Raw genomic sequence first — 59,748 nt, 5'->3', positions numbered from 1 at the left:
GTCCCCAGGGATGCTCATTAACGCCTTCCTCCTTCGTTAGCGCCTTCCCAAGCCAAGGCATCCCCCCCCGCCCCACCACCCGCCATCTTCTCCATGCCCCCCCCTTCCCAGTCCAGTGCGGTGGCCGGGGGGACAACGGGGGGACCTGGGGCTCATCCCCCCCCCAACCCCGAGCACACAGAGAGCAGCCAGGTTGGAGATGAGAGGCGCTGGGGTGGGGGTGGCGGCGGGGAGGGGGGTGTCGGGACCTCCTCCCTCTGCATATAGGGGGGTCAGCACCCCCCTTCTTCGCCGGGATGGCCCCGGTGGGGGGGTGGTCCGCAGCCTTTCACGCTCTCCAGAGGAGGAGGTGGTTGGTGCTGTCATCCCGGCCCACCGTCTCGCTGCTGCTGGTCAGGCGGAAATCCTCGTAGCCGTCCCCCCCGCTGATCACCAGCATCTTGGGTTTGGAGAGGGCGAGGGCGGGGGCGCGGGGGCGCGATGGGTCGCGTTTCTCTGCCTCGCTCGGCTTCTCGGCCCCTGCCAAGAGCAGAAGCTCAACGTGTTGTCGGATGGCCCCCACCAGCATCATCCCCCCAGCATCATTCCACCAGCATCATCCTACCAGCATAATCCCAGCAGCCTCCCAGCATCATCCCACCAGCATCATCTCACCAACATCATCTCACCAGCACCATCCCAGCATCCTCCCACCAGCACCATCCCAGCATCCTCCCACCAGCACCATCCCAGCATCACCCTTCCACCGGCATCCACCCAGTATCATCCCACCAGCATCATACCACCAACATCATCCATCCCAGCATCCACCCGGTATCATCCTACCAGCATCATCCCACCAGCACCCTTCCACCAGCACTACCCAGCATCATCCTTCCACCAGCATCCTCCCAGCACCAGCCCAACAGCATCATCCCACCAGCACCATCCCACCAGCATCATCCTGGCATTCACTCAGCATCGTCCCACCAGCATCATCCCAGCACTTACCCATCATCATCCCACCAGCATCACCCTAGTGTCCACCCAGTATCATCCTAACAGCATCATCGCACCAGCATCATCCCAACAGCATCATCTCACCAGCACCACCCCCGCATCCTCCCACCAGCACCATCCCAGCATCTTCCCACCAGCCCCATCCCAGCATCATCCTCTCACCAGTGTCCTCCCAGCATCATCCCACCAGCATCATCCCACCAATATCATCTCACCAGCATCATCCCAGCATCCTCCCACCAGCGTCCCCTGAACGTCACCACCACTTTCCCACGTGCCACGCTGTGGCCCCACAAAACTCCTCCCACCCCCAAGTAGCCCCTCACACCGGACATTAGCCCCCCTTACCCCCCATATTAGCCCCTCCCACCCAATTTACCACCACCACCATCACCACCTTCTCCCCATCCCACCCCGACCTCAGAGCTGGGCTGGCTGAGACTCAGCGCTTGGCTTTCCAATGACTTTTCCCCATGGGAATTGGGGTCTCCCAGGGAAATCTGGGGTCACTCAAGGGACCCCAGAAGCCCTGGGGGGACGATTTAGCACCAAATTTCCCCTCCCTTCAATTTTCCTCCCCGAATTTTAACGAGGCAAGGATGGAGCGGAGACTCCGATCACCACGTTCCAAGCCTACTCTTGGTGGTCCACCACCAGGACCAGCATTCCCAGCTCCATAAAAAACATCCAACCCCCCTCAAAGCGGGTCGGGATTGGCCCCCCCCTCCCATATAATCCCACCTACCCGCCTCCCTCGGCAACGGGAAGAGGACGTCGAAGCCGTCGGGCAGCTCGATGGCGGTGAGGAAACGGACGTGGCCGGTGTGACCTTGGGACAAGCCCACCAGCGTCGGGGCCGCCTTGGCCGAGACGGCGAGGGTCAGCACCACGCCGGCGCTGGTCCCGATCCACAGCAAGTCCTTGCAGGCCAGGAGAGCCGTGATCCGCAGGCAGGCTGCCTTGTGCTGCCGGATAATGGCGTCCGAGCCTGTTGGGTATGGAATCATGGAATGGGTTGGGTTGGAAGGGACCTCCAAGATCATCCAGTTCCAACCCCTCTGCCATGGGCAGGGACACCTTCCACTACACCAGGTTGCCCAAAGCCTCATCCAGCCTGGCCTGGAACACTTCCAGGGATGGGTGTCCCGTTATGACACAAGGTCAGGTCGACAGAGATGAGGATGAGGCACCCTTGGGTGCTGCTGGATTGAGCTGCCTGATTTCCCCGCAGGAAAATGCAGTTTCTCAGGGGCTGCCCTACTCCCACATGGGATTTCGACGCCAGCCACGGGATTCCCTGTTACTTTGTGGGGATTACGCAGCTGTCATGGGGTTTCCCTATTTCCACATGGGATTATGAAGCCACCCAGGGGCTGCCCTATTTATTACCCCTTGGGATTATGCAGCTGTCCCAAGGGCTGCCCTATTTCTACATGGGATTACACACATGCCCAGAGGTTGCCCTATTTCCATGTGGGATTATGCAGCTGCCCCGGAGCTGCATAATCCCACATGGATTATGGCCACATATTCCCACATGGAATATGGCTGCATATTCTAGCGTGGGATTATGCAGCCACCCAGGTGCTGCTTTATTCCTCTGTGGCATTATGACACCATCCAGGGGATTCCCTATTAGCCCGTGGGATTATGCATCTGACCAGGGGATGCCTGATTTCTGCACGGGATTATGCACATGCCCAGGGGATGCCCTATTCCTGCACGGGATTATGCAGCCACCCAGGGGCTGCCTTTATTACTGCGTGGGATTATGCAGCCGCCCAGAGGCTGCCTTATTCCTGCATGGGATTGGGAAGCCATCCAGGGGATGCCTGATTCCTGTGTGAGATTATTCATCTTCCCAGGGGCTGCCTTATTCCTGCATGGGATTATGAAGCCATCCAGGCGATTCCCTATTACCTTGTAGGATTATGTTGATGCCCAAGGTGCTTCCCTGTTTCCACATGGGATTATCCACCCATCCAGGGGCCACCCTGTTTCCCCAGGGGATTACGCAACCGCCTAACACCAAGGACCAACCCCACAAGCGTGACAAGTCAGGTTTTCCTTCCCGGAAACCGGTCGGGATGCAGGAGATTATTCCATTTCCCATCGCTGGATGTTCCTGAGCGTTGTGTTTTCGAGGGAGATGATGGGCACCCACCCACCACGGGCACCCATGGGTGACGCCAGTGACCCGGGGACTTACCGGCGAGCATCTTGTGCACCGGGGGGGTGATGTCCGCTTCGGCCAACTGCTCGTAGCTGGTGGGGTGGTACAGCCGGACCTGGGCGCTGCTCTGCAGTGCCACCCACACGCCGCTCCCCGCGCCCACCATGCAGGTGACGCTGCGCCCGCCGTCCTGTCCCACCTGGAGCGCGTGCTGCGGGCAACAGAGTCACAGCGAGACCACCGGTGCCACCACCGATGCCCGGCCGACCAGTTCCCCCCCCGCCACCTCCCACCGGCGCCCGGCGGTACCTCTTGCGCCAACGTGGTGGGGTTGAGGACGATGACCCGGTTTTGGCAGCCGCACCACAGCTTCCCTGCCACCGCCACCATCTTGGTGATGGGGCTCCCCGGCGAGCCCAGGGACAAGGACTTGGAGTTCTGAGGGTCCCAGAAGCGACCTGTGAGGATGGTGGGAGTGGGGTGGGTAGTTAAAGCATTCCCCAAAAAAACCTATCTTGGCCTGGCCGGTGGGATGCGGTAGCTGGAGATGCCCATCTCTAGGTGCTCCATTAGAGGGAACACGAGCTGATGTCCCCAAGGGATGCCAGCGATGGGCAAGGACTGGGAGGAGGACACCTGGCTCCAATTTTGAGGTCTTCAGCATCCCTTGAGGAATGCCTCTTCCCATGGAGGTAGAGAAGCCACCAGCACCCTGAGCATCCCTCCCTGGGGGGCTGCCCAAGCCACCCACCCAACAGCCACCGCTTTGGGGCTGGGTTTAACCCCCCAACACCCTCCGACGGCCCCGATCCAGCCTCACCTGCCTCCCGCTGGTACGCAACGAGCTCCCCGTTGGCCAACGACACGAAAACCTGGTTATCCAGGTACCTGTGGGGAGAAAAATCCTTCAAGAACCGGTCACAGAGCCTCGCTTGGCCACCCCAAACCACCCCACTGTGGACATCCCAGAGTCGAGAATCTTCTTCCCCGCTTACAAGATGCACATGACGGCGGCGGCGTGTTGCATCTTCATGCTGTTCTTCCTGTTACGGATGTTGTCCGAGGATTGGTAGACGTGGATGCTACGGGAGAAGAGCAAAGCTTGAGGTTCACCTGGGATCGGGGTCCACCCCACCTATGTGTCCTCCTGTCCTGGGGACGTACCAGCCGTCCTCGGTGCCCAACCACATGGAGCTTTGATGGGCTTCAGGGTCAAGGCTGAGAAGGTCCTCCAGGCTGCCTCGGGTGAAGGAGCCACGGCTGGAGCGGCGCAGAGCTCGCCCGTCCGTGGGGCTCTCGCCGTGGCGGTTTTGGCCGTAGGTGCCAGTGATGGGCATGAAGCCGGGTTCTTGCTCTTCCTCTGAGCTCGTCATCTCCGCTGTCGCCTCCTTACAGCTCGTGATCTCTTCATCTGTGGAGAAGGAGGAAGAGGGGGAAGGAATGGGTCAGACCAGGACCACCCGACACCCACCGAAGTGATGGGGAAGAGACCATGGATCGCCTTGTGATGTCAAGCCCGAGGAAGGACACAAGGATGCTGAGCCCCAAAACCCACCAGCTTTTACCCCAAGCCACCAGCCCCATCCCAGCACCACCACGTTGGGCTGATGCTCCCCAATATCACTTTTTCCTGGGATTTCCTTGGCTCAGAAGCCTCCACCTGCAGATTTCTCCGAGGAACGCAAGGCAGAGTGGCCAAAACGATGGAGCTGCCCATCGTTTTGGGGCAAAAAAGTAGGGGCTGGGGAGGACTCACTGCCGAAGCTGGAGGAGATGGTGGAGTGGCTGGCTTGGCTCTGCAGCGTCCCCGAGGGACTGGGCGAGGACTCGTCGTCCGTGTCGTCGCTATCGAAGGGCACCAACTCCCTGTTGCCACCGTCCACCGGCTCCGAGAGCTCCAGCGACGAGCCCGAGATGGAGATGTGGAGGCACGGCTGGGGCCCCGCGTCCTCCGCCTGCGCCGCCGCCGGCTCCGAGGAAGGGCTGCCCACCGGCTCGGCACGCTCCCTGCCGTGACCAAGGGAAGGAGGGGAGGAAAGAAGCAGCTCCAGCATCGCCCCGTGCCCACCGGCTCCGTGCCGCCCGTGGGAACGTCCTACCTATAGGTGCGCTTGAGCCCGGGCACGGAGGCGATGCAGAGGATCCTGGCGGAGCAGACGGCGATGCACGCTTCCACCGTCGGCTCCTTCCGGATGCTGAGCAGGCAAACCTGCCCCACGTAACCATCGCTGTTGCAAACCCAAACCTCGTGGGAGCTCTCCGGGTTTCCGTGGCTCGGAGAAGCGCAAGAAAACTGCCGAGGAGGAAAAGGTGGGATGAGGCAGGGTCGTTCGGGAAGGACGCAAGAGCTCTCGGCATCCGGCGGCAAGGCCACCAGCGCTCCCGTGGGATGCTCAGACCCAACTGCCAAGTACCTGCATCCCGCTCCGTGTCTTCATGATGGGGATGGCCTTGAGGAATTCCGGGTCCAGGCAGTTTTTACTGGAAGCTGGGAAAATCAAATCAGAGGATGAAGAAGCGATGGAGGGAGAGGGGTCTACTGAAGTCCACCACCGCGTCCACCTCCCCAGGCCTTGTTGTTACCCAGCTTCTTCTTGGCGTCCTCGAAGGCTTGCTCAAAGCCGATCCGGGCATCGGGGTTGGGGAACTCAAAGATGAAGGACTCAGTGCCGTCGGATTTGGTGGTGCTGAGCTCCACCTTGTTGGGGGGGAAGGCCATGCTGAAGGACAGGGATTGCTTCTCCGCCAGCTCCCGGTGGATGGCGGCCATCAGGTCCTTGATCACATCATCCAGGCTCTGGGGATGGGGACAATGCTTCAGCTCCTGGGCACGAGTCATCACCAGCCATGGGCATGATGATGTCCCGTTCATCCCTGAGCATCCTTCAGAGGCTTCCCCAGCCTCACTGTGGTTTTGGGGCTGGTGGCATCTGGACCCTTTGAGGACACTCATAGCCACCAGCCCTTCCACAGGTTCTCCCTCCCACTGAGGACATCCCAGTCTGTCCCATGGGGAAGGTGTCCAGCCAGGAGACAGCACCAGAGCCACCATGTGATGTTGCCCCCATCCATCCATCCATCCATCCCTCACCACCCTCTGGAGGCCACCCCAATATCAATGTAGTTTTAGAGTTGGTGGTATCTAGGCCCTTTGAGGCCACTCATGACCACCAGCCCTTCCACAGGCTCTCCCTCCCACTGAGGATATCCTGGGTGGTCCCACAGAGCATCTGTCCAACCAGGGGACAGCACTAGGGCCATCATCCCCATACCTGGTGGGGGAAGCTGAGGGTCTCCGACAGCTTGCTGACTTGCCCCAACGTGCTGAGGTCTTCATCCAGGCGACAGATGCTTTTCTGGATGCTTTCCCGGTTGGTGGCTTGCGAGGCACCTGCGTGGGGACATGCATGCGGCGTTAACCCCTTCCTCCCCGGCGCCACACAGGAGAACCTTCTCTCCGCACCAGCTGGAGACAAACGCTGGCTTTTGGGGTGGGAAACTCCAGCAGGGAGTGACGGACCTTTGACGATGTCCACGTCCTCCAGCGGCAGCTTCCAGAGCAGTTTGTACTTGCTGGCCGTGTCGATCACGCTGGCTGCCGTGTACCTGCGAGGTCAGGGGAGATGGCTGAGCTGCACCCATGTCCCCAGCACCCTAAAGCCAGGTCAACCCTGAGGACATGGCTTAGTCCTGGTGGGTGACCCCCAGGCCTGGTGGTACTCACAGGCTCATGGAGCTGCGGCGGAGGGAGCCCGACTTGCGCTTCAGCGTGGTGCACACCAGCAGGTCCGTGAAGAGGAAGAAGGAGCGGTCCTTCTTCCCACCCACCGCCTTCTGCAGAGCAGTGGGAGACACCAAGGGGTTAACGCCCGACCATCATGCTGCTGGTGCTGGGGGTGGTCCCTGCCTCAGTTTCCCCATGCAGGGAGGATGCAGGGAGGGACGGGTCCCACGCCAACATCTGCATGGGGACTGGCTGTGTGCTCACAAGGATCAAAGGGGACATGGGTGCGATGGCCATGTGGGCAAAGCCACAGGGCACCACTCACGAGGAACTACCAGGGCCATGCGAATGCCAAGCATGGGCTCACCAGGGCCTCCACGGTCCCCACCTCCAGCCTCCCTGTCCACCCCTGGCCTGGGGCTGCTGTGGGCTCTCCTGGCCGCTCCTGAACCCATCTTAGCTTTCCACAGGCACTTGGGGAATTTTATATTGTCTCCATCCCTCTGTCATCCATCCATACATCCATCTATCTATCCATCTATCCATCCATTCATCTTCCATCCATCCATCCATCCATCCATCTTCCATTCATCTTCCATCCATCCATCTATCTATCCATCTATCCATCCATTCATCTCCATCTTCCATCCATCCATCCATCCATCCATCCATCCATCCATCTTCCATTCATCTTCCTTCCATCCATCCATCCATCCATCCATCCATCCATCCATCCATCCATCCATCCACCTGTCCATCCATCCATCCTTCCATCCAACTGTCCATCCTTCCATCCATCCATCCACGGCCTCCCATGGGCACACAGCCACCCCATGACCCTCAGTCACAGTCTCCCACTGCCCTGTCCAGCGCATAGTGCCACAGCCCTGCTGGGGACAAAGGACAAGGGACCATTCCACTCTTACCACTTCCACCACCATCTCCTGACGCAGGAACCTGCGGAGCGGGGCCTGGAGCTGTTGGGACAAGGAAGCTTGTGAGCAGGAAACTCTGGGGAGGACCCTCACAGGCTTTGTCCCTGCAGCCCCCACACCCCACCAGCTCAGATCTGGCACCTTCGCCACTTCCCAAACAACCCCCAAGGAGCACACCGAGGCCAAGTGATGATGGGGAAAGAAGGACCCGGAGGAGAAAACAAGTGGCCCAGTCTGGGGTGACACAGAACGAGCCAAAATGGTTGCATTTTGGGGAGAAGACTAACCCCATGTAAGACCCCCATACATACGTCCTCCATCCCTTCGATGTGGGACTCGATCTCCTGCACGATCCGGGCGTTCCTCTCCACCTCCTCCGCGCTCTTCATGCCCTTGTTGATCCTCTCGGCCACTTGCTTGATGTTGCGCTGGGCATCGATGAGGAAGGGGTGGTCAGGGTGGTCTTCTGGTGTGTGCTTCAGGAGGTCCTACCACAAAGACACAGCCGGGATGTCACCGTGGGCAAAATCTGGGCACTGGAGATGCCATGACACCCCCCAAGCTAAGTCCCCACTGTGCCACTGGCTGCTGGGGGTAGAAACCAACCCCAGGCAGGAAAGGTTTTGCAAAGAAACGAAGCCTTGAGCTTTGGCCACCACCAGCCTGGTCTTTGGCCATCTCTGAAGAGACCACCAGCTCCTGAGAGCACGTCATCACCTTCCATGGACACCTGAAATTTATCTTTGGAAGTGTTCAAAGTGAGGTTGGATGGGGTTTTGAGCAACCCGGTGTAGTGGAAGGTGTCCCTGCCCATGGCAGGGGGGTTGGTCTAGATGATCTTTGAAGGTCCCTTCCAACTCAAACCATTTTGTGATTCTATGAAAGCGCATTCCCACCAGCCTCAGTGCCAGGGAAAGTGACCGTGGTACAGGGAAACTGAGGCACAGAAGGGGTAGCAGTGTGACTGGTCCCAAAAAGGCACTGCTATGTCCAACCTTCCAGCAGAAAGGTAGAGTGGAAAGGGACCGCACATCCATAGGGACATGCCAGAGGGGACAGCGGGGTGACAGGGTGCCCACCCCCAGGAGGGCAGAGCCACACACATGCCCGGGGACACCAACTTTGTGTGAAGGGATGGCAAAAGGGGCTGGGAGAGACGTGAGACCCCCTAAAAGCTCCTGTTACGTGGAGGTGAGGAGGAGCTGTGGTCTCACCAGCTCCTGGCATGGCACAGACGCCCTCCTGCCCGCACCCACCTTCACCAGCAGCTCGTATCGTGGGATCCTCTGCACCGGCTTGATCATCAGGTCGGACAGAGCCTGCTTCTCCTTGTTCTCCCGCATGCTTTGCTGCAAAACACCGAGGGGAGACAAGGATGGGCCCGTTAGGTGGGACACAGCAGGTGCCACCAGCCCAGAACCTGCAGCAATGCTCGTTTTTGGGAGAAACGACTCCTTTTTACACCACCCGGAGTGACTCCGGTTCATCCCAACCTGGTCTCTTCGCAACAAAACCAAGAAGAAGGTGCGGGGAAAAATCCCAGTCGGACCATAGGTGACCAACTTACTCCCACGAACCCTCATCCAGCCCCACCAGCAGCCTTGCAGGTGGCTCTGGACCTTGGCCAACATCTTAATGGGGAGAAGAACCAGGACCCACCTCCAGGAACTTCATGAACGCCGGCCGAGCTTCCTTGGCCATCCTGACGGCATCCTTGGCGTTGAGGAAGTTATCGATGTAGGCGGAGTAGATGTTCACCAGCACGTCCTTGGAGAACTGGGAGGGGAAAAAAAGCGGATAGGTCCAGCACGGATACGTTGGGCAAGTCTGGAAGAAGCTGCCCCAAGGGTTAATCGTGGCTCTGGGCTGGCGCGGGCAGGACTCGCCCACGCGCCCCCCTCGATTTTTCAGCCCTGACATTTCTGCTCCGGAGAACGGAGCTGCAGACCCGGCCGGTCGCCCCAGCGCCCCGCCGTTACGCTAAGCAGACGGCGGGCCTGGAGATCGTCTCCTGTTCTCCGTCCCAGGCGTGTTTGGACCATCCTTTAATCACTCCCCTGCCTCCTGCTCCGAAACTTCTCCTGCTGGAGCCGTGCCCAAGCGCGGGCACGCCTGGGTTCCCCGGAGAGGCTGGTGGTGGGGGGGAACCCACCCCGCGAGGACCTACCGACTGCACGAGGAGGTCGCCCACTTTCTGCTTCTCGTGCCAGTTCTGCACGCAGTCGTGGATCTGCTCCAGGAACTGCTCGTGGTGCTCCAGCAGCTCGGGGATCTGGTCGAAGATCTCATCCACCAGCGACGGGTCACACAACAGCGAGTTCTCCGGCTGCTTCAGCGGCTTCATGTAACCCTGCGGGGAACCGAAGGCATCAAGGTCCCCATGGATTTCTTCTCCCACCCCCTCAATATAAATTTTTCAACCTCTGTAAATACGGGGACCGGTGGCATCCTGCAGCAGGGGGTTCCCCCAGTGAACGTTGGGTCACGGCCTCGAGAGGCTCCAAACCTTTGCTGTCATGAGCCTTCATCCCTCCATCTGCTCCAGAGCCTGACCCAGCTGGAGAATCACATCACCATGACCCTGGGATCCAAAAGCCGGGGAGTTCCCAGTTGGATTCAAGGTGTTTGGGACCAGGAGGAGCTGGAGTGAGCAGGGTGGAGGCACCGGGTCAAGCCCTGGGCCACCAAGCAACGGCCAACGAGCAATGCTGAGGGTCAGGAGGCAAAGTGGGACAAGAGCAGGTCCTCTGCACGGCCAGGTGAGCAGCTCTGTTACAAAACCGCTTTCCCCCCGCCGTGGGGCAGAGCTGCGGAGGGGAGCGGTGCCCCCAGGAAAAGGAGAGCTGGATTTGTAAGGGATGATGGATGATGAAGGTCTTCTCAGGCCTTGCCTCCTCCTCAGCCCGACCAGTACAGGATGCTGGTGTCCTTCAGGACGTCAGGAGGACCATGGAGTTGAGCAGTGAGGATAGGACCCATCTCAAGTTGCTTCAGACATCTCCATCCAAGCTGGCGAGGGAAGAGACATCCCCGAAGGACGAGATTCCCCAGGATGATGGTGGGTATCTTGTGAAGACTCAAGTTGGAAGGGCCAAATCCTTCCTGAGGCTCATAACTTGCCCTACTGTGGCCAACACCTCCAGTGGGTGCTGGGCTGGGCTGTGCCATGTATCCCACCCACTATGAAAGTGGGGAAGTGAGGACCAGATGGTGAAGAAGAGTACAGAGACCGCCCCTGCCTTGGCACATGAGGAGCTTGTTTGTGCACCATCTGGCCTGGCTGGAAGATGATGCTCCAAGGTGGTCCCTATCCTTCGTAGCCACTATATTACGTGCTACTGGGCTACGTCATGGATCCAAGCGCCTTGTCCCAGCGAAGCGAGGGAGCTGGAGATGTCCGGAGCCTGTGATTCCCCTCCAGAAAGCCAGGTTCCCCTGGATGCACCATGCCAGGACATGTCGCATGGGCAAGAGCTCACGCATTAATGCTCTGGGACTCCCACCCGTGTCCAACCAGTCCTTCCAGTGGGGAACCGGTGAGCCCCAGCATGGCTGTCCTCTCTCCAACCAGCCTCCTGGCCTACCTCAGAGGAGGACACAGCCCTGAGGACAGCCTCTGTCCATGCCAAGACCAGCAGGGTCGCCACCCAACCCCAAACCCTGTACAGCTTCCTCCAAAATAAGCCCCAGACCCAGGGTCCTCTCACCCCTCCAAGCCAACATCTGCACTAGAAGCAGCCTCGAAAGGTCCATCCCTTCTGCAGCAACATCTGGCAGAGCACATCTGGATCCACCACGAAGGCAACCTCGTAGGGGATTTATTGGGAAAGCTGGGTGTTGGGATGATGGGTTCCCTGTGCCCTCATGGACATGCCCAGTAGATGTCCTACGGGCACTGCTCTGTATGGAGCAGAGCAGAGCTCTGAATTGTTGGTGGGTCCACCTGCAGCGATGTGGTTGGACAAACCACACCTCCGCCAGAGTGACCTAGTGTCTCCAGGGCGTTGACCAACCATTAACTTTCTGAAACACCTTCATTAACATCTGAAACGTGGGGTGGACCCTCCGGCCAAGCTTCTCCAGGGGGGTTGTAACCAGCTCAGTAAAAAAAAGGAGGAGAGAAAAACCCTTGGCCCATGACTGCAGGTGATGACGCTGAGCAGAAAACAGGGGGACATGGGAAAGGGGGGTGTCAAGGATCCTCCATCATGGGATGGCCATCAGCAACGCACCAGGAGACGGGGTGCAACACGAGGAAGAGCTTTTGAGGGGCAAGCACAAGGAAGGGACTTGAGGACACGATACCCACCAGGTGACAACCCACCAGGAACATGACGGGCTTGGTTTGGGGGACAGAAGTGACCCCCAAACCCCGTTCTTGACACTATCATCACGCCGTTCCCACCTCCGGTCCTGCTTTCCCCAACATCCCCGCTGCCACCCGTCCCCCAACCCATCCCTGTGCCACACAGAGCACCCACAGCCGTGGGTCCACCTCGGGGTCCCGGGGACGGTGACGAGGAAGGGCCGGTGACGCCACGCCGCCGTTCGGGGTGCCACGTCACCGGCCGGGCCGCCTTACCTGCATCAAGGTGCGCAAGGACTCCACGTAGGACTGCTCCGTGTCCAGCAGCGTCATGATGACGTGTTTCCTCATGTCCTACCCCCGGGGTTGGAAAGAAAAGACAAAAGTTGAGTTTTTTTGGGGGGGACGCGACGGAGGGGAACGCCGCGGCGGGTGGCGGCGTCGGCGCGGGGGCTCGGCGGGGAGGGCGAACGCCGGAGGAACCCGCCTGGCGTCCAGCTCCCCTCCGCTCCCTCTCCACCCCGATGGAGGAATCCGGGAGGATTAGGAAGTACATGACACCGAGCGCTCAGAGACGCCTGGTTTCCTCCTCGGCCGCGTCAGGAGCCCGCCCTGGCTCTCACAGCCCTACATGGGTCGGTCCCGACGCCCTCCGTCTCTCCGGCAGCTCCACTCGGAGCGGTCCCGTAGGAATTCGCTTCCCGCCCGGCACCCTGGGCACCCCCAGAGCTGGGCTGTGGCCCCGCAGGACGGGGAGGAATGGGGTGGTGGGGGGCACAGGGAGGTGATGGCGTGGGATGGTCTTCCAGTCTTGGGTAGTAGGTGGGTCCGGGGTCTTCTCGGTTGTGGGGCTTGGAGGACCCCCTGGCACGCAGCCCTCAGCTCAGCCTGGGGGTGAGATGCTCCAGAGCCTGGAGTGTGAGACACCCACAAAAGTTTTGGGTGCAGAGAAGCTGCAGAGGCCCTGGTGCAATGACACCCCAAAAGTTTTGGGTGCAGAGATGCTCCAGAGACTCTGGAGCAATGACACCCCTGAAGTCTTGGGTGCAGAGATGCTCCAGAGACCCTGGGTGCAATGACACCCCAAAAATTTTGGGTGCAGAAATGTTCCAAAGGCCATGAGTGCTGAGACACCTCAAAAGTCTTGGATGCAGAGATGCTCCAGAGACCCTGGTGCAATGACACCCCTAAAGTCTTGGATGCAGAGATGCTCCAGAAACCCTGGTGCAATGACACCCCAAAAGTCTCGGATGCAGAGATGCTCCAGAGACCCTGGTGCAATGACACCCCAAAAGTTTTGGGTGCAGAGATGCTGCAGAGGCCCTGGTGCAATGACACCCCAAAAGTTTTGGGTGCAGAGATGCTCCAAAGGCCATGAGTGCTGAGAAACCTCAGAAGTTTTGGGTGCAGCAATGGTCCAAGGGCTCTGGGTTCGGAGATATCCCAAAAGTTGTGGTTGTGGAGATGCTTCAAAGGGCCTGGGCATGAGACACCCCAAATATCTGGGGTGCAGGGACTCTCCAGAGATGCAAAGATACCCCAAATTTTTTGGTGCCAAGATGCTCTGGAGACACCGTGGGTACAATGGTAACCCGAAAGTTTTTGGTGTGGAGATGTTCCAAAGGTCCTGGGTGTGTGAAGCCCCAAAATTTTTTGGTGCTGAGGTGCTCCAAGGGTCCTGGGTACAGAGATACCCCAAAAGTTTTGGTTGTGGAGGTGCTCCATATGACCTGGGTGCGAGAAGCCCCAAAAGTCTTGGGGAAAGGAGATGCTCCAAGGCGCGGAGTACGGAGACACTGCAATGGTCTTGTTCATGGAGACCATCCAAAGGCCCTGGGTGCAGAGACACCCCAAGCTGTGGGTGGGAGACACCCCAAAGTCCCTTGGGCCTTGGACACCTCCAAGGCCATGGGTATAGAGATGCCCCAAAGCCCCTCGGTGTGGAGATGCTCCAAAGAACCTGGGCACAGAGACACTCTGTGTCCCATTAATGGAGACACCCCAAAGGCCATGGGTGCAAGGACACCCTGAATGCTGTAGGTGCACAGACATCCCAAAATCCCTGTGGACAAGGACCCTCCAAGGGTCCTGGGTGCTGGATCACCCCAACAACCCTGGGTGCAGCGATGCCACCAACAGCCCTGGATGCAGAGATGTCCCACCTGGTCACCACAACATGTTGGGACCAGGTTCCCCCAATCTGCTGCCGCTACGGGGTTGCTGGAGCCACCAAAGCCCCATGTGCCCCATCTCCTCATGGGATGAGCCCGTTCCTGGCGGGTTCCAGAGCACCGCAAAGCCACCCTGCAACCACAGAAGGAAGCCTCAACCCAACCATCCCCACCACGGGTGGAGGCCACCATCTCCCTGGCGATCCCTGGGGAGCAACTGGGAGGGATCCTCGCCAGATCCTTGTGATCAGAGCCGTGCCTCAGTTTCCCCACTCACCCACCGAGCTGACACCAGCCTTTTCAGTCAAGGAAGGAGGAAAACAGCCTCGAGCCAAATATTACGGTGACGGGTCAAAGCCTCCCCAGGAAATCTGCCCCCCCCAAAAAAAAACCCATATTGATTCCGGGGGTCCTGTCGGCTGAGACCTCCCCTCCTTGTTACAGCCCCAAGTTTATTAACGCTCTCACCGCCGGATTAAGTTGTAATTCTGAGTCTGACCACCCCCCCGCTCCAACTCTGCCTCAGTTTCCCCAACCCTCCGCACCACACACCGCACCGGCCGCTGGGGTTTTGCAGCCACGGGGAGATGCAGGATGAGGCCCAGCCATTTTTTTCTCCCCACCGTTATGGCAGCGGTATTATCCTGGTGGGGGGGTTGGAAAATTCCCGCTGGGATGAGCTTCATCCCGGCATGACAACGCAGGACCCGGGTGCGGGCAGGATGCGCCCCATGGCATCCCTCCCCCCAGCAAAGCCTCCCCCCAGGGTGGGGGGGTGATGTCGCTTCAGTCTCCGTCCGCTCTCCCTGGGGACCTCCCACCCACTCCGGCCTCATCCCACCTCCCCCACCACACTCAGCACCCTCAGGATCCGCCCCCACCATGACAGGAATCGGGGCATTTCCCCACCAGCCGTGGTGTAAATCAGGAATTGGGAGGGGGGGGGGGGAGGGGGGAGTAGGGGGGGTTGACAGCCATGGTTGCCCGCCCCCGCCCCACTTCCAGTTCCCCCTGTCTGGGTGGGAGAGGAGGATGAGGATGAGGAGGATGAGGATGAGGATGAGGATGAGGATGAGGATGAGGATGAGGATGAGGATGCAGGCGCCGTTGCCACGGCAATCCCGGTCCAGACCCTGGCTCCCGCTGGGCGCACACGTGGCCAAACATGACGCACCCATGCAACCCCCCCCACCCCCATATCCCCCCTCTCCCACCTCCCCCATCCCCCCAGCCCCAACCCCCCCCCATAACTCCCCCCTTCTCCCATCACCTCGGCACCGCCGCGCGTGCCGCAGCCCTTCTCCGGCGGCTCTTCGGCCGCTCCGCCGAGCCCGGAGGCGGCGAAGGCCGCGTCGATGCCGTCGCCGATGTCTCGCATGTCCTCCAGCGCGATGGTGAACTGCGCCAGAGTCCTCACCATCTGCAGCATGCGGGTCCCGGGGTGGCAGTTGAGGGGGGGGGGAGGGGGGGAAGAGCGGTCCGTCCCAAGGAATTGGAAAGATTCTCTCTATGTCGAGAGGTACGTATGGATAGAGGGGGAGATGATATATCGCCAGGTTCTCCGGTTGAAAGAGCCGGAACGCTGCGCCGGGATGCAGCGAGGAGGGAAGATGTGATAAATATAATCGAGGAGCTCTTGCTATCGATCAGGTCCTGCCTCTCTATAACGTAGCGAGAGATATAAATAGAATTTAGAGATATAAAAATATAGATCGAAAGGCCTCCGGCTGCAGGATGCGTGCGCCTGCGTCCGTGGCGGCACGCGGGGTCCCCCGGCTCCGGTTGCTACCGGGAGCCGGGAGGCAGAGCCGTGCCCACACACGCGCGCGGATGCGGGCAGGGCCGGATCCTGCCAGAGGGATTGGTGCTGGAGATGCTTCAACCCGAGGAGGATGCTGGGCGGGTGGGGGGGGGGGTGGGAACGGTGCAAAGATGATGCTGGATTAGGGGTGCTGAGCATCTTTAGGGTCTCCATCCTGCATCATCTTGGGGTGAGGGGGGGAACCTTAAACCTAGATAGGGAAACTGAGGCACGGAGTAAGCTTGCACCCCACCGACGTTGTTCTTCGCTCGCTGGGTGCTGCACCCTGCCTGCATCCGGCCCTGCTTCGTTAATTCAATCTAATTAGCCCGCTCGCCCCGTTGCCATGGCAACGGCGTGCAGCCTCCCATTGCAGCCAGTAAATTTCCTCTTGGTAATGAGGATGATGAGCATCTTCACCCCTGGGAGGGTGTGAGGGGGGGGTCAGGGGGAGGCTACGCACCCATCCTGCCCCCCACCCCCAGCACCCTCCCAGGGGCGCGTGGCAGAGAACGGCCAACTCGGTGCATATAATGGGGGGAGGGTGCAGCAGCCTTAATTACACCCCCCTCGCCAGGGTGAGGGAGGACGGACGCGCAGCACCCGCCGTGGGCACGATGGGTGCCAGCGCTGCACCCGCTGCGGCTAATTGCGTTCGGGGTAACGAGGCTGCGTGCAAAGGTGGTGGCTCCACTGATTCTTTCTGCAGCACCACGGTCCTTCCAGACCCATTTCTGTTGCAATCCTGGAGCCGTTTGGTTTGCAATCCCACATCCATTTGGGGTTGCAATCCTGGTCCCATCTGGGTTGCAATCCTGGTTTCATCTGGGTTGCATTCCCCGGCTCATTTGGGTTCCAATCCCAGATCCATCTGGATTGTAACCCCAAACCCCTTCGTGTTGTAATCCCAGATCCATCTGGGTTGGAATCCTGGGCCCATTTGTGTTGCAATCCCAAACCCACCTGGTTGCAATCCCAGATCCACCTGGGTTGCATTTCTGGACCCGCCTGGGTTGCAATCCCAGACTCACTCAGTTTGCAATCCTGGGTCCTTTTGGGTTCCAATCCCAGACCTATCCAGGTTGCAATCCCAGACCGGTTTGGGCTGCAACCCTGGGCCCATCTGCATTGCAATCCTAGACCCATCTGGGTTGCAGTCCTGGGTATGTCTCCATTGCAACACTGGGCCCATCTGGTTGCAATCCCAGACCCATCTGGTTGCAATCCTAGACGCATTAGGGATGTAACTCTGGACCCATCTGCGTTGCAATCCCAGACTCACTCAGTTTGCAATTCTGGGTCCATCTGGGTTGCAATCCCGGGCTCATTTGGGTTGCAATTCCTGATCCATCTGGGTTTCAACCCCAAACCCATTCCTGTTGCAATCCCAGATCCCTCTGGGTTGCAGTCCTGGGTCTGTCTCCATTGCAATCCCGGGCTCATTTGCGTTGCAATCCCAGACTTGTTTGGTTGCAATCCTGGCCCCATCTGGGTTGCAATCCCAGATCCACTCGGTTTGCAATCCTAGGCCCATCTGGGTTGCATTCCCAGGCTCATTTGGGTTCCAATCCCAGATCCATCTGGGTTGCAATCCCAAACCCATTCGTGTTGCAATCCCAGATGCATCAGGGCTGCAACTCCAGGCCCATCAGGGTTGCAATCCCAGTCTCAATCCTGGGTCTGTTTCCATTGCAATCCTGGATTTATCTGGGTTGCAATCCCAGATCCACTAGGTTTGCAATCCTGGGTCCATCTGGGTTGCAATCCCAGGCTTATTTGGGATCCAAAACTGACCCATCTGGGTTGCAATCCCAAACCCACTCCTGTTGCAATTCCCGATCCCTCTGGGATGCAATCCTGGGTCTGTCTGCATTGCAATCCCAGGCACATATGGGTTTCAATCCCAGACCCATCTGGTTGCAATCCTGGACCCATCTGGGGTGCAAACCCAGATCCACTAGGTTTGCAATCCTGGGTCCATCTGGGCTGCAATCCCAGGCTAATTTGGGTTCCAAAAATGATCCATCTGGGCTTCAACCCCAAACCCATTCCTGTTGCAATCCCAGATCTCTCTGGGTTGCAGTCCTGGATCTGTCTCCATTGCAATCCTGGGCTCATTTGCGTTGCAATCCCAGACTCGTTTGGTTGCAATCCTGGTCCCATCTGGGTTGCAGGTTTGGACCTGTCTGGGTTGCAATCCCAGACCCACTCAGTTTGCAATCCTAGGCCCATCTGGGTTGCATTCCCAGGCTCATTTGGGTTCCAATCCCAGATCCATCTGGGTTGCAATCCCAAACCCATTCGTGTTGCAATCCCAGACATACCTGGTTGCAATCCTGGGTCCATCACCATTGCAATCCCACGTTTATCTGGGTTGCAATCCCAAACCCACCTGGTTGCAATCCTGGGCCCATCTGTGTTGCAATTCCAGGCTCATTTGGGTTCCAATCCCCGCTCCATCCAGGTTGCAATCCCAAACCCACTCCCCCTGCAGCCCCTGCCTCATCTCCATCCCGACTCCAGCCCCAGCCCACCTACGCCGCCGCGACACCCTTGACCCCTCCCGTGGGATCGCTTGTCCCCGACGGGGTGACCAAGGGGACCCCTCCATCTGCAGAACCTCCTTCCCCAACCTCCCTTGAGCCCATCCCTTCGTTCAAGCCCATGAGTGGATTCTCTGATGTCTACTATGAAGGTTGAGCTTTTCCTCAACGGCTATAAAAACCTTTTTCCAACCCACTCAACCTCTTTGGACGTTATCAAGGAGGAAGGATGGATGGAGAAGGGTTAAGCCCATCACTGCCCAGACCGGAGAAGGAGCCAGGCTGGATCCCGCTGGGCACGGAGGGGCCCAACCGAGGTTATCTCACCCGTCACCCAGGAAAGAATAAACCGGAGCGACGCCGCTCGGCCCCGGCAGCCTCCGAGCCCGGACCCCCCCTGTGAGCGGCCCGCGGCCCACAGGAAATTCCTGGGAGTGTTTGGCCACTCCGACAGCACTGCCTATTTTTAGGGGCCGTCTAAAATATGAGCCGGTTATTTTTAGCAGCGCGGCTCTTTGTAAACACCTTTCGATTCCCTTTCGGATCAGCCTTTATTTATTTATAATTTTTGTTGGCCAACCTGAGGGTTTCCTCCTCCCCCCCCCAAAAAAGAACCTCCAAACCCTCCCAGGAAAAACATCTCAGTCCCTTGGGATGGAGCCAAGAGGCTCATCCCTCATCCCCTATATTGGTTATACTGGCACCTTGAGGATGATCCCGATAATTTTTAATCAAAAAATCCAGGTGAAAATCCATTTTTTTTGCTATTTTTTTTTTTTTTTTGGTGTAGCGATGCAGGAGGAGCTTGAGCATCCGTGAGGATTTTAAAACTTCAAATATAAAATCAAGGACTCAGCGAATCCTACCCTGCCCCTACCCCCCCCTGCAAACAAAGAGGTATCGAGGGAGGAAAGTCCTAAAAACTTTGTTGGTTTTTTTTTAAAAAATATAGGATTTTAGGGAAAAGGGAGAGCAGGGATGTACATCCACGAGGAATCCCACCCATCGCAGCAACTGATGGCCGGGCTGAGACCGTGCAAGCTTCGGTGCACGTAACGGCGCCGCTCGCAGCCCCTTTGTGCTGTCACCACCTGGCTGGGATGCCAAAAATCCCATCCCATGGGAAGGGGAGGGATCTCCGTATTCCCGGATATGCCGTTTCACCCCAAAATTCCCTTCCCAGAGCGGCGTTTCTCCGAGCTCAGCAGTGTAACGAGTTGTGCCAGGGCTCAGCCATACCCTGGCTGAGCCGTAGCGGGGGTTTCGTCCCTGAAACGTCACTTTGGGGTGAAAAAATGTGATTTTAGGAAAAAGCTTGAGGGTTTTGGACTGTTTTGGGAGCAGGATTTGTCGCTCGGGGCCTTCCCAGCTCCTCCCTCCCACAGCTGCCGAAGGAGGAGCCAGCCCTGCTTCGAGTAAAATGATACCCGCCCCCTCCAAAACGTGCCAAAAATTTTAAGAATAAATAAATATCAGTCAGTTTTCCCCCCCCTTATGGTTTGTACCCGATGCCTGGCACTGCTACGGGGGGGGGAGGGTGGGGGAGTGGTGGATTCTCTAGGGTCTAGTAGTAGGGTTGTGCTAGGAGCAGCCTGAATCTCGGCACCTCCTCGAGCCCTCCATTCCCAGTTTGGAAGAAACTGGGATTGTAGGAGGGGGAAAACTGGGATTGCTTCACCTTTTCTTTCCCTTGTTGCTTCTTCCCGAGGCAGATCCCACTAGAGGGAGCTGGGACATAGTGGGATCTCCTGCCCCAGGGAGCCTGCAGTGCCTGGCAAACTCTCAGGCTTAATGATTTTAACGCACCCTTGGGTTTATTTCTACCAAAAAACCTGGGGAAAAAAATAAATAAAAGGTTTGGAAAGAAAACTGGATCCGCTTCTGTCCGTCCCAACGCAACAAGCGAACGGCTCCGTGGCAAACGGCATCATCCCGACACGGCAAACTTGCTCGTGCGGCCAGAAAAGCCGCTGGCTGGCACCATCATCCAAAATAGGATGATGTTATTACACTCCATCCCGGTATTTCCTCGGTTTCTAGCAGGAAAATTGCTTGGAAAAAGAATAAATAAGTCACGTTTTCTCCTCTGGGGCTGTCTTTGAGCAGGAGGTTTGATTGGGTTTTGTAGGGTTTTCCAGGCTAAACCCATCCAACATCAGCCTCGGGATCAACGATGCTCAGCCGTATGTCCCACCCAGCTCTGTGCCACACGGCGGAGGGATGGCAGCCACCAGACAGGAGAAGACCTCGCTTTGCTCGGTGCTGGCCACTGGCATCCCCGGTACCAGTCACTGCCATCCCTGGTACCAGTCAACTCCATCCCTGGTACCAGTCACTGCCATCCCTGGTACCAGTCAACTCCATCCCTGGTACCAGTCACTACTATCCCTGAATAGATGTCATCTCAGCCTCTGGTATCTGTCACCTCCATCGCTGGGCACCAGTAACCACATCCCTGGGCACTAGCCACTGCCACCCCAGGGTACCAGTATCTCCATCCATGGTACCAGTTCCCCTGATCCCTGGGTACCAGTCACCTCCTTTCTGGGGCATGTCACCTCATCCCTGGGTACCAGTCACCTCCATTCCTGCTACCAGGCACTGCCATCCCTGGGAACAAATCACCTCCATCCCTGGTAGCATCCACCTCCATCCCTGGTACCAATCACATCCATCCTTGGGTACCAGCCACCTCTATCTTTGGGTGCCAGTCACCTCCTTCCTGGAGCATGTCACCATGTTCCCAGGTACCAGCCACATCCAGCCTTGGTACCAGCCACCTCCATCCCTGGGTACCAGTCATCTTCACCACTGATACCAGCCACCATCATCCTTGGGCACCAGTCACCTCCTTCCTGAAGCATGTCACCTCATCCCTGGATACCAACCACCACAATCCCTGAGTACAAGTCACCTCCTCTCCAGGGCATGTCACCCCATCCCTGGGCACCAACCACATCCATCCTTGAGTACCAGTTGCCTCCACCACTGATACCAGCCACCACCATCCCTGGGTACCAGTCACATCCTTCCTGGAGCATGTCACCCCATCTCTGGGTTCCAGTCACTGCCATCCCTAGGTACCAACCACCACCACCCCTGAGTACCAGCCACCTCCTTCCCAGGGAATGTCACCTCATCCCTGGGAACCAATCGCCTCCATCCCTGGGCACCAACCACCTCCATTCCTGGGTACCAGTCACAACCATCCCTGGGTACCAGCCACCTCCATCCCAGGGAATGTCACCTCATCCCTGGGAACCAATCACCTCCATCCCTGGGCACCAACCACCTCCATTCCTGGGTACCAGTCACGACCATCCCTGGGTACCAGCCACCTCCATCCTTGGATGCCAGTCACCTCCTTCTTGGACCATGTCACCCCATCCCTGGGTACCAGCCACATCCATCCCAGAGAACCAGTTGTCTCCACCACTGATACCAGCCACCACCGTCCCTGGATACCAGTCATGACCATCCCTGGATACCAGTCATGACCATCCCTGGGTACCAGCTACCATCATCCTTGGGTGCCAATAACCTTCTTCCTGGAGCATGTCACCACATCCTTGGATACCAACCACCACCATCCCTGACTACCAGTCACCTCCTCTCCAGGGCATGTCACCCCATCCCTGGGCACCAACCACATCCATCCCTGGTATCAGTCTCATCCCTGAACACCAGTCATCCCATCCATCCAGCCCCCTCCATCCTTGTGACCACCAAGCCCCGTGTCCCGGAGAAACCACCCGCTGCATCCCGAGGGAACACCAGGGGCCATTCCCGATGCCGTACAGCATCGCATCCGGGGCCGCGGCCCCTCTCCACCCGGCCGCTTGCTCTTCTCCCACGGGTAAGAAAAGTCCGAAGCCGTTTTCCGAAGCGGAACTTCTCGAAAGGAAATAAGACCGTAAATCAGCGGCTCTGATTCAGCTCCGCTTCGGTTACTAATAATACTCCGGTGTTTATTCCCGGCCCTGGGGCTGGAGATGTTTGCTTTTCCCTCCGTCGTGGTTTTTCCCAGGCTCCCAGCTCGGAGGGGAGCTTTGATTTGTTCAGGGATGCTCCCATGGAGAAACCCAACGGCACAAGCGCCTCCAGGATGAGGAGAAGGAGGAGGAGGAAGAGGAGGAGGAGGAGGAGGAGGAGGAGGAGGAGAGCTTCAGCCCCAAGCAGATGCTCCAAGAATTCAGTTGTTTTCCCGTCTTTGACTTCTCGGTTGCGGTGATTCCCCGCGGGAGGACGCGGCCCAGCCGTAATTTTTCTTTCAGATTCTTTTTAAGTGCGCGAAAAAAAAGGCAGGAATAAAAAAATCATGGAGTTGGGAGTAATTTATCGGAGGCAGGATGAAGGATGCTGAGCATCCCGGTGCTGTCCCCGCAAGCGGTGCCGGCGGGATGGGGAGCGGGGAGACGGCGGGAGCTTCATTTCCCCCCAAAGCAACGCAACTTTCATCCTTAAAATGTGTCGCGGGGATTTTCCCGGGGGGATTTTCGCTCGGAATGAGGGTTTGTGTCCCCCCCACCCCTCCCCGTCCCGCGACCATCCGTCCCCCCGGCGCCTTTGCAGAGCCCTCGCGCAACTCGTGTCGCTCGCCGGCCCTGGAGCAGCTTTCACCAAATATGGAAGATTTGGGGTTTTTTGTTTTTTTTTTTGGAGCCTCTGGTTTTCCGCACGCAGGGCCGCGGCTTTCCAGATGCTGAGGTCAGCCACGCTCTTCTTCTCCACCCCCACCATCCCCGCCACCCGTCTCCTTCTCCGCCGCCTCCCAGCACCCTCTGAACGCAGGGTGATGCCAGCCCTTGACTCGCCAGCACCCCTGGATCCCCACCGCCACCCTCCGCCGCTGGCACAAGCCTCATCCCGCAGCACCCCACAATCAGGAGTTATTGGGATTTTGGGGGGAGAGGGAAGGCAGGGGGGAGGGTGGCTGATGCTGGCACCCCTTGGCATCAGCGCCGGGTGCCAGCTCGGGACATGTGGGCAGGAGGTGCTCTGGGTGCCTAGTGGCATGGGGTGTGGATCCAGGTGAGGGGGGTTCCCAGGAGGGTGCTGGCTTGGCACCCAGGGGGTGATGGGCACCAGGAGTCATTGGGCACCAGGAGTTGATGGGCACCCTGGAGCCAATTGGCACCAGGAGCCATTGGGCACTAGGAGCTGATGGACACTAGGAGTCATTGGGCACCAGGAGTTGACGGGCACCCTGGAGTCGATGGGCACCAGGAGCCATTAGGCACCAGGAGGTGACGGGCACCAGGAGTTGATGGGCACCCGGGAGCCATTGGGCACCAGGAGTTGGTGGGACCAGGAGTTGATGGGTACCAGGAGCCATTAGGCACCAGGAGGTGATAGGCACCAGGAGTTGATGGGCACCCTGGAGCCAATTGGCACCAGGAGCCATTGGGCACTAGGAGCTGATGGACACTAGGAGTCATTGGGCACCAGGAGTTGATGGGCACCCTGGAGTCATTGGGCACCAGGAGGTGACGGGCACCAGGAGTTGATGGGCACCCTGGAGCCATTGGGCACCAGGAGTTGGTGGGACCAGGAGTTGATGGGTACCAGGAGCCATTAGGCACCAGGAGGTGATGGGCACCAGGAGCTGATGGGCACCCTGGAGCCAATTGGCACCAGGAGCCATTGGGCACTAGGAGCTGATGGACACTAGGAGTCATTGGGCACCAGGAGTCGATGGGCACCAGGAGCCATTAGGCACCAGGAGGTGACGGGCACCAGGAGTTGATGGGCACCCTGGAGCCATTGGGCACCAGGAGTTGGTGGGACCAGGAGTTGATGGGTACCAGGAGCCATTAGGCACCAGGAACTGATGGGCACCAGCAGTTGATGGGCACCCTGGAGCCATTGGGCACCAGGAATTGATGGGCACCAGGAGCCAATGGGCACCAGGAGGTAATTGGCACCCAGGAGCTGATAGGAACCACAAGCTGATTGGTATCCATGAGCCAATGGGGACCTGAGAGCCAAAGGGCATCCAGGAGCTGACGGGCACCCAGGAGTCAATGGGAACCCAAGAGCCAAAGGGCCCCCAGGAGCTGATGGGTACCCAGCCGCCATTTGGTATCAGGAACTGATGGGCACCAGGAGCTGATGGGCATCAGGATTTCATGGGTATCCAGGAGCCAATGAGCACCCGAGAGCCAAAGGGTATCTAGGAGATTATGGGCACTCAGGAGCCAATGAGCATCCAAGAGCTGATGGGCAGCAGGAGCAAATTGGTATGCAGGAGCTGATGGGCACCAGGAGCCAATGGGCACCAGCAGCTGATGGGTATCCAGGCGTCCATGTAGACTTAGAATTCAGGGGGCACCAGAAGCCAAGGGGCATCCAGGAGCCAAAGGGCACCCAAGAGTTGATGGATGCTCAGAAGCTGATGGATGCCCAGGAGCCACAAGCCCCAAATGGCCCATGCCCTGGGCACGCAGGAGCTGACGGGCACAAGGACCTGGCAACACTAAGGAGCTTATAGGCACCCAGGAGCCAACAGACGCCCAGGAGTCCATGGGCACCCAGAAGCCAATGGGCATCCCGTGAGCACCCAGGAGCTAACGGATGTCCAGGATCCAATAGGTACCAGGAGTCCATGGACACCCATGAATCCCCTACCCAGCTGGGAGCTGACAGACACTCAGAAGCCAACAGGTACCCAGGAATCTATGGGCACCCAGAAATCCACAAGCATCCAGGAGCTGACGGACACCCAGGGGCTGATGGGCACCCAGGAGCTGATGGATGCTCAGGATCTAGTAGGTACCAAGAGACCATGGACACTGACGAATCCACAACCATTCAGGAGCTGATGGATACCCAGGAGCTGATGGGTATCCAGGAGCTGATGGATGGGTGCTTACGATCCAACAGGTACCAGGAGTCCATGGACACCCATGAATCCCCTACCCAGCTGGGAGCTGACAGACACTCAGAAGCCAACAGGTACCCAGGAATCTATGGGCACCCAGAAATCCACAAGCATCCAGGAGCTGACGGACACCCAGGGCTGATGGGCACCCAGGAGCTGATGGATGCTCAGGATCTAGTAGGTACCAAGAGACCATGGACACTGACGAATCCACAACCATTCAGGAGCTGATGGATACCCAGGAGCTGATGGGTATCCAGGAGCTGATGGATGGGTGCTTACGATCCAACAGGTACCAGGAGTCCACAGGCACCCACGAATCCACAAGCATCCAGGAGCTGATGGGCACCTAGGATTCCATGAGCATCCAGGAGGTGACAGGCACCTGGGATTTCATGAGCATCCAGGAGCTGATGGGCACCCAGGAGCTGATGGACACCCAGAACCCAGTAAGTAGCAGGAGTCCATGGGCATCCACAAATCCCCAAGCATCCAGGAGCTGACGGGCACCAGGAGTTGATGGACATCCAGGAGCTGATGGATGGATGCTTAGGATCTAACATGTACTAGGAGTCCATGGACACCCATGAATCCACAAGCATCCAGGAGCTGATGGACACCCAGGATTCCATGAACATCCAGGAGCTGATGGACACCCAGGACTCCATGAGCATTCAGGAGCTGATGGACACCCAGCAGCCAACAATTACCAGGAGTCTACAGGCATCCACAAATCCACAAGCATCCAGGAGGTGACAGATACCCAGGAACTGACGGACACTCAGGAGCTGATGGACACCCAGGAGCTGGTAGACATACAGGAGCCCCGAACAGCCCGTGCCATGCCCCCGCCCCAGCCCTTCTCATGCCTCCCCCATCTGGATCCATCTTGGCAGCAGCCTCAGTGCAACCACGAGGAGAAGACTCCTTTTGTGCCCCCGCCAGCCTCCATCCCCAGTGTCACCCATGCCCCACGGACACTCAGCCCCACAGCACCCCACACTCAACGGGTCCCAGCACAGCTGCAACCAGGGTGGCAGGGAGCTGGTGGGGGGGGAGATCACCAGGAACGTCCACATCCCACGTCACGTCACGCCTTCCGTGCCGTGTCATTGTCACAGCGACACCCCGGTGTGGGAGGGGGGGAGTGAAAAAAGGGCGTTTCGGCATCTACTGACCTGCGCCGGGTTCGGACGACCAAGGGACGAGTCCCCTCTCCGCTTACTGAGGCTCTGAGCCATCTACATCCCATCTCACCAGGGTTTTGGGCAACCAAAAATAAAATCAAAAAAAGGACCAAACCCGATCTCCTACCGCTAGCGACGGTGTTTCTGCCGAGGGGTCAGGACAAAACCCTTCCACAAGGAAAAAAAAAAAAAGCAAGAAGGAGGATGCCAAATCAGGGCAGGCCGACGAGTCTGCTGCTACTCCGGCTAAAAAAAGCAGGAAACCATATCCCGGGCTTGGAGATGCCAATCTTCCCATGCAAACAACTCCCTTCTTGTTTTTTTTGGAGAGTACCGGCGGGCTTGGGAACACGCGGTCACAAATAGCAACTCCACGGCACCGCCAAGGAAACATTCTCCAGCCTCGGGAACCATGTGGGGACGCTGATGTCCCCGCATTCGGATGGTGGCTCCTCCAGAGAGGACCTGGTGGTGATCGTCACCCTGTTGGCATGGTGGCTTCTCCAGAGGGGACTTGGCTCTGGCCATTTCTCTGTTGGGATGGTGGCGCCTCCAGAGAGGACCCGGTAGTGGCCATCTCTGCATTGTGATGGTCAGTCGTCTGGAGGGGAGCTGGTTGCGGTCATCCCCACACTGGGACGGTGGTTTCTCCAGAGAGGAACTGGTGGTAGCCATTCCCATGTTCGGATGGTGGCTCCTCTGGAGGAGACCTGGTGGTGGCCAATCACACGTCAGGATAGTGACTCCTCCAGGGGATACCTGATGGTGATCCCCACATCAGGATGGTGGCTCTTCCAGAGGGAACCTGGTGGTGGTCATCCCCATGTCAGGGTAGTGACTCCTCCAGGGAGGACCTGGTGGTGGTGATCCCCACATCAGGATGGTGGCTTCTCTGGAGGGAACCTGGTGGTGGCCATTCCCACGTTGGGATAGTGGTTCCTCCGGAGGTGACCAGGTGGTGGCCATCCCTACATCGTGATGGTGGTTCCTGGTGATGGACAGCATCAAAGACGTCCCTTCCCCAGCACATCCCTGCAGAGATGTCCTTGTGGGGTTCACTGGTGCCTTGGATGTCACCAGTGGGGTGAAACATAGTGGTGGCCATCCCCTGGTTCCCAAAACCAGACACGACCAGGGCCTCTGGGATATCGCGGAACAAGGGTCACACAAGACCAAGAACAAGGTCACACAAGCCCAACGCGTTCCTGCCATCAACCTTCTACCCCTCAAATTAAAGGGATTCAATCCACATAAGGCACAGGAGGACACGCATCTTGGGGACAACCCCCATCTGCAACCATCAACGGTGGTCACAGAGCAACTGGTACCAGTGTGGGCAGGGACTGGGCAGGCTGGGACCAGCCCTCTGTCCCCCGGAAGCCCAGCAGCTCCAACGGGAGTTTGGATGAGGCACGAGTTACTGGAATTTTTTTAACCCAGATGCTGATTTTCGTTCTCCCTCCCATTGGCCGGGCCGCAGTTCCCAAAGACCCAAAAGCAAACACGCTATTTTTAGAGAAGAGTTCATTTACTGGAGCCATTCCCTTTGAAATTCCTCACCCATCCTCTCCATGGAAACCGAAGGAGCCCGGAGAAACAGCCCCACCGGGACCAACCATCAGAGCTTTAAAAAGAGCCACTCTCAGAGAGAGGGGGTGGAAGTGGCTGATTTGTCTTCTCCAGACACATCCTGGACTGGAAACACCACGGTGGGAATCGCAATGTATTTGGTTTAGTGGGTTTTGTCTGAGCAAGCTGGGCTTGATGCCTTCAGGAGGAGATGTCCTGGAAGATGGACCATGCCCACTCTGAAAATCATGCCTGTATGGCCAGTGGGGCCAGTTGGTTTGGATGGGGGGGAGGACGGGTGGAGGAGGATGGCTGGATGGGTGGATGGAGATGAATGGAGATGGGAGGAGATGGGTGGAGATGGGTGGAAATATGGATGGATGGATGGATGGATGGATGGATGGATGGATGGATGGATGGATGGATGGATGGATGGATGGATGTAAACAGATGGAGATGGGTGGAAGGAGATGAAAGGAGATGGGTGGAGATGCATGGAGATGAGTGGAGATGGGTCGAGATGGATGGATGAATGCATGCATGCATGGAAACGGGTGGAGATGGGTGGACAGAGATGGATGGATGAGTGGATGGAGATGGATGGAGATGGGTGGAGATGGATGGATGGATGGATGGATGGACGGAAATGAGTGGATGGAGATGGATGGAGATGGGTAGATGGAGACGGACAAATGAATGGAGCCAGATGGATAGAGACAGATAGAGGGAGGGAGGGATGGTAGGAAGGAAGGGAGTCTCTTCCCCTGCTTTCCAGGGGAAAGCCCTGGGAGAAGGGGAAGAAACTCTGAACAGACCAAACCCCAGTGCTGCCCCCCTGCACCCTCCCTTTGTGTGACGGCACCCATTCTCCATCCTGAACTTAGGAGAAGTCCCAGCTGCAGCTCCGAAGCTGCGGGAACTGCTCCATCGGGTCCTGCCTGCACCGGACGGGTGACAGAGCTCAGCAATGAAGTCACAGCAAGTGGAGACCTCAGCGCATCACCTCTTTGGTCCCTCCCATCATATTGGGATTGGCATCTGCAGGAAACCTCCTGCTTTGGAAATATCCCTGGAAAAGGTTCTACATCTCAAAACCCCGGCAAGAATGGATCAACGCCACAGCAACAAGACGCAGAAAGCTTTGAGCTTCCATCCCAGCGGAGTTTGACAGAAGGGTACCAATGGTGCACATGGCTGGGTGGAGAATGGATGGAGAGCAGCCCTGAGAAGAAGGACTTAGGGGTGTTGGGTGATGAGAAGCTCACCATGAGCCGGCACCGTGCGCTGGCAGCCCAGAAAGCCAACCGTGTCCTGGGCTGCATCCAGAGCAGCGTGGGCAGCAGGGCGAGGGAGGGGATTCTGCCCCTCTGCTCTGCTCTCCTGAGACCCCCCTGCAGTGCTGCCTTCAGCTCTGGGGTCCCCAGCACAAGAAGGACATGGAGCTGCTGGAGTGGGTCCAGAGAAGGCCACGGAGATGATGCAAGGGCTGGAGCACCTCTGCTCTGGAGTCAGGCTGAGAGAGTTGGGGCTGTTCAGCCTGGAGAAGAGAAGGCTCCGGGGAGACCTTCCAGCACCTTCCAGCACCTAAAGGGGCTACAGGAAAGCTGGAGAGGGACTTTGGACAAGGGTGTGGAGTGACAGGACACGAGGCGATGGATGTAAACTGAATGGATGGAACCCAAACCGTTCCTTGATTCTATGACATCTCAGAGGTGCTTTCCCTGCAAGAGCAGATCAGAGACTGAGGCCACCTCCTCCGAGCAGAAGCTCCAGGGATGTGCAATTTCACATGGAAAAACCCAGGCACAAGCCCTGGGCATGCACCGCAGGCAGGGTGCAGGCAGGGTGCAGGAGGGTGCAGGCAGGGTGCAGGCAGGGTGCAGGCAGGGTGCAGGCAGGCTGCAGGAGGGTGCAGGCAGGGTGCAGGCAGGGTGCCCAGAAATGCCAAGCAGCCCATGCAATGCGCACACACGGTGACGGTGCAGCCCCGCACCCTCCCTGCCTGTCGCTGGGCACCCCTGCACGTGCAGCACCCCGGATCTATCCCTGCACCCCTGCACATGCACCCCAGCACCTGGGATCTCCCCGTGCACGGATGCAGGTGCACAGCGGCACTGCTGATCTCCCCGTGCACCCTTTGCACGTGCAAACAGCCCCAGGGATCTCCCTGTGCACCCTTGTGTGGGTGCAGACCTGCACCAGGAACCTCCCTGTGCACCCTTGTGTGGGTGCAGACCTGCACCAGGAACCTCCCTGTGCACCCTTGCACGTGCAAACTGGTGCAACTGATCTCTTTAGGCATCCCTGCACCCTTATGCACCCTTGCACCAGCACCAGGGACCTCCTCGTGCACCACTGCATGGGCACCTCTGCACCAGGGACCTCTCCATACACATCTGCATGTGCACCCCTGGACCAGGGATCTGCCACGTGCACCCCAGCACTGCAGACCTCCCCGTGCAGGGATGTACGTGCACACCAGCACCAGGGATTTCCCTGTACTGGGATGCACATGGACAGCAGTACCAAGGATCTCCCTGTGTCCCCCTGTACGTGAACCCCTGCACCAGCACCCCAGCACTGGGGGTCTCCCCGTGCACCCTTGTACATGCACACCAGCACCAGGCACCTCCCCGTGCTCCCCTGGATGTGCACCCCTGGACCAGGGACCTCCTCGTTCACCCCTGCATGTACACCTCTGCAACCAAGGACCTCCTGCAGGTGCAGCCCTGCACCAAAGTCCTCTCCATGCACCTCTGCACGTGCACCCCTGGACCACGGACCTCTCCGTGCACCCTTGCATGTGCACTATTGGACCAGGGACCTCCTCATGAACCCCTGCATGGTCAACCCAGCACCAAGGACCTCTTTCTGCATCTCTGCATGTGCACCTCTGCAATCAGGGACCTCCTGCACATGCACCCCTGCACCAGGAATCTCCCCGTGCACTCCTGCACGTGCATCCCAGCACTAAGGACCACCCCGTGCAGGGATGCATGCGCACCCCAGCGCCAGGGACCTCCTCGTGCACCCCTGCATCAGCACCCTTAGACTGGGCACCCCACTGTGCACCCTTGCACACGCACCCCTGCACCAGGGACCTCCCCGTGCACCCCTGCACGTGCACCCCAGCCGCTGCGCAGGGCCGTGGGTCTCCAGTTGGGCTGGAACTGGAGTTCACACCGAGCCTGTCCCAACCTCCCACCCTCGCTGCAGCCCCGGGCTCCTGCCAAGAGGCTGACCTTTGGGCCAGGCGGCCGCGGGCCAAGGCCAGCCCCCGGCACGGCGCTCAGCCTGGCACTAACCCTCTCCTTCCGGGGCCGGATCCTGCGCCAGGGCCACCGGCATGTGGCACCCCCACCCATGGGGTGCTACCCTGGGGGGTTTGGGCTCCAAGGATGTGCATCCCCCTGGTAGTCCATCCCCTCTGATGGAGTTTGATGGAGTTTGCTGCCTAATTAATTAGAGGGGTTTAATTAAAGCGGGGGCAGGTGTTGGGAAGAAGGGAGAAGGAGAAAGCTCTAGGTGACACCAGACACGTCCTATGCGTCACTCAAAGGCGTCCAAAACCCTGGGGATGGGGAAACGGGGCAAAAATGGGCAAAGTTAAGGGGATTTCGGCACCAGGGGATGGAAAAGGGCAAAAATGGGCAGAGTTAAGGGCATTTGGGCACCAGGGAATGGAAAAGGGCAAAACCGGGCAGAGTTAAGGGGATTTTGGAACTGAGGAAGGAAAGAGTAAAAAACGGGCAGAGTTAAGGGGATTTTGGCACCAGGGAATGGAAAAGGGCAAAAATGGGCAGAGTTAAGGGGATTGTGGAACTGAGGAAGGAAAGAGTAAAAAATGAGCAGAGTTAAGGGGATTTGGGCATCAGGGAAGAAAAAGGGCAAAAATGGGCAGAGTTAAGGGGATTTTTACACCAGGGAAGAAACGGGGCAAAAATGGGCAGAGTTAAGGGGATTTTTACACCAGGGAAGAAACAGGGCAAAAATGGGCAGAGTTAAGGGGATTTTGGCACCAGGGGATGGAAAGGGGCAAAAACGGGCAGAGTTAAGGGGACTGGGGCTGGTTCACCCCCCTGGCCATCTTGCTTGGCCCCATGCCAGTGGTCCCAGCGTGGGTCCGTGCCGCTGGTAGGTACCCCCATCACCTGTGGGTCCCCCCCAGTGCTGACCAGCTTCTCCTGGCTCTATCTCACCTCCAACCTCCCTCCGAAGGGCAGCGAGGGCCACCGGTGTGCCTCAGTTTCCCCACCCCAGCATTTCAGTGAGCACGGCGGAGCCAGGGAGGGGAAAAACCGGGCACAGCGTTGGCACAGGCACTGGGAAAGGAAAGCTGAGATTCACCCATCCCTGTCTTCCCCCCGCCACAGCTTTAATTATAGATTTCCAGTAACGGCGAAAAAGAAGAAAACTCCCAACCGGCGCCCAAAAACCTGGTTTCTATGGAGATTTACGGAAAGGGAACGGAGGGATAAATAGGTCCAAAGATGCCAAACTTTGACCAAGGAATATATGGCTGGTGCACGGATCCAGCCCTCGAGTTGTCCCCGAAGCGAGGACGAGCTCCTGGAGGCTGAGCCACGCCGGGGCGAGCTCGGAGGGAGGATATTCGGGAGGGATGAAGGCTGGGGGCTTCACGCAAGCATCCCCGGGAACGTGACCCCGCTGTTTCCCTCCGGGGATCCCCCTCCATCCCCGCTGACTTTGTCGGGGTGCGGCCACCCCGCTCGGGGAGCAGCAGGTGGGGAAGGCAGCGGCCGGGGCGGCGGGGGCCGGGTTCCCACGCCTCCCGGGCTCCCGCGAGGTGCTCTTTTTAAATCAATATTTTCCTGTTTAATCCCACTGCCGCTAAGTCAACAAACAGAGCATGGCAGCGGCCGTACCCAATTTTCCATCCCGTGCTGGATTTGGCCACACAGGAAAAAAAGAAAGATGCGAGGGGTCGCCAGCCCGGCATCCCGCTCGCACCTTCCCCGAGCACCAAACGGACCCCAAATCCACCCCAAAACGCATCCTTGCTCGGGTACCGGGCTCCTGCTCATCCCAGCGGCTCATGGGATGCTGGAGACAGAAAAACGTCTCCGCCTCGAGTTTTTTGGAGGTTTTTTGGTTGTTTTTTTTTTTTTGCCTTGCTTTCTTGAAAGCGGCCTTTCATCCCGCGGCCCCCGCGCCGTGCGCCGGAGCGGGACGTGCCGCTAACGGCTCCTGGGGAATTAAAAACCTCGTGGCCAGCATCAGACACGGGGTGAAGGAGTTCTTCTGCACCCAGGACGGCTTGGCCGGCTCCAGCCCCACGGCCGAGGGCTGGAAAGCGCCCAGGACAAACAGTCCCACCGCCAAGGGAGAACGGCACGTTACTTCTCCCGGTCGGGACACGTCGGGTGGCCAAATCCAGCAAAGAGCCACCAAAGCCACCCCCAAACCATGGGGGCTGGGGAAATATCTTGGGGGAACGATGCTGCGGGGATGCTGGATCCCAAGGGGATATTTTGGGGGAGCATCACTGCGTGTTTGCAGGACCCTCTTAATTAATCCCATCCCAGCATCGTCTGCTGGAGACGGACCCCAGGACGGACGGAACCATCACCGTGACACGCGGGACGGATGCTCTGACATCCCAAAATCCCCAAGCGGCGATGACCGCGTCCCCAAGCAGACGACCGACCTGGCGACGCCGGTCCTCTCCGTTGAGTTAGGGAGAGGAGGGGCAAAAAAAATAATAAATAAATCAAAAATAAAGCTTATTTCTTCGCCGTTGGCCGGGCAGCACGTAAATCTCCGCTCCCAGCCAGCCGTCCCGGTGCCAAGTTATATCCGGTCCTCGACGCTCTCGCCTATAATTAAAGTAACTCCCTTGCATGGCTCGGTCCCCCTCTGTCCCCCCTCCAGTCCCAGCTGGTGCCATCTGAAATAAAACATCCCAGCTCCGCTCTATAAGAAATCAAAAAGAATAAAAAAAAAAAATAATAAAAAAAATCCTGGTTTCAGTTATGCGATGGCTGCGGCACAAAGAAATTCAAAGGCAGGAGAGAGAGATTTGAAGATCCAGCTGCGGCGTTGCCCTTAAAAGGGAAAATTCGCACCCTCTCCGCCGAGACCGGCGGGTTCAAGCCAGGTGAGGCACAGCATCCCCGGGGTCCGGCCCCGCAGGGTGGTCCATGTCCCCAGGGTGATGCTCAGCCAAACTGGGCTCCCAGTTGCTGGTGCTGGAGTTGGTAAAAATCCATCCAAAATGATCCCAAAGTGCCCAGGGTCAAGGGGTGCATCGGGGCACGGGGGTCCCTGATACTGGGGCCGTGACGGGGTGGGCACCGTCCCTGGGACACCGCGGGGAGCTGCCTGAGTGAGAAATTCTCTCTTTATAAATTATTAATATAAACTATTGTTATAGAAGCTTAACGTATTAATAATTCAGTAAGAGATAGTTCTTCATAAAGAAATGCCACCACCCCACCTTGGGGACCTGCCAATGTCCCCGAGGTGCCACCAGCCACGGCCCCAGGACAGTCCTCGTTACCTGGCTTAATTGTAACGCTTGATGCTTCAATAGCCCTAAACTGGTACATCAGGCAAAACTGCTGCAAAATTCACCCAAAATTATTTCCAAGGATGATTTACGCAGGAGCCAAGAGCTCTCTGTTCTTGGCCACCAACAGCTGTTGTCCGGCAATGGGGACAACAGCTGGAGAAGGAGCTGGATGAGAGGGGCAGAGCCCACCAGGAGAACATCTTGGGAGGATGATGTTGCTGGGATGCCAGATCCCAGGAGAAAATCCTGGGGAGATGATGCTGTAGGGTTGCTGGACCCCAAGAGAACATCTTGGAGGGATGATGTTGCTGGGATGCCAGATCCCAGGAGAATATCCTGGGAAGATGATGCTGTGGGGTCGCTGGACCCCAAGAGAATATCTTGGGGGGATGATGTTGCAGGGATGCCAGGTCCCAGGAGAAAATTTTGGGGGGAATATCTTGGGGGGATGACACTGCAGGGATGCCAGATGCCAGCAGAACATCTTGGGGGGATGATGTTGCAGGCTTGCTGGACCCCAAGAGAACGTCTTGGGGGGATGATGTTGCTGGGATGCTGGATCCCAGGAGAATATCTTGGGGGAGTGATACTGTAGGGTTGCTGGACCCCAAGAGAACATCTTGGGGGGATGATGTTGTAGGGTTGCTGGATCCCAGGAGAATATCCTAGGGGGATAACATGAGAATATCCTGGGGGGATAAAGCTGCAGGGATGTCAGACCCCAGGAGAATATCTTGGGGAGACGATGCTGCAGGGATGCTGGTCCCCAAGAGAATATCTTGGGGGAATAACACTGTGAGGATGCCGGACCCCAGGAGAATATCCTGGAGGAAGATGCTGCAGGCACGCCTGACCCCAAAAGAATGTCTTGAGGGAATGATGCTGCAGGGATCTGGATCTTGGGAGCGTGCAGAGAAAACCACCCCTTCTCCACCCAGCACCGGCCCGACCAGCAAGGGTTACACCACTGGGCTCAGCCCCGCGGACTTCACGCTTGGCTGCCGGCGGCTCTTGGAAGGGAACGGTCCAGCCCGTCCTCTGAAAACCGGCATGGAAGCAGGGCGAGAGAGTCCTGCCAGCCCCGTTCCCGCGAGCTCTCGGCTCATCCCCCACGGGAACGGGTATTTCTGGGCTTCGCCCGGAGCTATTAAAAGCCCCGTGGGTGCCGGCGCTGCTGTGCCGCAGGAGGAGGTGGTGGCACTTCCAAGCACTTCCCGGCACAAACTCCCAGAGCGATGGGAACCCAAGTCCATCTTCAAACAACAGCCGAAAACCCACCCCGGGAAAGACCCCAAAACACGCGGCCGCGTTTCGGGGCGAGCAAACCGCCTCTGCATCCCCCAAGCAACATTAATTCTTCCACGGGCAGGATAAAACTTCACCCATCAATAAAATATTCAGCACATGCTCAAGAGTATTTTTCCCCTTTTCCCCCCGTCACCGGCACGACAAAGCCCATGGTCCCAAGCGGAGGGACGGTGATTTTTTTCGGAGCGGGGGGAATACTGATTTGCTCAGTAAGGGGTATGACACGGGGAATCCCAAGCAAAAAGAAGCATCGAAGCCCTCATCCCCAAGGAAAAGGCAATTTTTGGTTCAGCATCTCGGGGATGGCTAGAAGCACACCCGTTTAGCAGGACCATCACTGGGAGATGCTCTCTATAAATATAGCATATAATATATTTACCTATAAACCCAATTCCCACCAAAATTTCATGTTATTTAACCTGAACACCGCTTCTTCCCACCCAAAAATTGCCTTTTCATTGGGTGGGTCACTCCCACAAACAAGAGCTCATCCCCTTGGGACCGCCAGAAAGGCCTGGGAAGGCTCTTGGCCATTTGGCAGCGCGCCCACGGATGGGAATTTGTCCCCGACGAGGGACACGTGAGGGACTCCCAAAGCCACCAATGCTTTGGAGGAGTCACGTACCCCATGAAACGAAGGTGTTTTTAAGGTGGATGGGCACTTACCACCTGCGGCTTGGTCCTGGGGCCGTGTTCGTCGGACGGTCGTGGGCACTGGGGCAGCCGGGGCGGTGGGGCGGCGGGTGGAGAGCAAGGTCCATCCCTGGGACTGGGGGACGCATCACCTGAGTTGAGGGCCAGCATGTACCGCTTGGTGACATCCTCCAGCGAAGGAGGTTGGAGGGTCGGGAAGGATTTGGCGGGTGAGCGGCCGGCAGCTGGCGCGGGGAGGTGGCTGTGGTGGCTGGAGGGGACAAGTGGCTCTGGGACGGTGATGGGGACGAAGGTGGCGGGCTCGCTGGTGTGACGGATGTGCTTGGTGGCCGGGCGGCTCTTGGTGAGGACGGCAGGCACCGGCGGCGGTTGGTTTTCCTGGTGAGCCGCGCGGTTGGAGCGCTTCTTGGAGCTGCGCCGGGCGATGCGAGGGGACAACACATCGGCCAACTTGGGGTCAAAGCCATAGCTGTGGCCGGTGCTTGGCGCTGCTGGTTGTGCTGAGAGGATGGGCTCGCTGCTGGACGGTGGGATGCTGGGCTCCAGCTCACTGATGGCCTCACCAGGACCTTCGAAGGCACCAGCCGGCAGCTCACCGCGGCGGCTGGGGTCGCTCAGCGACTTCTTCTTGATGGTCTTGCCGTTGCCCTTCTCATCGATGAGCTTAGCCATGGCGCCGGGTTGGCTGACGATGGTTCGGATGAGGCTGCTGTAGTCCCGCGGCCCATCGCTGCCGAGCGACAGGTCGCTGCCGGCGCTGCCCGCGCTGCCCGCGATGGCGGCGGGTTGGGGGATGCCCACCTTGGCGCTCAGCGAGCCCAGGAGGTTGCTGTCAACGGAGAAATTCTTCGCCTCCTCCACCACTGAGCGTCTCCGGTGGGGCATGGGGTCGCTCAGGGAGCGCAAGGGCTCAGTGCTACCCTCGCTGCCAGTCTCTATGCCATTGGCACCCGCCGAGGGGAACTTACGGCGGCGCCGCAAGCTGCCAGGGGTGGTCGGTGTCTCAGATTTGGCAGCTGGAAGGTCTTCAACCGCCGCCGCCGGGTGAGCAGGCAGTGGTGTTTCGGTGTCACCAGCTGCCAGCCCGGCATTAGGCAGCGTCCAGGCATCCACAACTTCATGCAGGTCTTGGAAGGGCATCCCCACGGGCTCCGGCTCCGTGACGATGCCTTCGTCCGTCACGCTTGACTCGTGACCTGACAGCTCCTCCACGGATTTCCTGTGAGCAAGGTTCTCCTCCGACTCTGCTTCCTTCAAACACCGTGTGCTCTCCGCCTGTCCCCGAAGGGTCATGTCCGTCGTCCCTCTTGGTGCCACCACCTCGGCGCCCTCCACACCTCCGCTGTCCTTCTGCTCAGCCATGAAACCATAGTCCTGCTGGGAACTCATCCTGCTGATCTTCTCAAAGACCTGCCTCGCCTCCTGGATGTACTGGTCTTGGATGACCATGGGGAGAGCATCCTCGTCCCCCTGCTGTCCCCCATCCGAAGCCACCCGGTCCTGGCTATCGGCAGTGGCCAGGAGGAGCTCGGAGGAGCTCTGCTTCATGGTGCTCTGTAGGAAAAGCCGCCGCGTCCCTGATTTTTCGGAGCAGGTGAAGGACTTGGCGCGACGCAAAGTGGCCGTCAGGTCCTTGAGCGTTGGCCGCTCGCCCGGCGCCCAGCGGCTGGGGGGCTGAGTGGCACCGCGGCTGCCCAGGGAGGGGTTGGCGATGCCGGAGCAACCGTCGGAGCCCGCGTCAAGACCGATCCTCACCCCTTTCTTCTTTACCTTCAGCTCTGAGAGGTCTGATTTGAGGAAGCTGAGGAGAGTCAAGGTCTCGGTGGCGATGTCGGGGTTGGACAAGGACTTGCGGTGCTTGGCCTGCTCCCCCTCCAGCCCCAGCTGGTGCAGGCTCTCGCTCCCAAAGTCCGGTTTCGCCTTGGCTATGCCCTGTGCCAGCTTAGGACGGACGCGGACCGCCGGCTGTCCCCACGCCAGGCCATCGCTCGTCCCGAAACTGGGGGATCGATAGACTCCGTAACCCGCCTGAAGAGTCCGTCCTTGGTTGGGCCAACAGGTCCCAAACTGCTCCTCTTCCTTCAGCGTCTCCGTGCTGGAATACCGACTGCTGCTCCGCGACCCGCCGGGGCTCTGGAAGGGCAGGATGTTCACCTTGGAGACGCGGGCCACCACGGGTAACGGATGCCGGGGGACCACCCTCCCGCAGCCTTCGGCCTCGGCCTCGCCGCCATCCACCGGGCTCTCCCAACCACCGCTCTCCTTCTTCTTCTTCCGGGCGACGCGGTGCCGGTGGGCACCGCTTTGCCCTTCGCCTTCGCTGCCCGAGGAAGCGCGGGGGGACCGGGATGCCGCCGCCGCCGCCGCCGCCGCCGCTTCATCCTCCCCGTTGGAGCGGGGCGATGGGGAGGAGGAGGGTGGTTGCGGTCGAGCCGAGTTATGCCAGGAATGCGGGCCGGGCTCCGGCGGAGCTCCGCGGGGAGAACGGAGCGCCGGGTGCGGGACGCGGCTGCGGGGCGGAGGCGGCGGCGGAGCTCCCCGCCCGCTCCCGCTCCCGGTGCCGCTCGCAGCCCCGCTGCCGTTCCCCATCCCGCTTCCATTCCCGTTCCCGTTCCCGCTTCCCCCCGTCGGTTGCCGGCAGCTTTCCCCGAAGAGTTTCCGCATCGCCGGGACGCTGGGCCAACGCGGCGGCTCCGCGTTTAACCCCGGGCCCGGCGGCGACGACGGCGGCGGCGGTGGCGGCGGTGGAAGCGGAGACGGTGGCTGAATCCCGGCATGAACCGGGCCCGTTGGCTCCGGCTCGGTAAAACGAAGCGAAAGCTGCCGTACCGAAGGGGCCAGGCTGCCAAAAGCCCGGCCCGGTTGTTGCTCCGCGATCGACGCTGAAACTTTCCTACCCGGGAAGAAGAAGGAGGAGGAGGAGGAGGAGGAGGAGGAGGAAGGCGGGGAGGAGGCGGGCAGGAGCCACCGACCCGCCGCTACCCCCCGACCGCTGCCCCCCTCCGCCATTGTCTGCCCCCCCCCGCCGCCGCCGCCGCCGCCGCCTCCGCCCGCCCCCCGGCCCCGGCCCCGGCCCCGCCGCGCCCCGGCCCCGGCCCCGCCGCAGGCACCGCCCGGCCCCGCTCCTCCTCCGGGCTGCCAGCGGGTTTCATCCCTCCCGCTTTGTTTTCTCTCTCCCTTTTCTTTTTTTCCCTTTTTTTTTTCCCCTCCTCTTTTTTTTTTTCTTTTTTTTTTTTTTTCCTTTCCTTTTTTTTTTTTTTTTTTTGGCTTTTCCTCCTCCCTCACCCCCTGCTTTTTTATTTGTTGCATTCAAATAAACTTTCCTCCCCGGAGGCGTGGTTTCCTCCCGCGGAGGGGGATGGTTGGAGATTTTGCCCCTTTTTTTTTTTTATTTTTTTTTTATTTTTTTGAAGGTGGGGGCGAGGAATGGAAAGCGGCCGCCCCGCTGCCCTCCCACTCCCAGGCCAAGCAGGAAGACCCCGCATCCCCCCTCCATCCTTCAGCCCCTTCCCTCCTCCACCTTTATTTTTATTTTTTTTTTTTTTTTTAGAGGAAAACCGGGTAAGTAAGCAAAAATTGGGAGCACGGGTGAGTGATCTTTCCCTTTGCTGCGGATTTCTCCGGCCCCTGCTTTACGACTCATCTCGAGGAAGGCAGAACACCTTGTTCCAAACTTGCGAACAGACTTTCTCGGGGGTTTTTTAGCGGCGCTTGTCAGCGCTTGCTATTTACAGCTCGTAACCCCCCCCTCTCCCCCAAGACGACGGATTTATCGCTGGGGATGGGAAAAATGAGGGAAGCTGGAGGGTGGTTGATGGGTGAGCCAGGGCCTCGGCAGCGTGGATGGGGCTGGAGAGGTGTCCTGGTCCCGTAAACGACGTTTCCGTCTCTGTGTGTCCCAGGGGCACAAAAAAAGCCTGGTGGTCATTAAAAAAAAAAAATCCAACACCCCCATAAACACATTTTTCAGGACCCAAAAAGTGCCTCCGGCGATGCTGGGAGATGCACCACCCCGGCAGGTATTCCTTCCTCCGCTGTCCCTTCCCTCCCTCCGCCCTCCTCCCCTGGTCCCCCCAGGGCTGGGTGTCTCCTGTCCCTAAGGACAATGTTCCTGTGATGTCCTCACGGTCACCTGGAGCTAAGGATGGGATTTCGGGAAGACCCATGCGTTTCATCGCCTCTCGGCGCGGTAGGAGCTGGTCCTCAGGCTGCTGGTGTTGAGCATCTCGCAAGCGGAGGAGATGTTTTGAAGCACGCACCCCATCTCTAAAGTGTCCTGTTGTGCCCGTCACCCTTGCTTCTAGGCCTGGTGGTACCAAGGGAACTGCTGACAGGACTCCAAGGCTGAGCAGGACATATTTAGGCCCAAAGAGCAAAATTTCATGAGCTCCGTGGGCCTCCTGCCCTTAAATCCACCCAAAATTCATGATTCCACCATCGGGGTGTTCTGGGGTTGCTGGATGTCACCCCTAGAGCCCACACTGTCCCTGCAGCTACCACTGGCCTTTTTGGGACCTGCTTATAGTTTTCCCCTCCAAGCTGTATTGGGGTTAAATTGTGGCCAGCCACCTCGTCCCATGGGTGCTCTCCAGGCATGGGGTGGTGTGACCGAGCAGATCTCCTCCCTGGAGCCGGAATTGCTCCAAATCTGAATATTTTGCGCCCTCTCCTGGGTCCGGGTGGCGTGGCCCGTCGGCTCCCACCCTATCACCCTTCCTTTTGTTTGGGAAGGCTTGGAGGCACCAGACTGGGGTTGTCCCACTAGCCACTACTCTCGCAGCTCCCAGTGTTTTGCCCTTCCATTGCGGAACCCCAAAAATACGTCGGAGGAGATTTCAGCACAGGCGAGCTCCAGCCAAGGGAAACCTCGGGGCTGGTTCCACCTCCTCCATCACTGTCTGGGCTCCAACCCAAAGCTGTTGGCACCATTCGTGGTCCTCCCCACCAAGACACGGCCACTGCAGAATTCCTCTCCATTCAAGCCCACCTCGATGCTGAGATCTTTGAGCACCATCCAAGAGCTAACGACCACCCTGGGCACCTTCCTCATCCTCGCGACAGCAAGAGGCCACATTGGGACCACCAACCCTGGATGCTGGCAAGGTCCTTGGGTGGCTGGGTACCCAAGGAAGATGCCACGTTCTTGTGGCGAGCAAGTTGGGATAAAGCCGCTCGCTTGGCCGGCTGCAGGAGGGACGCTCATCTCCGGAGATTCGAAGGAAATTGCTTAAATCAACTCAGATGTGATTATTACGCACAGAAAAACTGCGAGAAACGCCTGGAAACAGTTCTCCCTATATATATATGCACCTGTATACGATATATCCATACATACACCGTATAGATACATAGAGTGTATCCAGGGTGGACAATATCTGCGCCACGTAGCGTGTGCTGGGCTACGAACCTTCTCCTGCTTGGATGCATTATACGTATGTATGTATGGTGGGTGTATAGACGTGTACATATCCACCCGAAAAAGGGGGGGGGGAAGGTTATTCTATAAGTCTTATGTGTTAAATAAGACTCGCAGAGCGATTAGTGGTAGGAGAGATCTTTGTGGGGAGCAAAGATCAAGCCCCGACCCAACGTGGGGGCGGTGGAGTGGTCAAGCCAACGGTGGGACGTGCAGTGACACGGCTGAGGACACCGAGTAGCTCGGTGGAGTGGGTTTCCCGAATCCCAGCATCATGTCTGGGTGTGGCAGCTCTGGTTTTGGTGGATCCTGGTTAGGAGGTGACAGCAGGGTGCTGAGGATGCCAGGATGGGCAAGATTTGGGGAGCTGGGCTAAGCAGGCAGCTAGACCCAGATAATGCTTAAGGTCCCCAGGCAGGTGACAACACTGCTGGCTTGTGTCTAACTCAGCCCATGGTCATCGCTTGGGTTGGAAATCCAACATGGGTGTCCTAGTTGCCCTTATGTCCCCTTTCCCAGTTCCCAGCCTGGTCAGGGATGCTCTCTCATGACTTTGTAGCATCAGTGGTACTAATGAGCTCACGTCTCTTACTGGTCTGGCCCCATCCTGGGGACTGGGAGACAGGAATGTCCCAGTGCTACCCCAAAAAATGTCTTGAGCTGGAGAAACACGCAACCTCATGTTCCCCAGGCAGGTACGAGCTGAGCCAAACCCTCCCCAGCCTTCGCACGGCCCCATCAGGGAAGCTTTAAACAAGAAGGGGGAGAAATCATCCCCCAGCAGCTCGCCCTGAGCCAGCGACCATGTCCTCCACGGTCCCACCGTGTTCTCCATGGTCCCACCAGTGGATTTTATTGCATCGGTGGCTTGGCCACGAAGGAAACACGATGCTAAGCTGCTCAAACCAAGCAGCTGAGCCAGCCAGAGGACACCGGCTCTGTGCTGCGATGGGGTTAATACTGTGCCGCTGCAGGCTGGAGATGGGATGGAAGTGCAGAAAGCTCAGGAGATGCCATTCTCCTGTCCTCCAGCACGTCCCCAGCTGAAGCCATCTCTGCTCCATGGACCTTAAAGTCAAAATTGCTCCATGCTTGGTCCTGGTGACACCGAGGTGGCCCTTGTCCTCACCTAGGAGCCATGGGTAATGCAGTGGTCATGCCGCCACTTGGAGCTCATCTTGTCGAGGAGGTAACGGGTGCTCTCGCGGAACTTGCGTTTGGTGAAGTAGAAGAGGATGGGGTCGAGGACGCTGTTCATGCTGGCGAAGGGACGCGTGCACTTGTAGGCGATGGCAAACGCCTGTAGAGCTGGGCAGGGCAGGGCGGGTGGGGAACGGACGATCAGATAGATGGTCTTGGTGAGGTGGAAGGGGAAGAAACTGATGGAGAAGACGATGACCACGATGATGATCATACGCACGGCTTTGTCCTTCCTCTTGTGCACCGTCAAGCCGATCAGCTCGTCCTTCTGGCACAGGATCCGGGCCATGCTGCAGTAGCAGGCGAGGATGGCCACGAAAGGCAGCAGGAAGCCAGTGACGGTGAGGGTGATGCCATAGGGGAAGTAGGCGTCGGAGCGATCCGGTGGGCTCAGGTCATAGCAGACGGTACGGTTCCTCTGGGTGCCGGTGGAAGCGAAGACGAAGGTGGGCAGGCACTGGGCAATGACGATGAACCACACCGCGGCGCACACCAGCCATGTCAGCTTCTTCCCCTTCTTCTTGTGCCATGAGGCCAAGGGATGACAGATGCCCAGGTACCGCTGGACGCTGATGCAGGTGAGGAAGAGGATGCTGCCGTGTAGGTTGGTGTAGAACTGGAAGCGAACAAATTTGCAGGTGAAGTCTCCAAAAGGCCAATAATCCTTTTGGGCGTAGTTGTAGATGAGGAGCGGGAGGGAGCAGACGTAGAGCAGGTCAGCCATGGCCAGGTTCAGCATGTAGATCATGGAGCGGCTGAGCACCTTACGGGCCACCCAGATCTGCCCAATGACCACAGCGTTCAATGGTAACCCCACCATGAACACCACCGAGTAGACCAGGGGCAGCAGGACCTGCTTGAACTCCTCGTGGAAGGTGCACGAGTTTGTCCCAGCACCCATGGGGGCTGACAAGTTGGCCATGGCAGTGGGACCCACCGCCGATGTCCTCTCTGCTGGTGTGGTCCCTCAGCAGCACCTGCGAATGACAAAGGGGACAGTTGGTGACTTGAGTTCATGGTGTCTCACATCCACCCTAGCAGGATGAACCTGGGCTGGTGTGTAAGACCCCATAGCCCCATCCTTCTGGGTTGGGGCAACCCTTGCTATTGATACTGGCTGGGGGGATGAAGGGATGGAGAGCAGCCCTGAGGAGAAGGACTTGGGGGTGTTGGGTGATGAGAAGCTCACCATGAGCCGGCACCGTGCACTGGCAGCCCAGAAAGGCAACCGTGTCCTGGGCTGCATCCAGAGCAGCATGGGCAGCAGGGCGAGGGAGGGGATTCTGCCCCTCTGCTCTGCTCTCCTGAGACCCCCCTGCAGTGCTGCCTTCAGCTCTGGGGTCCCCAGCACAAGAAGGACATGGAGCTGCTGGAGCGGGGCCAGAGGAGGCCATGGAGATGATGCGAGGGCTGGAGCACCTCTGCTATGGAGACAAGCTGAGAGAGTCGAGGCTGTTCAGCCTGGAGAAGAGAAGGCTCCGGGGAGACCTTCCAGCACCTTCCAGTGCCTAAAGGGGCTACAGGAAAGCTGGAGAGGGGCTTTGGACAAGGGTGTGTAGTGACAGGACACGGGGCGATGGCTTTAAACTGGAAGAGGGGAGATTTCGATGGGATCTAAGGAAGAAATTCTTCCCTCTGAGGGTGGTGAGGCACTGGCACAGGTTGCCCAGAGAAGCTGTGGCTGCCCCATCCCTGGAAACATTCAAGGTAGGTTGGATGAGGCATTGAGCAACCTGGTGTAGTGGAAGATGTCCCTGCTCATTGCAAGGTGGGGTGGACTAGATGACCTTTAAAGGTCCCACTGAAACTATTCTGTGATTCTACAGTTCCAAACCACGATGATGGATTTAGGGGTCCACCAGGAAGATGAAGGTGGCGAGAACGGGACCGTGTGGGGTGGTGGCACACGGGCCAGCGTGGTGGCCACGATCACCACCATCTCAGCTCCTCTTCCCCTGACACTTGCACCCTGCAGAAAAGTTTGCACAAGGCCGAATCGCCCTCATCCTGGCGTGGGAGAGGAAATTGCAGCCCGGAGTGCCGTTAGCCGCCGGCACGGCTTCCCGCTCCTCTGCAGGGGGTGCCAAAACCCTACGGCCAGTCACCCGAGCGGGCTCCGGCCCCCGAGTTTCAGAAGATGCCACCTGCACCCAGCCCAGCATGACCCACAGATGTTTCATGGTTACTTTCATCCAAGAATTGGGACTAGCGACGCTCCGGCTGCGGAGGTTTTTGGTTTCGTGGGCTGGAAGCCCATCCACGTGGCCTCTGGGCTGCTCCGAGCTGGGCAAGAAACCATCTGCTTTTCTTAGAGGCTGCGACTAGCGCGAAAGACCTGATCTTAGAGCACAAAGAGACCCCCCCCGACCCCGACCGTGTCACTCCGCTGGACCCCTCTCCGTGCCACCCATGGGTGCTACACGCTTCCGGGTGGCGGCGGGAGCCGCTTCTCCTTCCTCCTCTCGCTTCCTCAGGACCTGTCCACAACTCCAGCTGGCAGCATGGGGCCAGCACCCACTTTCCCTTCCGTGCTCTGACCCCTGACAGGGACGAGCTTGCCTGGAAATGGGGTGGCCAATGTCCCCACACGGGCTGGGGAAGGGAAACCGAGGCAGGGAGTGAGAGTGGTGGAGCTCCCCGGGAGCCCCAGATGTGCCTGGGCGCTGCGCTCGCCCCGTTGAGCAAAGCTTCCCCTTTTCGTGGGGCATGGGGCAGAGGGGACCAAAGGGGGGGACACACGAGTCCAGGGGCCACCCCGTTAGCTTGTACCGCCCTGGTGGCCCCATTTGGGGTCTTTGGGGATTTACCAGCCCAGGAGCAGAGCCCAGCCATGGTGTCACTTTGGGGAGAGTGTTAGGGGGACACACAAGGCTCCTTTTTGGGGGTACTCCGGGTTGGCAGATCAGTTCTCTGCCCTGCCCTCCCTCCTATTGCATAACCCTCCTACTCCCCTGGCACCCCACTGATTCCCCTGCACCCCACTGAGACCCCCCTCACCCCACCATGCCCCATTGCACCCACTTTCACCCAGCTCCAGGCAGTCCCAGCACCCATCTCTGCCACCTCTGATCCAATAAGTGTCTCAGGGCTGTGAACTGCCTGATCCCCTGGGACACCCCCTCCCAAACCTCCCTCGGGACCCCAGGCTGGGCCAGCACCCATCTCAACACCCACCCTGGGTGCTCACAGGAGCCTCTGCCATCCCACTCGTGCTCGCAGGAACGCTGCTGTGACACTGGGGACAAAGTGGCTGACAAGATGGGTGGGGGGTCCTGGGGGACCTGGGAGCATGTCTTACCTGCTGGGGTGTCGCTGGGTGCCAGGGGGTGCCAGGGGGTGTCACAGGGTGCTGGGACCTGCTGCTTTGCCCAGCACCCAGGCACATCTGGGGCTCCCGGGGAGCTGCGCTCGCCCCATTGAGCAACGCTTCCCCTTTTCACCCAACGGCAGCACCCTGGGGCCATGGGGAACAGAAACCTGGGTGGCAGGGTGGGCACTGCACTGCATGGCACGGCACTGCGTGGCACGGCATGGCACGGCATGGCACGGCACGGCATGGCGGGGTGGGCACAGTGCTGCATGGCACAGCTCTGCATGGCACTGCATGGCTGGGCGAGCACTGTGTGACATGGCACTGCACAGCAGGGTGGGCACTGCACTGCATGGCACTGCATGGCACTGCACGGCTGGGTGAGCACAGCATGGCACAGCACTGCATGGCACAGTGAGCACTGCATGGCATGGTACTGTGCACCCACACTGCACCCCAGAACAGTCATACCTGGACACCGAGGGACATCCAGAGCTGGCAAATGCCACCAGGGCAAGGGACGTGACAGGGGCCCAGACCTGAGGCCACCAGCCATGTCACCAGGCTCATGAATTTTTGGGTCTTTTCCCCTAATTTTTGGATCTTTTCCCTCATTTCTGGGGTCTTTTCCCTCATTTTGGGGTCTTTTCCAGAATTGTTGGCTCCATCCAAGGCTGGGCATCTGGGACAGATGCTGGGGACAGAGAGGGCACCAGGGATGATGACACCAACATTGCTCCTGTTGCTCTATCCCCTCACACTGCGGCCACACAGGGGAAACTGAGGCACAGACACTGGGTTTGGAGCAGACTGGTGTGGCTTATGCCCCGTTTTGGCAGAGTTTCTCCTTAAAACTGAGTTTTGGGGTGTTTGCAGGATGGGTGCTAAGGGACATGCCCAAGGCTACGCAAAGCCATCGGTGGCGGAGGGCAGCCGCAGCCAGAGCTGAGCCGAAAAACACGTCGGGCAGATGAAAAATGAGGGACCAACTCCCAAAAAAAGCCAAATAGGCAAACCCAAATTTCTTTGCAGGAGGGAAATGGGGTACTGAACCCCAGCGCTGCTGGGCTGGGAGGGATAGGAAATCCCTCCCGATCCCAGGAAAAACTCAGCCGCGGGATGCGCTGAGCACAACCTTTCTATTAGACGCCGGAGAATCCCCACTGTGAGCGGACCCACTGGCTGCAACCCTCCGTAACCCCGCAATCAGAGTCTGTCGCCCCCCAAATCACCAGTATTCCCAGTTCCTGAAACCGCATCCAGGGCCTCATCCCACTGCTGGGCCCATGGCGTCACGGATTAACCAAAAAGACCCTTTTTCCCACTGAAAAAAACCATCACAGGAATCCCTGTGAGCTCCATGGGATTATGGAGACCTGGTCCCGGTGCCCTGAGGCCATGGTGGTGGACACTGGGCAAAATCTGTCGTGAAAGGAGACTCAAAAGGAAAGGAAAAGGGTGCCCTGATGCCACAGTGATGGACACCAGGAGAAACTCATCGTAAAATAAGACTTGCAGGGGGGAAAAGGGATGCCCTGACACCATGGTGATGGGCACCAAGTGAAATCCATTGCAAAATGAGCCTTGCAGGAGGGGAAAAAAAGGGGGTGCCCATGATGTTGGGGTGCTCTGTAGGCTGGAGTCACCCTTATCCCATGGGCTGAAGGTGCCTGAGAAGGAGGAATGGGATTAAGCAAGAGAAACGGGGCTGTCCTGCGGCCAGACGGGGAAGAGATTATAAATAATCACCAGTTCCACTCCCCAGCTTCCCCCCAAGCACGCGCTGGTGCAGCTTTACCCCCCTCCGACCCCTTTGCTCTCAAACCAGCTCGTGCAAATTGTCCGGTGCAATTAGCTTTAATTAACACCCCGACATTCACACGGAGGGGGGGTCTGCAAGGCGGCTGCGGTGGAAAAATGTTTGGGCTGCCCTTGAATAGGATGCAGGGGACGGCTTCCTCCTTTGGAAACCTTCCGCCTTGGTTTGTCCTTCCTTGGGAGGAGACCGTGGTGGGGACATCTTGGTGGCTCCACGGCAGGGCTGGCACGGCAGAGAAGGAAGCGAAAGCTCCGACTCAGCAGATTTAAAAAGGGATGAAGAGGGGAGGGGGATGCTCCTGCTTTGTTTGTCGTTTGGCTGAAGCTACGACATCCTTGTTCCCAAACATCTCCTGGCTGGTCCTAAAATGTCTTCAGGTGCCCATGGACGTGTCCTACTTGCCCTAGGGTGGTTGGGGATCAAGGCTTGGGTGTTTTAAGGGAAATGCCAGAGTGGCATTTTCGGGTGCTTAACGTGGACCTGTGGGGCCAGGGCACAGGGTCGGTCCCTCCGGCGATGCTGGGTGGCTCTGCCACCGATGTACTCTGTCCTTGGGTGACTCCCTTCACCTCCCCATGCTTTGGTTCTCCATCTCTAAAATAAATCTGCATCTCAGGGATGCTCTGAGCAACCCAGACAATGTTTTTCCTGCCGGAAATGGGTGAAGTTGGAGATGAGGTAGGTGCAATGAGTTGCCCTGGTCTCAGCTGGCTTCTATAAGCCCATATATGCATATGCAAACATACAGGTACATGTACAGCCACATGTTCACCTGCATGTACATATATGTGCATAAATATGTACCTCTCTATGTAAATGTACCTCTACACAAATATTTAACTCTATACATAAATGCACCTCTACACATATACATACAAACATATCTACGGCTCTACACGCACACGGATACACACACAGGTTTCTCTGTACAGATGTATAGAATCAGCGAATCATTTAGGTTGGAAGAGACCTTGAAGATCATCAAGTCCAACCGTTAACCCGACACTGCCAAGTCTACCGCTAAACCATCACCCTCAGCACCACAGCTACATGGCTTTTAAATCCCTCCTGGGATGGTGACTCCACCACTTCCCTGGGCAGCCTGTTCCAATGCTCCACACCCCTTTTGGGGAAGACATTTCTCCTCATATCCAACCTAAATCTCCTCTGGTGCAACTTGAGGCTGTTTCCTCTCATCCTGTTGATTGTTGCTTGGGAGAAGAGCCCGACCCCCACCTCGCTACAACCTCCCTTCAGGCAGCTGCAGAGAGCGAGAAGGTCTCCCCTCAGCCTCCTTCTCTCCAGGCTGAACACCCCCAGTGCCCTCAGCCGCTCCCCATCACATGTGTGCTCCAGACCCTTCACCAGCTCCATTGCCCTTCTCTGGACACGCTCCAGCACCTCCATGTCCTTCTTGTAGTGAGGGGCCCAAAGCTGAACACAGGATTCGAGGGGCAGCCTCACCAGTGCTGAGCACAGGGGGACAATCCCTCCCCAGTCCTGCTGGCCACACTATGGCTGGTACAAGCCCGGATGCTGATGGCCTTCTTGGCCACATGGGCACACTGCTGGCTCATGTTCAGCCACTTGTCAACCACAACCTCCAGATCCTTTTCCACCAGGCAGCTTTCCAGCCCCAAGCTGGTAGCGTTGTGTGGGGTTGTGGTGACCCAAGTGCAGGACCCGGCCCTTGGCCTTGTTGAACCTCATACAGTTGGCCTTGGCCCATGGATCCAGCCTGTGCAGATCCCTCTGCAGAACCTTCCTGCCCTCCAGTAGATCAACACTCCTGCCCAACCTAGTGTAATCTGCAAACTTACTGAGGGAGCACTTGATCCCCTTTTCTGGATCATTGATAAAGATGTTAAACGGAACCGGCCCCAGTACTGAGCCCTGGGGAACACCACTTGTCATCAGCCACCAACTGCGTTTAACTCCATTCACCACAACTCTTTGGGCGTGTATCATGGAATCACAGAATGGTTTGGGTTGGAAGGGACCTCAAAGATCATCCAGTTCCAACCTTCCTGCCACGGGCAGGGACACCTTCTACTACACCAGGTTGCCCAAAGCCTCATCCAACCTGGCCTTGAACATTTCCAGGGATGGGGCAGCCACAGCTTCTCTGGGCAACCTGTTCCAGTGCCTCACCACCCTCAGTGTAAAAAATTTCTTCCTTAGATCTCATCGAAATCTCCCCTCTTTCGGTTCAAATTCATTGCCCCGTGTCCTATCACTGCACCCCCTTGTAAATAGAAGCACGTATGTCTCCAGTCACACACACATATGTACAAACCTATATACGTCTCTGAGCACATGGACTCACACCCGTGTGTACATAACTCTATACATATATATACAAATATATTTATGCTTCTCTACACACATGCTCATATATGCAAATATATTTATATCTCTGTATATAATATATACGTACAAATACCTGTAGATGTATATAAAAGACAGAGGCCAGGCTCCTGGAGACACCAGATTTGAGGACACTCCATGTGTCTGATCCCTATGGATGCCCTGGCAGATGCAGGCGCATCCCAGGCGCACCCCAGCCCGTGGGAGCAGAGGGACCAGGGCGAACGCACCCCGCTGAGCATCGCACCGGCTCTTGTCGTGGGGATCGCGGTGTGATTTTAAGCCCCGCTCCATGGTAAAAGCTGCTAAACCTTCCGAAAAGCAAAGTTCAGCAGCTCCCATTTGGGGTGGTTTTGGGATCAACCCAAAGTCCAACCAAAGCACCGATGCTTTCCGGATCTGACCCTCTCCTCTCCAGTTCTGCCTCATCTTGCCCAGTTCGATCTCATCTGCTCGGGTCCACTCCTGCCTGGTTCAGTCTCATCCACTTGGGTCCGATCCTGCCCAGTCTGGCCCCATCCTTCCCTGTGCGGTCTGACCTGCTCAGTCCCATCCTCCCTGGTTTAGTCTGACCCTGTCGGGTCTCATCCTGCCCGCTTTAGTCTGACCTACTCGAGTCCCATCCTGCCCAGTTTGATCTGACTCTGTTGGGTCCCATCCTGCCCAGTTCGGTCTGACCCTCTTGGGTTCAATCCTGTCCAGTCTGGCATCCTCCTGCCCGGTGTGGTGTGACCCACTCGGGTCCCATCCTGCACCGTTCAATCTGACCCACTCGGGTCCCATCCTGCCTGGATCAGTCTTATCCCCTCGGGTCTGATCCTGCCCGGTTTGTTCTGACCCTTTTGGGTCCCATTCTGCCCAGTCCGATCTAACCCTCTTGGGTCCCATCCGGCCCGGTTCCCTCTGACCCTCTCGGGTCCCATCCTGCCCGGTCCAACCGCATCCTACCCGGTTCCCTCTCACCCTCTGGGGTCCGATCCTGCCCCGGTTCCGTTCGTCCCCGTCCCTCCCGTACGCGGCACTTACCGGCAGCGGGATGCGCCGGGGCGGCAGCGGCGCTCGGAGCCCGGGACCTCCCCGCTGCCGCCGGCCGCCGGCCCCGCTCCGCCCCGGGGCCGCCCCGCTCCGCCCCCGGCACCTGCGGGCGGGCCCGGAGGGGGCTGGGGAAGGGTCACAGCTGGAATATTGAGTGGGGAACAGCTGGGCTGGCCGCGGGGGGGGTTGACAGCTGCAAAGGGGAGGGGGGTCTGCCATGCAAACATCAGGCTGGGCACACATCTGGATTGAACAGGGGGTCCCTATGACCCCAAAAGTGGGATTTCCAGCGCGGGATGCTCATGCATCAGCCAACAGCTGGATTGTCCCGGCTGGAGGTTGGGAGTTGGCCGAGCCGGTGGCGAGCGCCTGGGTGTTGGGGCCAGGGTCTCCATCGGAGGGGTCGGTGGCTTTGGTACTCATTAACCAGGTGGCCGAGCCGCCGCGCTTCCTGAGCAGGGCTATTAAAGAGCAATAAGGAAAGGAACCCCGGGGGGAACGTGTCAGGTAGGAAAAGGGCCGATGCATAAACAGCCCAGGGATGACAGGATTACGCGGGATGACGGGCTCGGCCCTTCTTTTCCCTGGAAGCCCAGTTTGCCCTCCAAAATTATTCTCTTCCTTCCTTTTTAGGGGCTTTTGGTGGGTCTCGGTAGAGATGGAGGACAAGGAGGTGCTGATGGTCGTCACCCAGATGATGGAGCACCAAGCGGGGGGCTCCTTGGCATCACCTCGTCGAGTGATACACCCCCAGGGCTGGCACCCAAATATGAGATGAGAAGTTCTGGGCAGAGACCCGGCTGCACGGCGCGGGATGAGGAGGTGGAACGAGGTTGCAGCTGATCCGGATCCCGCCGGCGCCTGCATTATGATGGACAACATGGGCTTTCATCGATCCTGGCGCGAGCCCGTGGCCAAGCCGGGCAGCAGGGCCACAGGGGAGATGGGCTCTGGCAGGAGGAGCAGTGAATATTTGCAACCACAGCCGGGCTGGAGCCATCACCCTCATCCCAGGGCTGCCCGGGCTTGTGGGGTTGGGTTGGCAACGGCTCGGTGCCCTTGTGAAATTCCCTGCTTCTTGAGCCACCACGTGGAGATGGAAACTGGGAGAAAAAGTGTCTTTTCCTGGAGTTAGGGCAGAAAACACGCTTTATCATAGAATCACAGAATGGTTTGGGTTGGAAGGGACCTCAAAGATCATCCTGTTCCACCCTCCCTGCCATGGGCAGGGACACCCTCCACTACACCAGGTTGCTCAAAGCCTCATCCAACCTGGCCTGGAACACCTCCAGGGATGGGACATCCAGAATTTCACCCACAACAAGGCGAATAAGCCCAGCCACCTGCGACGGGGAGCCCAGGGCTTTCCGCAAGCATCCGGGGAAGGCAGCTGAGAACGGACACAACTCGCTCCTCCGATGAGCCGCCAGCGTGAGCCCTTATCCCACCTCCAGCCCCGCCTCTGTTTTTGGGGCAAGCTTCGAGCTGGTGAAAAGGAACTGGTGTCCTCCTCCCTCCTGGCACAGCGAGTGTCCTTGCGGGTCCCCAAGGTGAACACCTCGTAGGCAGCTGTCCCGCTGCGGGGACACTGTAAATAGTGGAGGGAGTGTTAAAAACAAAAAAAAAAAGGGGAAAATAAAATAGCAGCTCCTGGCTGCCTGCCAGCCCCAACCGCCTCCGCCGAGCCCAGCAGCCAGACCCACAACCTCCAGCCAGCCCTACGGTACCTGGAATAAATGGGAACCTCCAAAAAACCCAACATTTTGGGGACTGAGGAGGGACAGGAGAGGTAAATTCGGAGCCAGTTAAAAAAGAGATTTTAATCAAGGCGTTGTTTTTGCACCTCTTTATCGAAGCAAGAGGCAGATGAAGCTCATTGGGAAAAATAATCGGGGAATGGGAATAGCCCGGGTTCCTCTTGGAGTTTCACCCATGGAATTAATCCCTGGCAAAAGGGTCTGGCACGGATTTGGGCTCGCCAGACTCTTTGACTGCCTTGTTCCAGTTCCTCCGCCTGGATGTAACCAGTAATCGCGTTAGAGGCTTATTGCAGGCGACCTTTGCTGCAGCTGCTCAGGGCAATTGCACCTTCTCACCAGGCTTCAGGTTTCCAGCCGCTACCTGGTAGCAGGATGGTGCGGATGGATAGAGGAACATCCATGGTCAAGACCAGGGAGGTAGTTAGGAGCTGGGACCGTGCTCCTCCAATCGATGCAAAACTCTCGTTGGAGGCAAAAAGCAGCATTTTTCAAATGCTGAAGCTTTGCAAAAGCCTCAGGGCTGGGATGTTCCCACCAGCAGATGCTGGAAGTCCCCGTGGGGAGGGTCCTATAGGGCTTTCAGGTTCTTCCCCAACACAGAAGTTCCAGGGTTGCACGTTGGGTCACTTCTGGGCTTCACCGCAGCTCACTGGACCGGAGATGTCTTGCATGAAAAATTTCATTAAATCTAAAGCTATTTATAAAGGAAATGGAGTTAATTTCTTGTGTCCTTCAGATGACATCAGCCTGCCGTGGTGGACCTGGTAGAGCTTGCTCATGTGGAGGCTGCATTTGATGGCAACTTTCTCTTTTTTTTAACCAGGTCAGAGGAGGTGGTCAACCTGGGCTCACTCGCCTACCTTTGCTGTCCCAGCACCTGCCTTTGAGTCCCCAATTTTTTGGCAAAGAAGGTGTTTGGTGGAGAAAGTCTCACCTCTCGAGGTCCACTCTGATGGTCCCCTCTGTCCTCTTGTTGCAATCAACGTTCACTGCAGTCAAATGGGTGCAGCTATGAGGGGTGAAAACCCCAAGTAGAGAAGACAGTTCTTGCTGCTGGACCTCTGCATTGGAGAAACTGGTCTAACCTTCAACCCTCATTGCCATGATGGATCCCAAGCCCACGTTTCTGGCCACCCAGCCCAAATTTCTTTCTGGACATGATGAGGTTTCAGCAACAGCCTACCAGTCCAATGCACCCGTTCTGCCAGGGCTCTGCAGGAGTGCCGGGAAACCCTGGCTTTGATGGGAATTCAACTAAAAAAAGCCTTGGCTTTGCTCCAAGTGGGAGCTCATCTGCCATTCCTATGCCTCAGCTTTTCTGAAGAAGTAGGTTTCAGCTTGTTTTCCTCTCCAATCTGCTTACCTAGAGCCCAGCAGACGTCAGCAGGGGAGGAAGGCATCGCTGAGCCTCTCCTCCCCCAGCACGTAGATGATTAACGTCTTTATCTTCTCTGGCTTCCTTTCCTCTAGGAAAGGAACACCCTGACGTGCTTTGGGGACTCAGGGTTGCTTCCGCTCATCACTTTTCTTTGCTCGGGAATCCTCAAGGAACAGTGAGGAGCACGGGGATCCAGGCATGGCTGGTGTCTTAGGCTCTGGTTTCATCCTCGACTTCAGCAGAAGGAAAGTGGTGGGTGTTTGGGAGGTGGTGTGGGCACAGGAGACCTTGTCCGTCTGCTGGAGAAGCAGGTTGGGAAGAGAGATTTTGGGACTCACATCTGTGGGTCTTTGCAGGCAGGAAATCCCAGGGCTTAGGGCATGAGAGGGTCTTGTGACAGAGGTTTCCAAGGTGGGCCTTCACACTTTGTGGCCACCTTTGGGAGGTCTTCTCCACCTCCACTGCTAGGAGGCTCTACAAAAGAGAGGTCATCAACTCTGACTGCGTCCTCCTCACAAATAATTACAATTTCTCCCTTCAAGGGCAGAGCTGGGATCTGAGATGGGGAGATCTCTGAACTTTGCATGTCTGAGTAGACATCACACACCTCTAGATTTGCCACAGTCCTTCCTTTGGCTCCTTCCTCTCCATCTCTTGCCACCTGATCTTGCAGCACTTTGAGGTTTTCACCCCTCTGTGGCTCTCCTTATCCTGGGAGAGCCCCGAGCTCCTGAGGCTCAGCACAATGATGGTCATCTCAGTCTTCTCACCAACACACCTCTTCATAAACACCGATTGCTCCCATCCTCCATGATAGAGGACCATAGTATGGAGCAGAGGCACAACCCAGCATGGATCTCCACCATCCTCATGCTGGGAGAAGTGGGCTCTGCCAGCAGCCCCAGGAATGGGTCCAGATACCGGGTGATAATAAAAGCAGGCTCAGCTCCCCATGGGGACCAGCAGGATCTGGCCCCACTGCCAGCTGCCCAGAGGGTGATGGAGGAGCACCCTGTGTCCATTTGGCTCACCACCTCCAGGCTCCTCGGCTTTCCGGATGGCATCTGCAGGGAGGAATAAGGAGGCCAAAGCACGTGAGACCTGCAGGTACCTTTGGTATTTTCAGTCCAGGAAGATGTAAAATAACTTCCCTCCATAGTCTGTTTGCTTTGGCTGTTGGACCAGAGGCAGTTCTCTGGCTGGAGAGTTTTCTTTGGGAAACTATTGCCCCACAATTACAATCAAGGATGTTGGGTGGAAACATTGATGGAGATGCCTGGTTTTGGGGTATCACCACCCCAGCAGGACCACACACACTCGGGCACAAGCATAGTGTGAAAATTTTAAGGTTGAAACCCAGCATCTCAGATATGGGTCAATTCAAGGGGCTCCATGATCACAGCCCATCACCATAAACCAGGGCCAAACACAAGTGTCCCACCTTGCTGCCATGTGCTGCTACAGGAGCACAGGTTGTCACCCGCCTGGTGGGCACCCAACACTAGGGTCTTATGAATGCGTTGAGACAGCACAAGGGTGAGACAGGCAAATTTCTCACCCAACTGGGTGTGAGTTGCCAGGAACCCAGCAATTTTGTGCACCACAAATTTAATTCTTTGCGTTAAAAACTACTTGTTGGTGCAACTTCTCGTTGCTTTCCCAGGAACCTCATGCTCGGTTCTGCTGCAAGAAGAGACTTTGCGTGTGATGAGTTCACTTGGGAATTCCGAGCCATGGCTCAAACCTCCCAGTGGGATGGATGCGCAATTTTTAGTCCGTGCAATTGCTCTGTGCCTCCCTGTAACGAAAATTTTAAGTCTTTGGCTGCTCTTTTTGCTCGTTAACACCGTTAAACGCAATGCCGTTGGCTCATGATGTCCATCTCCTTGCCAAGGGCCATAAGGATGCGGTGGGGACTCTTGAGCAGCCAAAATAGCACCCAGGCATGAGGCATCTCCCATAGGGACCAAAACCTTCTGTAAATTAAAACATGGAGCATGGACCATTTGCTTGCCGGGAGCGCACAAGGATGTTTTTAGGCTGGTTCTCCTTTGCCTGCAGGTGGGTCCATCACACTCAGCCAACGCGGCAAATATTTAAGCCACGGTGTCCTGCCTCCTCCATCACAAAGGCGACCAAACCAGGCATTTATTTTGGGAAAAAAGCATTTGTGTCATGTCCAGCATTGCCGCCAAAGTTCTCTGCGTGGAGCATCTCACGTGTCCTTGCTTCTCCCTTTCGGTTCTTCTTCTCAGAAGATCACGCCATGCCCTTGAAGAGAACAAAAGGGGAAACTGCATCCAAAGTGTTTTTTTTTTTAATTCCAAAAATTTCTCTCTTTCTTATACGAAAGCAACTGAATTACAGAAACAAGTTGACATTTAGACACAAGTTTTCTCTTCTGTCACTTACAGGTGGGTGAAAAAAACCCCAGAAGTGCTTGAGGTTTCTACTCAACTAAACCACATGTGAAGGTAACATTTCTCAGGAAGATTTTGGAGATGTCCCTGATATTAATACTCCCTGATTTATGGATAACAGGTTATTCTGTGCTGCTTGCTGGGAGATGACTGAACCACGATTCGCTGGAGGCTTTACCAGGAGCATCCCCACAGAGGGACCATTTCACGTCCTCCATCCTCAAACGGGGATGACTCTCATCTTTTTCTTCTCACCTAATCCATCAGAAAACCCTTCACATCCCCTTTTCTGCAAGCAGAGAAAGACTCAAAGCTCCAGCAAACCCACCTGTGGCTTGCTATAGGGTTTGCTTTGGGTTATGGGCAACATTACCCCTATAGGAGCAAGAATTAGGGGTTCGGGGCCAACTGGGTGCCCAGGATAAAGAAAGGGACAGGAATAGCTTCCCAGGATGGACTCAATTTTTGCAGGAACGTGGTCCTCATACAACGGTGCTGAGAGCAGCATTCCCCTTGGCAGCATCGTCTAAACAAACCTCAGAGCAGAGCCGGTGCCCAGACGTTTTGTACAAACACCGGAGTGAAACTATAACAAGGAAAATACAATCCTGGGAGGTCCTGGCCATCAGTTGTCTGGGTTTGGGCAGAATAGTTTCTACAAAAACTGGGCATGGTTGTTGCACCTTCTCTTTCGATGTGGTGACTTGCACGTGTTTGGGGTTTTGGGTGCTGCAAGGAAGGAGGGTGATATGTGGGTGCCTGTCTGGCACAGGAGCGTGGCCAGGAGATGCTCATGGATGCTCAGGAGATGTTGATGCTCAGGAGATGTTTATGTGGAGGTCAGGTGGATCCTTGGGGGGAGTGGGTTGTAGGACCATCCTGAACAAGGAGGTCTACTGGGAATGGGAGGTTGGACCTGGGAACTCGTGGGGCAATGTTGTGATGACCCCAATCTGTGCCTCAGTTTCCCCAGTTGCACAAAAGAGCGAACACCCAGCTTCCCTCCTGCCCTCAACCTGCCCGTCCAGCGCCGCCCGGGAAGCCCGAGACGCCCGAGACCTGCCCAAGCCAAAAATGTTCAAGCAGGTCCGTCCCGTTGGGGTTGTGTTGCACAACCAAGGCGTCAGAGAAGTTCTGCACATCTACAGAGGGAGGGAGGAGGGGAACCCGCAGGCAAACAAGCCCGGCTCGTTCCCCGGCTCGTTCCCCGCGCGCCGGCGTGTGCCAGCAGGCAGCGCGGGCAGCGCTGCGCTCGGGCAACGCGGGCGGCGGTGGGGGACGTCGCTCCCAACACTGCTTCTGATGGGTGGGGGGGTTAATCCTTTCTCCTGCAACTAAGGTTTGGTTTTGGTTTGTTTTGTTGTGATTTATTTTATTTTAATTTATTTCGTGTTTCAAATTTTATTTATTTATTTATTTATTTAATTTTGCTGTATTTTATTTTGCTGTATTTTATTTTATTTTATTTTATTTTATTTTATTTTATTTTATTTTATTTTATTTATTTTATTTTATTTTATTTTATTTTATTTTATTTTATTTTAATTTTTATTTTATTTTATTTTAATTTAATTTAATTTTATTTATTTTATTTCATTTATTTATTTATTTAACTTTATTTTGTTTTTTTTCTATTCCCTTCCCTTCCCTTCCCTTCCCTTCCCTTCCCTTCCCTTCCCTTCCCTTCCAATTAATTCTATTCCATTCCATTCCATTCCATTCCATTCCATTCCATTCCATTCCAATTAATTCCATTCCATTCCATTCCATTCCATTCCATTCCATTCCATTCCAATTAATTATTTTTTCTTTTTTTTTTTTCATTTTTCTCACATGGACACTACCAGCAGCTTAGACCCAGCTCCAGACTCAAGGAATCATAGAATCATAGAATGGTTAGGGCTGGAAGGGACCTTCAAAGGTCATCTAGACCGCAATACAGCATTTTAACCCTCTCTATTCCGGCTGGGAGCTGCCAGGGGCTGGGCTCCTCTCCTTCCATGCACCTCAAACCAAGAGCCCTGATCTCAGCGGGGTGGCAGCTGCTCCAACATCAACTTCAGGGCTAAAGGCCCAGACAAGTCTTTAGCATAAACAGAAAAAAACCTTGTGAAATAGGTTGAATTTATTATCTCCGGCAATCTTTGGCATTCTCACTTCCTTCCTGTTATTATCTGACATGATTCTTTATTTTTGGATGCTCAGAAAAAATCATTCAAAGGAAAACTGAACAATAACAACCACGGGATTAAAATAAAACC

General features: G+C 57.2%; 2 protein-coding genes across 4 annotated transcripts; both read right to left on the bottom strand.

Annotated features, from left to right (window-relative positions):
- Positions 1–328: 328 nt before the first annotated feature.
- On the bottom strand, positions 329–39,791 carry ARHGEF17 (Rho guanine nucleotide exchange factor 17). 3 transcript variants are annotated; one of them, XM_086615170.1, is made up of 21 exons: positions 36,795–39,791; positions 12,414–12,491; positions 9,999–10,181; positions 9,491–9,607; positions 9,088–9,180; positions 8,143–8,319; positions 7,823–7,873; positions 6,897–7,006; positions 6,693–6,778; positions 6,445–6,563; positions 5,735–5,969; positions 5,587–5,660; positions 5,272–5,465; positions 4,929–5,179; positions 4,337–4,583; positions 4,168–4,254; positions 3,993–4,060; positions 3,482–3,630; positions 3,209–3,383; positions 1,745–1,987; positions 329–519 (listed from the first exon to the last, which is right to left on the bottom strand). In XM_086615170.1, the coding sequence occupies exons 1-21, from the start codon at positions 39,789–39,791 to the stop codon at positions 329–331; spliced, it is 5,925 nt and encodes a 1,974-aa protein (XP_086471296.1). The 3 variants fall into 3 exon arrangements, with proteins under 3 accessions (XP_086471296.1, XP_086471304.1, XP_086471311.1); XM_086615178.1 differs by having other exon boundaries at positions 5,756–5,969; XM_086615185.1 differs by lacking the exon at positions 36,795–39,791 and adding an exon at positions 15,579–15,737 and having other exon boundaries at positions 5,756–5,969.
- Positions 39,792–43,322: 3,531 nt separating this feature from the next.
- Positions 43,323–44,320, bottom strand: P2RY6 (pyrimidinergic receptor P2Y6). The gene has a single exon (XM_086615158.1). The coding sequence runs from the start codon at positions 44,318–44,320 to the stop codon at positions 43,328–43,330; it is 993 nt and encodes a 330-aa protein (XP_086471284.1). The 3' UTR covers positions 43,323–43,327.
- Positions 44,321–59,748: the final 15,428 nt, after the last annotated feature.

This window comes from Tauraco erythrolophus, chromosome 1 (assembly GCF_009769465.1).
Source record: "Tauraco erythrolophus isolate bTauEry1 chromosome 1, bTauEry1.pri, whole genome shotgun sequence".
NCBI classification, from domain to species: Eukaryota; Metazoa; Chordata; class Aves; order Musophagiformes; family Musophagidae; genus Tauraco; species Tauraco erythrolophus.
The sequence above is the reverse complement of the archived record's forward strand: the minus strand, read 5'-3'. Positions and strand labels throughout refer to the sequence as shown.

Excerpts from the sequence above, each read along its gene's own strand:
- ARHGEF17 (XM_086615170.1), bottom strand. The coding sequence starts at position 39,791 with ATGGCGGAGGGGGGCAGCGGTCGGGGGGTAGCGGCGGGTCGGTGGCTC. Across the intron at positions 9,181-9,490 it reads CGTTCATGAAGTTCCTGGAG|CAAAGCATGCGGGAGAACAA; the intron begins GTGGGTCCTGGT and ends GGTGTTTTGCAG. Across the intron at positions 5,970-6,444 it reads CCCTCAGCTTCCCCCACCAG|AGCCTGGATGATGTGATCAA; the intron begins GTATGGGGATGA and ends CCCCATCCCCAG.
- P2RY6 (XM_086615158.1), bottom strand. The coding sequence starts at position 44,320 with ATGGCCAACTTGTCAGCCCCCATGGGTGCTGGGACAAACTCGTGCACC.